This window comes from Castanea sativa, chromosome 5 (genome assembly GCF_040712315.1).
Source record: "Castanea sativa cultivar Marrone di Chiusa Pesio chromosome 5, ASM4071231v1".
In the NCBI taxonomy this organism is placed as follows: Eukaryota; Viridiplantae; Streptophyta; class Magnoliopsida; order Fagales; family Fagaceae; genus Castanea; species Castanea sativa.
The window spans coordinates 27,466,231-27,538,319 of record NC_134017.1 but is presented as its reverse complement, the minus strand read 5'-3'; the positions used below and the strand labels follow the sequence as shown (position 1 = coordinate 27,538,319).

The 72,089-nt window shown below is 36.1% G+C and overlaps 4 protein-coding genes and 1 pseudogene across 4 annotated transcripts; 2 read left to right on the top strand and 3 right to left on the bottom strand.

Annotated features, from left to right (window-relative positions):
* Window positions 1-18,098: 18,098 nt before the first annotated feature.
* LOC142635010 (uncharacterized) lies at window positions 18,099-18,689 on the bottom strand. Its single transcript, XM_075809230.1, has one exon. It carries the CDS (start codon window positions 18,687-18,689, stop codon window positions 18,099-18,101), a length of 591 nt encoding a protein of 196 aa, XP_075665345.1.
* Window positions 18,690-29,594: 10,905 nt separating this feature from the next.
* Window positions 29,595-34,198, top strand: LOC142633354 (protein KINASE OF THE OUTER CHLOROPLAST MEMBRANE 1-like). Its single transcript, XM_075807571.1, has 5 exons — window positions 29,595-29,784; window positions 31,124-31,497; window positions 31,587-31,678; window positions 32,019-32,492; window positions 32,994-34,198. Exons 1-5 carry the CDS (start codon window positions 29,610-29,612, stop codon window positions 33,952-33,954), a joined length of 2,076 nt encoding a protein of 691 aa, XP_075663686.1. The 5' UTR covers window positions 29,595-29,609; the 3' UTR covers window positions 33,955-34,198.
* A 1,267-nt stretch (window positions 34,199-35,465) lies between these two features.
* Window positions 35,466-38,787, top strand: LOC142636972 (uncharacterized). The gene is made up of 4 exons (XM_075811260.1): window positions 35,466-35,599; window positions 36,088-36,257; window positions 37,494-38,034; window positions 38,301-38,787. Exons 1-4 carry the CDS (start codon window positions 35,571-35,573, stop codon window positions 38,467-38,469), a joined length of 909 nt encoding a protein of 302 aa, XP_075667375.1. The 5' UTR covers window positions 35,466-35,570; the 3' UTR covers window positions 38,470-38,787.
* Window positions 38,788-52,309: 13,522 nt separating this feature from the next.
* LOC142635009 (uncharacterized) lies at window positions 52,310-54,026 on the bottom strand (annotated as a pseudogene).
* Window positions 54,027-55,982: 1,956 nt separating this feature from the next.
* LOC142635008 (uncharacterized) lies at window positions 55,983-63,123 on the bottom strand. The gene is made up of 5 exons (XM_075809229.1): window positions 62,634-63,123; window positions 62,177-62,444; window positions 56,965-59,044; window positions 56,678-56,902; window positions 55,983-56,378 (listed from the first exon to the last, which is right to left on the bottom strand). Exons 1-5 carry the CDS (start codon window positions 63,121-63,123, stop codon window positions 55,983-55,985), a joined length of 3,459 nt encoding a protein of 1,152 aa, XP_075665344.1.
* Window positions 63,124-72,089: the final 8,966 nt, after the last annotated feature.

The window sequence follows — 72,089 nt, the reverse complement described above, 5'->3', positions numbered from 1 at the left end:
TCAGATATGTGTTTATTAAATAAAACAAAGTCTTTTGGATTTAAAAAATATCAGGTCTGTTTTTGAGAACTAGAAAAAATTGGTTTTTGATTTATATGTACAAAAAATCAGATCTGTTTTGTAATAAGAAAAAAAAAATTGATTTGTAGAGAGTTAGGAAAAATCATATCTGCTTTTTATGTGAAATAAAATGAGAAAAAAATTCTTTTTTAGAAGAGGACTATATTCATGAAAATAAACCTATGCTACATGCATTAAACAAAACAAACAAAACTATTCATGACTCTTTTTTATTTCAAAATTTGTTACGTTAAAAAAAAAAAAAATCAGATCTACATCTAAAGAAAACGTAGATTAGTTTTTTAAATAAGAAAACTTCAGATTTGTATCTAAGGAAGATACAAATAAGTTTTTGATTGAAGAAAAATTTAGATCTGCGTCTAATGAAGATGCAAATCGGGTTTTTTGATTGAGAAAAATTCAGATCTGCATCTAATGAAGATGCAAATAAGTTATTGATTGAGAAAAATTTAGATCTACATCTAATGAAGATGAAAATCAATTTTTCGATTAAGAAAAATTCAGATCTGCATCTAACGAAGATGCAAATTAGTTTTTTGATTAAGAAAAGATATGACAACAAGTAGATTTTCGAAATAAAAAATAGATCTTAACAATAAAAACATCATAAACACATTCTAATAAAGAAAATATCGACAACATATGAGATGAGCATTGCAAAATCAAAACTAAACACATATTCATTCATGCATCACAAAATTAAAAGAGATAGAAGAAGAAGTAAAGAAAAGCTACCTCTTGCATGGACGTACTCTTTTTCTCGAGAGAATATTTTAGGGTTCAAAAAGATTTATGCAATTGTCTTTGAAACCTAAAAATCCTTGCTTACAAAAAAGAAATTATTAAGACTAAAGCCTCCAGAATCTCTTTAACGTAAGAGAGAAAATACCAGAAAGGGGAGTCAGAAACAGATTTCTGAGAGAATGAAAAAGTGTGTTAAATTTTGAGATTCAGACTCTATTTATAGAGGCTGGAAGACTCGAAAAAATAGCTTAGACAATTAGAATACAAATCAGGACAGGTCCTTATCGCTAAAAAATCAAAAAGGATGTGTTTTATCGTCACCCGAATGCCCTTGAGCCAAAACCCTAATGTGTGCCATTTGGCACTTCAAGTGCCGATCGGCACTTTTGGGTGCCAATCCCGCTTTTCAAGTTCTGGTGTGTTTTGGACTCCTTTTTTAGGTTTTCTTGAGCTAGGACTTGCACATAGTTGTGTTTTTAATCCATATTCTAAAAATTTAAACTCTTTTCTGGATAATTCAGATCTTTTTAGCAACAATTATTTTGTAGATAAATACTCTAAAATAAACCTTTATAAAGTCTAGATTATCCACAAATTTATTTTTATCCAATTATCCCATTTATTCCCATGCAAGCAATCCTATTTTGGACACTAACTATCAACCAATCACAAAATTATTTAATTAATTTTAATTGTTTAACCAATCAGAATTAATTTTAATTAATCATGTGATTGATTCTACCTAGACACAATGCATGTTGACCGTGCAAACTTGATCATGTGATATCTTTCGATCCGACGATCTGATTTATTAACCGGGCATACCGTTGTGACCGTTAGAATCTCATGATCATTTTTATGATAAGCAATGAATGAATTAATGTATGTAATGCAATCATGATTTTTGGGTACATGAATGGTCATTCCAGTCATCTTCCTTGATTAAATTATGGGTGCAAAATCGAGTGTCTACAACAAATATTACTTGTCCTTGTGTCATCGTCCAAAGTGTAGCCAAACTTATATCAACTCATCCAAGAATGAGAACATACAAAAACACTCGTCCATTGATGGCTAAGTTATATAGCGAACAGAGTTCTCTATAGACGAGATTATCTACAGACGACAAGTACATGGACGACCAAATTATACTTGGTGAGTTTTGTGGAACATCCTCCATTAGATTCACATAAACAAAATACAGCACGTTGCATGAGACGTGGAAGGAATTCCACATACAACGCTCCATATAGCCCGTTTTCTTTATCAACCACCAACATCAACCACGATGGTGGTGGATCCAAACAAGTAGACCCACGTTTAACTCTCTATAAAAGGAGTATATCCTATTCACCCAAGGTAAGTCCAGTGTTAGGATTAGTGCCCTTAAATCCTATTGTATGATGCTATGTATAACATTATGTATGACATGATGTATGATTTAATATTGTGTTTGATAAAGTTATTTTATTATTATCTAAAATAATGGTAACATGAATATGGGACATTATCATATAGTCCATGAGATGCATTGTATATGATTTATGTGAAAAGTCACAGAAGATGTAAATCACAAGTTCTTTGTAAACTCAGAATTTATAGTTCGTAGTCGGTGATGAAATTGGGCATTTCATCTGCGAAGACTATAACGTGTCAACCAAGATGATTTGTCTTGATCATGGAAGTGGAAACTTCTAGTTGATATGTTGATATGTTTTAAGAGTTAAAATATATTGAACAGGACCGCTATGAGATTTATTATTTTCCTAACGACTGTCAAATGAATAATAAATCTCACGACTTCTATTTGCATGAACTCTTAATCCTGAGAGAATAATGGACCTGATCATGAAGTGTAGGTTGTTTTGATATATCAGGAGTGAGATCTGAAGTGACGGTCAAAACCTCAGTATGTTGGGCAGTCACATTTAGTGTTGATGGAACATATATTCTCAAGATGAAATTCATAGTCTCTTGATGGAGATATAAAATATTCCCTTGAGATAAGTTTAATGGGTTCAATTATTCAGAGAGTTAGGCCTAACCACTTTAGTAAGAAATTACTAAAGTATATATTTATGAAATTGGATTTTATAAATATATAATGAATAACTTTAAAGAATTAAACCGGGTACTCAAGGATAAGATGTAGTAATTTACAAAGTGGCACTCTGCATTTATGACTTTGTGTTACTATGAATATTTTATGAAGGGGTTACGTGTATAATAAAGTCTTGGGATATAATTTATTAATAAGGCCTAGAGTGCAATTATATTTATATAGTGATATTAAATATAATTAATGGTAACTTTGGACTTGTCAAGAGTTGACGGAAAAGCCCAAGGCCCATTGGAGCTAGTGTCTTATTGGTCCCTTTTGGTCCCACTCCAAGCCACACACTAAAGCCCAATTGGAAAGGCCCAATAGGCCAGCCCAATTAGATAATTAGTTAGTTATAAATGGAGAAACATACATAATTTTTATAAGAAGAGATTAGAAAAGAAAAAGAAACGGTGTGTGAGAGAGTGAGAGACACACTTTCATTCTCCCTTTGAAAAAACTGATTGAGAGACCACACATCTTGAGCGTAAAGTGGAATTGGAGTGAAGATTAAAAGTGTTCCCAAGTGCTTCTAATCTTTGTTTTGAATTTCTCCACACCAAGGTACGCTATCTTGTTCTTAAATTCTGAAATTTATGTAGTGCACGTTATCAATCATGAATGAAATAGATCTTTGTTTGTTGTTTCCGCTGTGGGTTTTGTATGAGATACAAAACTAGATTTTTTCCTTCAATTGGTATCAGAGCCAGGTTTTCATATCATGATTTTATAACATGTAATTGAATTTTAGAATTTAAGAAAATCGTCATCCTTGTGTAGACTTGGTTTGATAATCATGGTTTTATGAATTTACGTTATTAGCATTGGAATTCATATGTCATGATTCATATATGTGATATATAGATTGAAGTTTATGAAACTTCAAGATGATTTATATATTTAATAGCCATTACAATTCTACACTTCAATGTCTATGGCCGTGATATGCATTTGAAAGGAGTAGTTATTACTATAGGGGTAGTTATTCTCATTGTACCAATATATATAAATAACTACCTTTTGCATGTATTCATTCCTTGCACCGTTTGACTTGAAAGTGGGAATTGTTGTATGTCCGTATATATAGATGAACCCATGTAAAGAAGTGTTATAAGGATTCAATGACTTGGATATTATTTTTCCTTGCATCCAGACCATTCACTATTTCCTTTCCTTGTGTCCTAGAGAGAAAACTGACTTAATCGTCGGAGAGTCCTTGGCCGGGTCACACCGGTCACCTTTGATAGTTATTTCTTTCTTTTCAATATTCACAACCATTACCGTAGCCTAAAGTATTCCAGCCTACTAATTTTCGTGTTTCATCATGTACTGTAACTTAGTTTGTGTGTGTACTTGCTTCTTTGTGGCTTTATATAGCCAACTTATGAGTTATAGTAGCAAGGCGTGTTGATCTCCCTTAGGTGTTGTGTGTGAGCTGGAAGATTAATGGCTTTGTAATGGCTATTAATCAGCTCATAAAGATGTTTGTAACAAACATGAGGCGGCTCATGAAGGCACTGATAATGGTTTTATAACCGTTACTTATTGCTGGCTTGAACGAGGGAGTTGAATCTGATTTGAGTGCGCTTACGGTCGTCCATGCAATGAACGAGCATTTGTCCACTACTCATTGATGATGTCGCAAATATCACCAATAAGTTGCGTGCACTCTCCAACTCGAATCAAACCTGCAAACAGAAAACAAAGAGACCTAAGTGAGAGAGAGAGCACCGATGTGGTGCCGGCCAAAAACCCTCCGAAGGTCAAGTTAGAATTTCTTTTCAACCCTAAAGTGCTAGAGTTGAGTCAAATGTGCGTACCTTGCTTTGTGAGGGTTTTGGAGTATATATAGTAGCGTAGGACCGAGATTCTCGCCTTGGTCAAGTAATCCTTTCCTTCTAGGAGAGTGACTCGTGAAAATCTGTATCTCTTAGAGTTCTTTTCCTTATATAAATTATCAATCAAGCCTAACGTGTAGCGCAAGAGTTCTTCATATACACGTTGGCGTGAATTACAATCAAGGCCACGTCAGCCCTAATCATATAATATGACTTGAGGTAGCCCGGATAAGGACGGGGGAAATTATGTGCATCCATTCTACCTGTCCGTCCACAGCGCATCTGTCCGCCTTGGTCATATCACCCGTCATGTTTGTTTTATCCCCATCAGTTGCCCCCTCATTCCATGATACCGTCATCTCTCCAAAGCGGTCTCATGGAATGACGGTTATAATTTCTGACGGACAGGCTGGAATGCTATCATAAATGCTCAGGGACACGTGGAGGAATTCTAACGGTTGTTTGCTGGAATCGAGGCGTCCCCTCGTTTACCACGTCGTTCCCCCTATATATATACCACCCACCATATTCACTTTTACACTTTTTAGAGAATTTTCTGATCAGAGCGCAACCGTCAACCCTTTTCAGAGAGCAACCGTCTCCTTTGGAAGCCGGAAAACAACGTGGTGATAACTTCCCCGTCGTGCGCGTCTCGCCATCTACTTGTAAGTTTTTCTCACCGTCTGCTTGTAAGCTATTCTTATACAACGTTTCATTCCTTATTTCCCTTGTTGGTCCCGTCGTTGGTATAAATCTAGAGCCTTAGGCTTCCTTTACCCGTCATATGTAGGTGTCAGATGTCTAGTGAGGCGTCAAGTAGTCAATCTTATGCCCGCGAGGGAGCGGGTTACGAAGAGGTGTTCCCGTCGGCCGCGTACCGAGACACCTCCTACGGGGAGAGGAACCGTCGGCTAGCTCTCCTTCCTACGGGGAAGATGAAGGGCAAGATATGGACGGGTCGCAGTATGACTCTCATCGACAACTCCGGACGGTGTCGACCCCCCGGTCCAATCCGTCATTGGTCCTGACGGCTTCAGGGAGTTCGTCCTGCTCCCTTTGTGGATGGTGAATGACTTTGTGTCAACCATCAAGTCAGCGTACTTCAACACGTTGAGGCAAAAATACCAAATACCCGACACCATATCCATCCGTCTACCATTCAAATAAGAAAAATGCTACTACTACGGTCTTGAAGATGTCGATGTCTACGAGCAGATGCTAAAAGCGGGTCTCCGTTTTCCCCTAAGTGCATTGCACCGTCGTCTCCTCCAGTACTTGGGTCTGGCCGTCACCCAGATATCTCCGAACGCATTGAGGGTTTTCCTGAGCGTCGAGGTACTATACGGCGTTATGTCTGACGGAGCTAGATGGTTGACAGTGGAAGAATTCTTTCATTGTTACCGTCCGTCCGAAATTACAAAGTCAAGAGGGATGTACAGCTTTGTGCCGAGGAGTCCGGTACTTAGGCTAGTATCCGAGACCCCAGACTCCAACCGTAACTGGAAGGGTTGTTACTTCTTCCTTCGAGGAGATAACTGGATGTGTCGTCCAGGCGACGACGACTACATGCCGGTTGATAAAACGTGGGGTATAATGCCCCCGTCTGGTACGAGTCCGTCTACTCATTAACCGTCATTCATTTTCATGAATTCTTTCTTAACCTTTTTTTTTTTTTTTTTTTTTACAGCGAGGGACCGTCCACCTATCTCAACTAAATAGTTTGGTTTTCTGGAGAAAATTTTCCAAAAGACAAAGTTGTCTGAACGGACTTGGTCGAAGCTCGTCACATTGGATACGTTACATTGGTATTGTGACGGTCCTGAACCTACATCCGTCGCCAGACGATACGACGCAGGTGTACGCAAACGTAAGTTCTGGAATCCTTCCGTCGATAATCTGTCTATGTTATTCCTTTGTTGACCGTCTTCTTTTGTAGAAATGGATGACGCCAGGAGACGGGCTATCATCAAACAACAAGCAGCAAAAAAGAAGCTGGGGGGCGATGCCTCAAAGGTGGATCCGTCACAGACGGCTCCTAAAAGGCCATCTTTTGAGAGGTGGGACCGTCACTCCAAGAAGCAAAAACTTGTGACGGGTCTACCTGCTGGTCAGGGGTCCGGCACGGCAAAACCAGCTCCCAAGCTACGAATTGGCAAGGGTAAGGGTTTGATGACCAACCCGGACCCCGTGAAGGAGAAGCCCCCCATCCTGCTTCGTGAAGACCCCTAATACACTCTCCGTCGTATTGGCTCCATCATAACCGATGAAGATTATGAAGACCTGGGGAACCACGCCACCGAGACCATGGGGGAGACGTGTCTGTACAGCTTAGCCCAGGTTAGTTACCGTCATAGTACCATTCCGTCATTTTAGCTTTGTTTCGTTCTTATCCGTCCTGAATTTATTTCTATCCGAACCGTTGCAGGGTGTATTAATGGCCAAGGGCCTGTCAGACCGTTGCCTGACCCAAGAAAGAGCCCTTGAACGGGTACGTGCTAAGGCAAAGGCGACGGCGGAAGAACTGGACGAGTTGAAGCTATGGAGGGTCCGTCATGAGAAGAAGCTAGCGCTCTCCGAGCAAGCTCGCGAGAACTTAGAGAAGGAGGTGGAGCTGCTCAAGAAGACGGTGAAAGCCCATGACGACAATATTCTTCAAGCAAAAATTGATGCCGTCAAAGAGTACCGAGATTCCGACGCCCTTCTGACGGAGCTTGGTTCCTCCTTTAGCGACGGGTTCGATGACTGCATCCGTCAGGTGAAGGCGTCATTCCCTGACTTGGACTTAGCTCACATAACCATAGATGCTGAGGCCCGAACCCCTGCTCACCCCGTCGACTCTGAAGGGACGGAGGAACTCTTTGGCGAGGTTCCAGGTGATGACGGGGTCGCTAAAGCTATAGAAGAAATGACCGTCGTCGACTCTTTTCAGCCGTTGCCTGAAGGCCCTGATGAACCCGTCACAATTAAAGATTAATGTAATTTGTAGTGATAGGGGACAATTTCACTTTCTGTATTTGTTCAACTTTTTGTTATTGAACTGCACTGTATTATTGATACTTCTTGGGTAATCCGTTTATATTTTAACCCGTCGTTTTATGCTTTGCATGATATCTTCAGTATGTCTATCCGTTCACTTTGATTGAACTTTGCTTTTTATTTTGCTTATTTATTTAGCTCTTCAGTGGATCCGTCCACTGTATAAACAGAAGGTTTTTGTCCTTCTGTATGTCCTGTCTACTTTGTAGAATTTGTTGGGATGGTCCATCCACTTTGTAGACTTGTATGTTTTTATTCTTTTAATTATCCATCCACTTTGGCGGACGTAGGTTTTTCATCCTTTGGATGAGCCGTCCACTTTGTGGACTTGTAGGCTTTTTCATCCTTTGGATGATCCGTCCTCTTTATGGACTCGTAGGTTTTTTATCTTTTGGATGATCCGTCCACTTTATGGACTTGTAGGTTTTTATCCTTTGGATGGTCCGTCCACTTTGCGGACCTGTAGGTTTCTCATCCTTTGTATGATCCGTCCACTTTGTGGACCTGTAGGTTTCTCATCCTTTGTATGATCCGTCCACTTTGTGGACTTGTAGGTTTCTTTTCCTTTGGATGATCCGTCCACTTTGTGGATTTGTAGGTTTCTCATCCTTTGGATGATCCGTCCACTTTGTGGACTTATAGGTTTCTCATCCTTTGGATGATCCGTCCACTTTGTGGACTTGTAGAATTTTCAACAGCATGCATTCCATATTTTCTAAATGAAAATTCCTCCCATAAGTTCAACAAACCAAATTGTCAATGGAAAAGAAAAAAGTAAAAGCTATGACTGTCTAAAAATTAAACCAAAAATAAGGCAGTAGATATCGTCCTATGACTGCTGCACTACTGGTAGTACTTCTTCAGGTGCTCCGTGTTCCAAGGATGGCCCAACTTCCTTCCGTCTAATGTCTCCAGGTAGTACGTTCCTTTCCTGTGCCATGAGATGATTCTGTACGGGCCTTCCCAGTTAGGACCCAGCTTTCCTAGGGATGCATCCTTCGTAGCGCCAAGCACTTTTCGTAACACTAGATCTCTAACCTTGAAGTCTCGGTGCCGGACCTTGGAGTTGTAGTGTTTCGCCATCATGTCTTGGTACCGCGCCAGTCTCTGGGCTGCTGCTACCCTGACTTCATCGACAAGGTCAAGCTCTAGACGTAATGCTTCAATATTCTTGCTCTCGTCATAGCTTTCCACTCGGTAACTCGTCAATCCCACTTCTGCCGGTATGAGGGCCTCCGCACCAAAGGCCAATCGAAACGGTGTCTCTCCCGTTGGCCTTCTTGCCGTTGTTCTGTACGCCCATAGGACACTTGGTAGTTCGTCCGGCCATATACCCTTTGCCCCCTCGAGCCGAGTCTTAATAATCTTTAACAAGGACCGGTTCATGACTTCAACTTGTCCGTTGGCCTGTGGGTGGGCGGGTGACGAGTAGTGGTTCTTGATTCCCAGCTGAGAACAAAAATCTCGGAATGCATTGTTGTCGAATTGCTTCCCATTGTCTGAAACGAGTACTCTTGGGATCCCATATCGGCAAATAATACTTCTCCACACAAAGTTGCGAATGTTTTTCTCCGTGATAGTAGCGAGAGCTTCTGCTTCCACCTACTTGGTGAAGTAGTCGATTCCAACCACCAAGAACTTCAGTTGTCTTACCGCTATCGAAAATGGACCCATGATGTCTAACCCCCATTGCGCGAACGGCCATGGGGCCGTCATGGGTGTGAGTTCCTCCGTTGGCTGTCTAATAAGATTGCCAAACCGTTGACACTTATCGCAGGCTCTAACGTACATATGGGCATCCTTCTACATTGTCGGCCAGTAGTATCCTGCTCGGAGTAGCTTGTGCACGAGAGACCTTGATCCCGAGTGGTTTCCACAAATTCCTTCGTGAACTTCCCTCATCACGTAGTCTGCTTCGTCATGGCCAATGCATCTTAGATACAATTGGGAGAATCCTCTTTTGTAGAGGATGCCTTTAATCAGTATGAATCGGGCAGCCCTGACCTTCAATTTCCTTACATCGACCTTGCTGTCTGGCAGCTTGCCGTCCTTGAGGTACACCACGATTGGAACCGTCCAATCGTCCTTAGTGCTTAATTCTTGCATTCGAACGTTATCTAGTAGCGATGAACGTTGGACGAAGGACAACACCTATTCTGGAGCGATCATGGGTTCGGCCGAAGCAGCCTTGGCGAGTCGGTCCGCCTCTTGATTCTCTTCTCTTGGGATCTGAGCTATCGTGAATTGGAGGTCGCTCGTTAGACCCTTCACTTCTCCGAGGTACCTTCTCATTTGTTCATTCCTGCAATCATAGCTCCCATTAACTTGGCTGGCTACGATTTGAGAGTCGGAGTAGACTACTGCCTTCCTAGCCCCTGCCGCTATCGCAAGTTCCAATCCTGCCACCAAGGCCTCATACTCCGCTTCGTTATTTGTAGTGGGGAACTCCAGACGGATCATGCATTCAACCTTATCTCCTTCCGGGGTGTGGAGTACAACTCCGACTCCTCCTGTATGCCTATTGGAGGATCCGTCTATGTGAATTCTCCATGTGGGCGTCTCTTCTGCCCCCTGCTCGTCAGGTGTAGTGAATTCCGCGATGAAGTCTACCAGTATTTGTCCTTTCACAGCTGTTCGTGGCTGGTATTGGATATCGTACTCACTCAGCTCGATAGCCCACAAAGCCATCCGTCCGGCAGTTTCAGGATTGTTCATTGCTCTCCGCAGGGGCTGATCCGTCAGGACCATTATTGTATGCGCTTGAAAATAGGGCTTCATTTTTCGAGCTGCAGTTACGAGTGCGAAGGCGAGTTTCTCTATCCGTGGGTATCTCTCCTCTACGCCTCTTAGCGCCCGGCTTACAAAGTACACGGGCTTTTGTATCTTCCCTTCCTCTCAGATGAGAGCTGCACTTACCGCTGCTGATGAGACGGCAAGGTACAGGAACAATTCCTCCCCCGGCGTGGACGGACTAAGCAATGGCGGGGTAGAGAGATATGCTTTTAACTCTTCAAATGCCCTTTGGCATTCGTCCGTCCATTCGAAAGATCTCCTTAGTGTTCTAAAGAAAGGTAGACACTTGTCCGTCGCTTTTGATACGAACCTGTTTAGGGCTGCTATCTTTCCTGTCAAGCTTTGCACTTCATTCACCGTCCTCGGAGGAGATAGCTCCATAATTGCTTTCACTTTCTCAGGGTTGACCTCAATGCCCCGCTAGGACACCATGAATCCTAGGAATTTTCCAGCAGTCACTCCGAATGCGCATTTGCTTGTATTCAGCTTCATTTTATACGTACGAAGAGTGTTGAAAGTCTCCTGGAGGTCCCCCAGATGATCCGACACCTTTGCGCTTTTCACCAACATATCATCTACGTAGACTTGGACATTCCGGCCAATTTGGTGCGCGAACATTTTGTTCATTAATCGCTGGTATGTGGCTCCTGCATTCTTGAGCCCGAACGGCATCACTTTGTAGCAAAAAAGCCCTTGGCTTGTCACAAATGATGTTTTCTCTTGATCTGTTTTCTCCAACTTAATCTGATTATACCCTGAGAAGGCGTCCATGAAGCTCAACAACTCATGTCTTGCGGTGGAGTCCACTAAGGCATCAATGCATGGGAGCGGGAAACTGTCTTTAGGGCACGCTCTATTCAGATCCATGAAGTCAACGCACATTCTCCACTTCCCATTTGACTTTTTGACCATTACCACATTTGCCAGCCAGTCTGGGTAGTACACCTCACGTATGAAGTTCGCTTCCCGTAGCTTCCGCACTTCCTCTGCTGCGGCTCGATCCCTTTCGGGGGCAAACACGCGCTTCTTTTGTCGCACTGGAGAGAACGAGGGTGACACGTTTAATTTATGGACTATGACTGACGGATCTATCCCTGGCATGTCGTCATGGCTCCATGCAAACACGTCTTGGTTCTCTTTGAGGAACAGTAGGAGCGCATGTCGAACCGTTTGGTCGACCGAGGTTCCTATCCTGGTGGTCCGGTCGAGCCCCGAATCGTCCAGTTGTACATCTTCCAATTTCTCCACGAGTTCTGCCACTGCTCTCTGTTCTTCGATGTTCATTGCCTGTACATGGTCATCCATCTCCATCATGGCTACGTAACATTCCCTTGCAGCCACCTGATTTTCGCGCAGCTCTCCAACTCCATGTTCAGTGGGAAACTTGATCATCAGATGGTAGGTAGAAGTGACGGCCTTCCATGCGTTGAGAGTGGGTCGTCCGAGTATGGCATTATACGCTGAGGAGCAATCAACCACTAGAAAGAAAACATCCTTGGTTATTTGCTGCGAGTAGTCTCCTACTGTCACCGCCAATGTGACGGATCCTAAAGGATGGACCTGGGTTCCCCCAAAGCCAACAAGGGGTGTGCATGCCGGGATCAGGCGCTCTTTTACAATCCCCATCTGCTGGAACGCGGGGTAGTAGAGGATGTCTGCTGAGCTCCCGTTGTCCACTAGAACTCTGTGGACATTGAAGTCTACTACCTGTATACTAACCACAAGCGCGTTGTCATGGGGGTGGTGAAGGCGCCGGGCCTCTTCTTCAGAAAACTCGATATTGGAGCCGTTCCGTCGTATTCTTTCTAATGAAGAGCCCGTCAACTGGACACTTTGCACCGTCCGTAAATAGGTCTTTCTGGCCTTTTTAGAAGACCCCGCTGAAGTACTGCCCCCTATTATCATCCGTATGTCTGCTACCGGTGGTCTGGGTCGTTCGTTTTCCCGTCTAGGATTCTGCTCCTGGGGTTGTTCCGTTCTCTCCTTCCTCACGAACCTCTGCAACCTTCCTTGCCTGATAAGGGCTTCGATCTGTTGCTTGAGGTCATAACAGTCCGTCGTATCATGGCCATGGTCACGATGAAAACGGCAGTATCTATCTCGTGGCCTCTTGTTTGGATCTCCCTTTAACTTGCCCGGGAACGTCAAGGTTCCTTCATCTTTGATTTGCATCAACACCTGGTCAATTGGGGCTGTGAGGGGGGTGAAACTTGTAAACCTCCCCGAAGGTGGTTTGGATCTCTGGTCTTCTCGTCGATCTCTGGTCCTTGCCATTTTTTGTCCATTATCTGGTTTCATATCTTCCTATCTTTCCCTTTTTCTTGGTTTATAGTCGTCTCTGGCCAGCAAGGCATCCTCCGCGTTCATATACTTCGTCGCCCTGTAATATACATCGGACATAGTCTTTGGGTCATTCTTGCATAGAGAGAACAAGAACTTACCCTCTTGTAGCCCGTTCATGAATGCTGCCACAAGTATTTTGTCATCTGCTTCGTCTATCGAGAGGGATTCCTTGTTAAAGCGGGCTATATAAGACCTTAACGTCTCGTCTTCTCGTTGCTTAATGCCCAGTATACACGCAATAGACCTCTTGTGTTGATGACTTCCAATAAAGTGTGATACGAACTGTGTGCCCAGTTCCTTAAAAGTGCCGATAGAATTAGGCGTCGGCCTGCTGTACCAGTCCCTCGCAGGCCCCTTCAAGGTGGTGAGAAAAGCCCTGCACATGATTTCATCTGGTACACCCTGAAGATGCATTAGGGTTCTAAAAGACTCCAGGTGATCCAACGGGTCTTTGTATCTGTCGTAGTTTTCCACATGGGGCATGCAAAACTTTGGAGGAACGGGGCATGAATTTACCAACGCTGTGAAAGGCGAATCCGTTCTATGGACTAGGTCGTCCAGGTTGCTGGATACCCGTCCTCTAAGGGCGTTCATCATCACATACATGCGTTCCCTCATCTCCTGCATCTCGGCCGTGATATGCGGTGGTAGGGAGTCCGAGGCAGATGGTGGGTTTGTCTCCGGTCTCTCCGGCCTTGTCGGTGCGGTGCTACCTTTAGGTCTGATGGCATTCCTCCCCTCCGGGCTCGCGACTTCCTAGTCCTCCCCTGGTGCACTTTGGTGCGCAGTCATCTGCCGTAGTTGCTCTTCTAAATCGTGATTCTGTTTAGTGAGGCGCTCAAGAGTAGTAGCAAGCGTCTGAACTTGCCTTTCTAGCGCTGTAGCATGCGGTTCTTCACCTTGATTGTTGACTGTCGCCATTGATCTGGTGAGTACCATGCAACTTTTTGTCCTTGGAATAGAGCAAAGGCTGAATTAGTTTTCCCTTTACTCTCGACTTCCCACAGACGGCGCCAACTGATGATGTCGCAAATATCACCAATAAGTTGCGTGCACTCTCCAACTCGAATCAAACCTGCAAACAGAAAATAAAGAACTCTAAGAGATACAGATTTTCACGAGTCACTCTCCTAGAAGGAAAGGATTACTTGACCAAGGCGAGAATCTCGGTCCTACGCTACTATATATACTCCAAAACCCTCACAAAGCAAGGTACGCACATTTGACTCAACTCTAGCACTTTAGGGTTGAAAAGAAATTCTAACTTGACCTTCGGAGGGTTTTTGGCCGGCACCACACCGGTGCTCTCTCTCTCTCTTAGGTCTCTTTGTTTTCTGTTTGCAGGTTTGATTCGAGTTGGAGAGTGCACGCAACTTATTGGTGATATTTGCAACATCATCACTCATCAATAGCCAGGTTTAAAAAACTATAATAGTCATGTATAAAAAAACTATTAATAAAAATTTAATAGTAAAGTTATTAATTTAATATTGTCAAAAAATTTTATTAAGTTAATAGCAAAAGTAGCAATACACTTGTTAATATCAAAGAGGATGGCAAGTTTACACTTGTGAGTGGGGAGTGAAAATTTTAGTGTCGATAGCATTTCTACTTCCCCTCACATGTTTGGATGTGCTGCAAAGAGTAATTCTACTACGTACACAAAAATTTAATAACATTTTTCACACCAATAGTTTTTATTAATATCTATTTGGGTCCACCAAAAACCTTTTTATTAACAATCTATCACATTATCAGGTATCAAATTATTTGTCAATATTTTTTTGTCTTTAGACTTTCTTGTAATAAACAACTGCATTCTTAGCTAGAACATCTCCAATAGCATTGGCAAACACAAAATCCTCTCTATTTTAGAGAGTCTAACCACCATATAATGCTCCAATAGCCTCTTTAAAGTTCAATAAGTTTTTATGGCTAATGAATGGTCACTCTCTTAGCCTAAAGGGCTAATGTTCATTTGCAAAAGAATAAAATGAAATTAAAAAATTAACAACTAATTAAAATATTCAACTTTTATCCTAATGGCTACAAATCGAACCACCTATTTCTCTCTTAACGTCTCCAAACTCAAGGAGACACAATCAAAACAAAAACAGAACAACAATCTTTCATATAAAACTAATCAAATTAGAACCAAAAAGAAAAAAAGAGAAAAAAAAAAAAAAAAAAAAAACCGTCTATTTGACCATCTAGGCGACTAGGCCACATGTCCTTAAAGGTAGGGAAGATAACAAGCGGCGATGGAGCGAACGAGGCAGCGTGCGTGAATGTCAATTTGAAGGCCAATTGTGTGTATATGTGTGCGCATCTCCAAACTCAAGGAGACACAATCAAAACAAAAACAAAACACAATCTTTCATATATAACTAATTAAATTATAACCAAAAAAAAAAAAAAAAGAACACAAATCTGACCATTTGGGTGGCTAGGCCGCATTTCTTTGGAGGTGGGGAGGATAACGAGCAGTGGTAGAGCAGATGAGGCAGCGTGCATGCGTGCATGTGCGTGTGCGTGAGAGAGAGAGAGAGAGAGAGAGAGAGATTGATATAAGTTAGAAGTGAGAAGAGTGGGGTACATGTGTGGAGGATAAAAAACAAGAGGGAAAAAAGAAAAAAGATAGAGATGATTCTAGAAAGTGAAATGTATGGGTGGAAAAAAAAAATATATATATATATATATGTCCACAATATTTTTATTATAAATCCTAAATGATAGGTTATTACTGACTTTTATTGGTGGGAAAAAGATTAATTTAAGTGGTAAATTCAAATTAGAACTAGTAATAACTTACCATTAAAATTTGTTATAAAAATGTTGTAAACGTAGCACTTTTCTAAAAAAAAAAAAAAAAAGATAAACAAAATTTTGGGTTAAATTTCAATTCTAAGATAAATTTGATAAATTTTAATTATGTATAATTTTTAAAAGACCTACACAAGACTAATGTAAAATTGATAAATTTCAAATTATAATAAAGGCTAAAATAAAAATTAAAATTAGATGATCTTATAACTTACTATATCATTGTTACAGGTGCTCCATGAGATTTATTAAAAAAATACCATCATAAAATTTTAGAGTTTGGAGATTCAAAAAATATGTATATATAAAATAAATAAAAAATTGGAGATGCTTTTACCTGGCCCAGCAAAAGTCAAGTCTGCCCTTTGTGTCAATTTAGTTGCCAAGTCAATACTCTGTGCCTAGAAGGCTAAAAGATTGCTTGCACAACATAAGTCTGTTTATTCAATTCAAGAAACTTTTAAGGCGAAAACACTATTTTGGTCCCTACATTTTGAGATCACAGTTAATTTTGTCCCTATATTTTGGTAACAATCAATTTAGTCTCTGTTATTTTCAACTTGTAGTCAATTTGGTCACTACCATTAACTTTTAACGGAAAATGCTTACATAGCAAATGGATTGCACAATTGGCACATTTAATATTAAAAAATTAAATAAAACTCATCAGAAAAATAAAATTGAAAGGATTCTTGGACTTTATTAAAACATATCAGAAAAATTTATTAAATAAAATTTTAATTTTTTCTTGGACTTTCTTGACAACTAAACACCAACTAGGGCTGTAAATGAACCAAGCTGATCATGAACAACTCGGGCTCAGCTCTAGGGACGGACTCAGGATTTCAAGCTGGAGAAGGATAGGGGGGGGGGGCGGAGATAAGCGAAAAAAAAAATTTCAAATACGCATCCATATAGTATTAATAAACTATCAAACAAAACAAGTACCCAAAAATCATTGTTTCTTAATATATTAAAATACAATCATCTACCAACAAAAACAAAAGACACGAAGCACTATTGTTTCTTAATACAATCATCTATGAAAAGGGAACTCGACACTCTTTCAAATCTTCAAAATCATCTACGATTGAATCCAAACTAAATGTCAAAGCTTTATCCTTTTCAATGTATAATATCAAAGAGTCCGTCAAAAAATCATTTTCCATTTTGCTTCGAAGGTTAGTTTTGACAACTTTCATAGCTGAAAATACTTGCTCTGTAGTAGTAGTAGAAACATGAAGAGTAAGCACAAGTCTCACCATTCTATAAACAAGTTTGTAGTGTTCTGAATTTCTAGTTCTCACTAACCATTGACACAACTCAAATAAACTTTTCAATTTTTTGAACTCTAGATCCTAGACTACATTATGCTCAAAATGATAAAGCTCCTTCTCCGACACTTGTTTGTCATAATCGGTGAAATCTTGTGAATAGAAATTCTTTACCAACAAACAAAGATCACTACTTATGAAAGATTTTAATGCCTCTCGAGGTTCTAAAGCTGAGCTAAGCCTAAGTAACTCCATTGCATCTTCATTAAACCGATGATTTAGTTCCTGTACTTGAGAATCTATTGCAGCATAAAAAATATTTACTCGATAATGATGCTCAATTGTAACGTTATCTTGCTGATTACGAGCTCGACCTCACCTCGTAACATAACGAGCATTCATATCTGGGACATCAATGCAATATTTCTCACAAAATGATATCAAAATGGTGAGTAAGCCATCCCATCCATCATCTCTAAATTTTTGGATAAGTGCTTTAGTAGATAAAACTAAATGCATGGCATTTAAAATGTCTTGAGATTGACTTTGCAAAGCTTGACAAAGTTTATTAGTGATCTCCACAGTTTCCTTCTCAAGATGAAAGATGAAGACAAATTCAAATGAAGTTAAACCATCATAAGCTGGCTCTACTTCTGCCTAATGTTCTCCATCAATTGCATCCTCAATTATATTTTGTAAAACTTCAAGAGTTGGAGTAAACATCCTTAATAAGCTAGAAACTGATCTAAAATGTGAACTCTAACGTGTTTCTATAGGTCACTGTAAAGTGCCAATTTGATTAAGTCCACTTCCAGTCTCAAGCTCTTCAAGATCAATCAAACGTGTTATTGCATTAGCATTGGCAACTTTCAATTGCTCATTACTCTTGCATGAAGCATTAACAATTTTGATAAGAAAAAGCAATGTATGAAAAAACCCACTAATGGGGACAACTTGTTTTGATGCTTTTACTAATGCCAATTGTAAGTAATGTGCAAAACAATGGATGTAGTAAGCATATGGGCAATCATTCAAAATCAAAGCTTGTAATCCATTCCACATACCTCACATGTTGCTTGCTCCATCATATCCTTGCCCTCGAATATTTTGTACATCTAAGCAATGTTGAGATAACAAAGAATATATCCCCTTCTTTAGAGTCAAAGCTGCAGTGTCAACAACATGAATAAGCCCAAAAAAACTTTCTTTCACAAAGCCTTCTGCATCAACATATCTAAAAACCACAACCATTTGCTCTTTCATGGACTCATCACAAGCTTCATCAACTATTATGCAAAACTTTTCATCACCAATTTCTTCCCGAATGGCCTTCTTCACTTTCGTTGAGAAAACATGTAGAATTTCCTTTTGAATCCTAGGTGATGTGTAGGTTGCATTTTTGAGAGCTTTTTCTATTATTTCAACAACCTTCTCATTCCAAAAAGTCACAATACCCAATGATTCAAGAAAGTTTCCATGATTTAATGAACTAAAACTTTCATCTCGACCTCTAAAAGCTACAGCTTGAAAGGCAAGATATCGGACAATAAAAATTGAGGTCTTCAGTTGCAAGCGATTATTTGCAATTTGTTCAGTAGTGAAATGATCAACTACCCTTTGTAAATGCTGCGATTGGTTTATCAAATCCTTGCACATTTGCTCGGCAACTCTATGAGCTGAGTTAGGATCTTTTCCTATATGACCTTGAAAATAACAATCTTTGCCCCCAACTTTTTTCCAATTTCTAAATCCACCAACAGTAAATGTATTTTGTCCCACAACCCCATTTGGATTATGAAAAACAAAGCAGGGTAGACAATAAGCTGCATCTGTCGTAGGAGAATATTCAAGTCATGTTTTATTATATTCAAACTAAGAAGCTTGAAAGCTATGATTGTGATTTCCACTTTTTTTGTTTGTCTTTAGAGGAGGTTGGTGCGGACCTTTTGTAATGTAAGCCCATCGAATTTCATCACGTTGATTAACATAATATTCTCATATTTGTTTGCATGTTCCGGGATCATAATCCAAAGAATCAAGATCAACTCTTTGAAATTGTGTTTGAGAGATTGGAACATCAACATTTTTCGGAATTGGGGAATGCATATTTTTTAGAATTGGAACATCCACATTTTCTAGAATTGGAATAGCAACATTAGTTGTTAGCAATCCCACGTTGACTTTGGAAGAATTTGAATATTTTCTTTTGAAAAAATCAAGCATTGTAGTTGATTTTTTCATGATCTACAAATAAAATAAGAAATCATATATATTAAATTTGTGTGACAATTTTCTATATTATATGATTTGTTTTTTTCTTTTTTGTCTTAGGCCCGCCTTTATTTATCTTTGTTTTTATGTTGTCTCCATCTTTCTGACATTAACCCACTAACCCAATCCCACTACGGCACTACCAACATTACAAATTTATTCTACACTACTAATAAAAACTTTTCTTGAACTTTACTTTTTTTTTTTTTCCTGTCACAGTGTCACTTATTCCTATTATGCCCAACCACCAGTCAACAAAGATGAGAACAAACAAATAGTCAAAGTAATCTCTACAAACTCTACTCTCTCTCTATCTCTCTTATCTCTATAATACAAGTGACAGAGAGTCACAAACACACAGACAGTCACAAAGCCAAAAAGCCCACAAAAAAAAAAAAAAAAAACACCACAGGCCGCAGCACAGATTCAATTCACAAAACCACAATCACCAACATCAGTAATTAGTTCATCACTCATCACCAGTCATCAATAAAAACACAAACACTCCACAAGCAAGCACAAAAAATTTATTTATTTTTTAGGTTTTGAAGGAAACTAGGAAAAGATCATAGATTAACTACCTGTGATGTGAAGGCTTGAGCAACCGGTGGCGGCGGCAAGATGGGGCTTGCATCAGCGTCGGCGTGGCGTGGGTACTGCTGTAGTGGCGTCAGCATGGGTAGTGGCGTGGTTCAGTGGGTGTGGCGTGGCTGTGTGGGTACTATTGTAGCAGACTCTCGCCGTCTCACGTTAGCATTGGCGTGGCGTGGGTACTATTGTAGCGGCGTCAATGTGGGTCTCTATCTCTCTACTCTATCTCGCCTCTCTATCTCTCTGTCTCACTCTCGTCTCACTATCTCTCTGTACTCTGTTCCTTTCTTTTTTATTTTTCCTTCACTTTCTCGTTTCTCTGTTAGGTTTACTGCTAAGGTTTTTTTTTTACATGGGTCATGGGCTCTTGCCTCTTGGGCTGGCCGGCTGGGCTTGGTATTCAAGATTTTTGGGAGGGGGGCTTGAGCTAAAAACAAAGGGGGGCCAAGCCTTTTTTTTTTTTTTCTTTTTGAAAAACTTAACCTGTACATTTTTTTTTTTTTGGGCTCAGGGGGGGCCCAGGTCCCTTTAGGCCCCCACTTGGGTCCGTTCTTGCTCGGCTCGATAAAAAGCTTGTTCATGTTTGTTTGTTTATAGATAAACCAAGCTTGAGCCTTAGTTTTAGACTCGTTTAATAAACAAGCCGAGTCTAAGCAAAAAAATTTGTTCACGAACAAGCTTGTGAGTTATTAGGCTTGATACACAACAATTCAAGTATAGACTCATTTATAAGTTTATATAAGTTAGCTAAATATACTCATTACACATATATAAATAATAGCATAACCAACATGAGACCACTACCTATATTACCTTAATTTGTTCCTTCCCTTTAGACTGATCAAGAACCACTTTAGACTATAGTTACATTTAAAAATAAATAAATAATTAAGTAGGCTACATATGATCATTTCTTATCAATCATCTAAAGTAAAGTTATGAAATATGTTAGTATTTCTCATTCATAATAGTTACAAACAGATACCTTTTTAGTCTTTCACCATCTGACGTGAATGCAAAAATTGTATTTTTAACAATTGCTGAAACTGTAGATAAGGAATGATGAATGAATGAATTTAATTATGTAAATTATTAATTTGAATAATAGCTACTCATAAGTAAGAGTAGATGCATGATAAAATGAGTATACTATTTTCTTTTTCTTTTTTCTTAATTTTAGAGATTTAAAAATTTAATAATGTAATTTTTTTAGATCCGAAGCTGAAAAACTTGACCTGAGCTTGAGTTTGAGCTTAATATTAAACTTGAGTTTGGCTTGACTAATTAATCAAGCCAAGTCAAGCCAAGCTCAAGTTTTTTGGCTTCCTCATGAGCTCAAGCTCAAACACTATTTTTAGCCTTGTCGCAAGCTCAAGCTAAGCTTGAGTTTTTTATTTTTCCTGACGAGTCAAGTTTGAACATGCACTACTCAACAAAACTCGGTTCATTTACAGCAAGTCACCAACCCAATACACAATTTTTCATCCCAATTCAAGGAATCAGAACCTTACACAAAACAAATCCAAATCCTCCTAAAAAACCAGATTTGACAACACCGATTCATCAATAGATAGCACATATAATTCAGATAAAGACGTACGGTTTTGCCAGAAGATTGCTACAGTTCCATGAAAGATCTGTGAAATTCCTAACGGGCTTCGTGCCTTCAAGCTTGATCTTTCGTACACGCAGTGCGCATATGCCAGAGCCAGAGATCGATGATCCTTTTCGGATCTGATCCAATCGAGGCTTGTGAGGATCCGATTGCTAATACAATAATAATGATCTTCTTATGTAATACTAATAATAATAATAATAACAAGTCTTTGATATGTTTTCTGGAAAATTCAATACTAAAAATAAGTTTGTTTTCCCAAGAAAATCAAAACAAATATCATTTTTCTAAACATTACCAATCCAGAAATGAAAGCTTACTTTTAACAATGAAATTCATTCACTTCAATTAAAACAATATAAACTTACGAGGTGGTGGAGGTGGGAAGCGTGCATGAGAATGAGAAATGAAGATGTAAGCTATTTTTTGATTATTTGAAATGGTTGTGTGTATCTGGGTTGCACTTTGGTTTCGAAGAAAGTAAAAGAAAATTGAAAAATTATTTAATTATTCTAATTCCTTATATTCATCCTTTTAATTTTTTTATTTTATTTTTCTGATGTGTATTTTCTTGCCAGTTAATCACTGATGTGGCCAATAAAATTTGAACATATCAGCATTTTATTTAATTTTTTAATGTTAAATGTGCCAATTGTGCAATCTGTTTGCTACGTAAGCATTTTTCGTTAAAAGATAACGGTAGAGACTAAATTAACTACAAGTTAAAAATAATAGGAACTAAATTGATTGTGACCTCAAAATGTAAGGGCCAAAATGGTGTTTTCGTCAACTTTTAATTGTAAGCTTTTGAACCACCGCACACCCTTGGTGCGATGGTCACTCCACAGGTATAAGTGCTTGTGGAGTATGAGGATTAAGGGCCGGAGTTCAAGTCTCCAGGAGGGAGTTTTACACACATATACACTTAGATTAGAGTAGAGTAGAAATTCTATCTTGTATTAAAAAAAAATTGTAAGCTTTTGAGGTTGTCTATTTGTCAAAATAAATAATTTGATAGTTACAATAGAAGATAGAGGATTTGAACTTTTAATGTCTTATAAAAATCATAAAATATCAACCAGTTGAGTTATATTTAATGTTCTGAATCATATTAATATTATATGTCAATATTCTCACATATTATGAGTATTGTAAACATTAATGTACTTATTTATTATAATCAATAAAAGCTAATCAATCCTTCTCAAAAAATAAAATAAAATAAAAGCTAATCAATAGGTTTTTTTTTTGGGTTAATTTTCTTTAATAATTTAATTTGATAATTTGTGTTTTGTGACATATATTACTATATATTTGTTATTAAAACTGCCTATCGGATGCTTGATGAAGCTAAGACCTTGTCTGAACCGAGTCTCAATGTTCCAAACAAAATTAAGTATTTTCTGTGGCGTGCTTGCTGTGAAGCGCTTCCTACAAAGAAAAATCTGTTTCATCAAAAAGTGATTCGCAATGCTATTTGTGAGTGCTGTGATGGGGAAGTAGAAGACATAATCCTTGCTCTATGGGAGTGTCAGGTTACAAAAGAGATTTGGTGGGATGTTGAACTATGCCAAAGTAATCTCTTCAATCGTTTTACTTGCTTCAGAGATCGATTTACTCACTGGGATTTTTCAATTCCAAGAACCAAATCTGGCCGAGGATTTCGCTTATGTTGCTTGGAGTATATGGACGAAGAGGAATGCATTACTTATGCAAATGAAATACTACAGGAGTATCAAGCAGCACAGGTTGTTAAACTCCCAGATGCACCAAATCTCGACCCTACCCGCTGGTCTCCACGTCCAACCCCTTCCTCAAAGCGAATTTTGATTTTCCAAGATATTTCCCATGCTGGTATAGGTGTACGTGGTCATTAGGGATTCCACTGGAGAGGTTGTTGGTGCTTTATCGGAAAGGATCAAATTACCTCCAACAGTGGAGGATGTTGAACCTCTGGCCTGCGAGAGAGTGATTGCTTTTGCGATCAAAATCGGGCTGCATCAAGCTGTGTTCGAAGGGGACTCGACGACTTTCCTAAACTACCTTCTTGCTGACTCATCTTGCCAGGCTTCTTTCTCCCAGGTACGTTGAAACGGTAATGCTGTAACTGATAAGTTAGCCAAGTTAGCTAAGAATTTTGATGCACCACAAGTTTGGTTGGAGGATATTCCTATTGAGGTTGATCCTCTTGTATTGACTGACAGTAGTTTTGCAGTGGTTTGCATAAAATTCTTGACTGGTTTCTCAACAAAACAAAAAAAAAAAAAAGCACCATATGGCCACGCTGCCAATTAATTATCATATAATTGTGTAAAATATATTTCGTAAATTTAGTTTCTTATTCTTTTAAATTTCATACTCTAATTTGTTACTTTTTGAAATTATAAAATTTTAACCATCACTCTTGGCATGATGACCACTTCACAAATATAAGTGTTTGTGAGGTGTGGAAAGAAAGTAAAGGTTGAGATTTAAGTTTCCTGAAGAGAGTTTCATAAGTTCACACGTATAAACCTAAATTAGACTAGAGTACAATTCTATCTCTTATAAAAAAATAGTATAAAATGTTATATATCACATTTTTAAATATCAAGAAGTTTGTTATTTTTGAAGTTCCAGCTTATCAATAAATTGGAGTGCATGTTCATGCTTAGTTCATCTTATTGTTGAACATGTTTGAGCTTGATCATGAACTACTCGATTTATTTATTATTTTTTCATATATAATAATCACTAAGACTAAAATGTTTTATCTCTTTATTAATCAATACTAACAAAAACAAGTAGAAATAAAATATAGAGAAAGTTATATTATTTTACTTACTTATATAGAATGATTTTTGTTTTTGAACCTATAAATGATAGATTTACCAAATTTATGAGGTGTGAGAGGGCAAGGGTCAGAGTTCAAATCTCCAGGACGAAGTTTAACACATATATACACTTAAATTATTTAAGAGTAGAATTTTTATTTTGTATCACAAAAAAATTATATATAATTTTTACTACGAAAGACATGCTACCTCTAGTGGCATGGAATAAGGCCTTAAACTCTCACTCTTTACACTTGCAACAAGATGGGCCTCAACTAGGAGTGTATATGGGTCAAGTTAAGGGTATATTGAATCCAACCCACTATGGTTGGGTTGGACACAACCCAATCCATCACTTTGTTCCAACTTTACACACATAGATAGGGTTGGACCCACGGGTTGAACAACTTTTCTTATATCTATTTTAAGGATGGGCATTATATAACAAGAAGTTTATAAGATTACCAACATAAATAATAACAAATTTACTAATCAAACCAACGCATAGCACCAAACCAACAAAAATAACAGTAGATATAATATTACAAATTTGTTGCTAGTGCATCTATTCAAAATAGTAAATAATAAAACCACATAATATATATTCCAAATATAGGTGAGTCGGATTGGATTAGGCAGAATTATCAATCAGATGCCCCATACCCAACCCAACCTATCAAGTTAGGTTAGAATAGGTCGGTTTTGGTTGATAGGTGGGTGGCTGCATGCCCTTGGACATTATTTTTTTATTTTTTATTTTTGATAAAATGTAGTATTTATATTATCTGTAAATTAAAAAAAATTAATTTAGCATTTTATGAACTTATTTACAAAGTTACACAATCCAATATCAGGTCTATATAAATATATAAATATCATATATATATTTAAATTAAGTATCATATTTACGAGTTTATTCACAAACATATTATCATGTTTGAACTTGAGTTAATAGTCAAGCCTTACTTTGGATTTGAACTTAACTTATTTATCAAATAAACAAACTCAAATTATCCTTTTTTCGATTTGAATTTGATTTATTCATAAATAACTGATAACTCCATTTATTTACATTTCCATATGAACCCCAGGTTTATATCGCCTTTAATTTACACCAAAAAAAAAAAAAACTACATTTGAAAAGTTGAAGGAATGGACTTGAAATGGTTGTTTTCTTTTGAATTTTCCAATGAAATTGGAGTTTTAAAGATTCAAGTTTTTCACACTGGAACTCAAGTATCAGATATTTAAATTTTAAATATAGCCACATAGCTAATATATATATTACGTTTAATCACATAATTAATATATTTGAAAAATTGTGGATTCTAATTAGCTTAATTGACAAAGTTTTTTATGGTTAAATGAAACATTTGGGGTTTAATTTCTGTTTACACTGAAAATTGATTAAAGTCTTAGTATAGATTAAAACTCTAATAGATATATATATATATATATATATATATATATATATATATATATATATATATATATTATTTATTTATTTATTTATACTACTATTTAAGGGGCTTCTACTGTTTGGATTTCACATTTTGGATACCTAAAGTACCCTCATCATATCCACTTACAAGTTTTCAACTAATGAGGATAAATATGTAAATTAAAACTCCTACACTTTAAAACCCACAAACTCACGTACGCTTTGCAGTTTCTATCTCACTTTCTATCTCTCATTTTTCTTCAGATTGAAGATAGTTTAGCTCTACATCCTCCTTTCTTTTTCTTCAGATTAAAGACATTTATTGTCAGAGGCTCCAACAAATTTTCAGGTTCTATCTTTTGAAAGTTCCTCTTTATTTTCTTTTCTTTGATTTATGAATGATCTATACTACTATTTAAGGGGCTTCTCCTGTTTGGATTCCACATTTTGGATGTCTAAAGTACCCTTATCATATCCACTTACAAGTTTTCAACTAATGAGGATAAATATGTAAATTAAAATTCCTACACTTTAAAACTCACAAACTCACGTACACTTTGCAGTTTCTACCTCACTTTCTATCTCTCATTCTTCTTCAGATTGAAGATAGTTTAGCTCTACATCCTCCTTTCTTTTTCTTCAGATTAAAGACATTTATTGTCAGAGGTTCCAACAAATTTTCAAGTTCTATCTTTTGCAAGTTCCTCTTTGTTTTCTTTACTTTGGTTTATGAATGACTTTCTTTGAGTTCTATTTTTTTTTTATATATGTATCACGTTAACTTTTTTCTTTTTTAAATGTAATTTTGAAAATTTGATTAATGATCAAAATATAAATGATCAATTACTATTTCCTTCTATTTCCTCACTTGTTTTTTCCTTCTTCCTATTTTTTTTTCTTTTTAAGAAATTTTTTTTACCATAATTGTTTATGTTTTTGGCGTTAAATTTTTTTTATTTAGTTATTTATTTAAATAGTTGATGATGTGGTGATTAGATTAACTCTCTTTTTTTTTTCTTTTTTTTTAAATGTAATTTTGAAAATTTGATTAATGATCAAAATATAAATGATCAATTACTATTTCCTTCTATTTCCTCACTTTTTTTTTCCTTATTCGTATTTTTTTTTTCTTTTTAAGAATTTTTTTTACCATCATTGTATATGTTTTTGTCGTTAAATTTTTTTTATTTAGTTATTTATTTAAATAGTTAATGATGTGGTGATTAGATTTTAAAGAGTCCATGATAGAGTTAAATTCTAAAAAATCTTTATCCTCCATTTCCTCACTTTTTTTTTTCCTTCTTCATATATTTTTTTTCTTTTTAAGAAAATTTTTTTTTTACCATCGTTGTATATGTTTTTGGCGTTAAAGTTTTTATTTTTTTTACCATCATTGTATATGTTTTTGGCGTTAAATTTTATTTTTTTTATTTAGTTATTTATTTAAATAGTTGATGATGTGGTGATTAGATTTTAAAGAGTCCATGATTGAGTTGAATTCAAAAAATCTTTATCTTCTATTTCCTCACTTTTTTTTTTCCTTCTACGTATTTTTTTTTTCTTTTTAAGAATTTTTTTTTTTTACCATCATTGTATATGTTTTTGGCGTTAAAGTGGATAACTATTATCGATCCTTTTATCGTAAAATAAATATATTTGAAATTTAAACTCTTTTTCACTTATGTTATGGATGTGTAGTAAGTGGCTAACTTTTAGGATTAAAACAGTACAAGTAGTTTTTAAACTTTGAATTTGAAAAAAAAAAAAAAAAAGGGTGGTCGAGTAGTTTTTAAACGTGGAATAGAAAGTGAGATTTTTTTCAATAGTACATGGATATAACATGAGATTTTTTTAAACGTGTAGTTTTTCTTTTTTTGAATAAACTGTTAAATAAGGATAGGGTCACACCAATTTTCCACTTTAATCTTCTAAATTTCCCTAAAATTTAGCCTTTTATTTTCTTTTAAAATTAGATATGTTAGTGCCTAAATATAAGGATATGGATGGAGAAGTTATAGTAGTGGTTTTATAGTAGGAGTATTTTTTTTTTCCAAAATATGGAAGAGATTTAAAAGAAAATAATAATAAGAAAAAGAGGAAAACGTGAAATTGAAAAAAAAAAAAAAAAAAAAAAAAAAAAATGTGGTCGGGGTAGTTCTTAAATGTGGGATAGAAAGTGAGATTTTTTTAAAATAGCACATGGATAGAATATGAGATTTTTTTAAATATGTAGTTTTTCATTTTTTTGATAAACTTTTAAATAAGGATAGGGTCACACCAATTCCCCACCTTAATCATTTAAATTTCCCTAAAATTTAGCCTTTTATTTTCTTTCAAAATCAGATATGTTAGTGCCTAAATATAAGGATATGGATGGAGAAGTTATAGTAGTGGTTTTATAGTAGGAGTTCCCCCCCCCCTCCCCAAAAATATGGAAGAGATTTAAAAGAAAAAAAAAAAAAAAGAGGAAAACGTGTATTTGAAAAAAAAAAAAAAAAAGTGTACAGATGAATAAGGAAAACTATCCGACCACCTTTATCCTTTTGTGACTTAATTAAAAAAAGATTTATCCTTTTTTCTTTTATTTTCTATTATATTTCTTTTTCAGGTTTTTAATTTTTTTTTAATTTCTGTACAGATGAAGGTGTTTACATATAATGGGGATTGCATTTTTCACGTCGTAGTGGGTTATGAAAAAATGGAAATTATTTTGTGAGAATTAAAAAAAAAAAAAAGCAATCGGCAATTTTTTCTAAATCAGGAATATTTTTTTGGATAATATAATATATTGGCAAGCGGAATTTGAATTTGAATGATTATTTTTAACAATAATTTGATAATTAAAAAGATTGATTTGAACATTGAACATCTCCATTAAAATAGAATTATTGATGTACGTTATCATGGGATAAATATAAGGTATTTTTAAACTTTGAATTTGAAAAAAAAAAAAAATGTGGCCGAGTTGAGTTTTTTTTTGATCGAACGTGGGATAATTTTATGTTTTTTTTTTTCTCAAAATAGGGGTACATTTTTTTTTTTTGATAAAATATACGACTTAAAAAAATGTTACGTACCTTTTTCTTAGTTTTAAAGGTTGTTGATATATTTGAAATTTAAACTCTTTTAATTTGAAATTTAAACTCTTTTTAACTTTTGCTATAGATGTGTAGTAAATGACTAACTTTTAGGACTAAACAACTAAATTTTTGGATTAAACAAAAATTGATAAATGTTGTTATTATTTTTTTTAAAGAACAACAACACCAAAAATAACGTGTATCTCTTGCCATAAAATTTTAAATTTAAACTTATATTTACTTATGTTATGGATGTGTAGTAAATGGCTAAATCTTAGGATTAAAAAACTATATTTTAGGATTAGACAAAAAATGATAACTGCCATACATAAAAGGTTAATAATTTTTCATCACACCACTAAGTTTTTTTTTTTTTGCAATTGAAAAATATAATAATCCTAAATTATAGTAAATACTTTAAATTAACTCTTACCCAAAAAATAGAAGAGCCTTTAAGCACATGCATGAGCGCATGCTCAGAAGTTAGTATATATATATATATATATATATATATATGCAAAATTGGAAAAACGGCAAAGAAAACCCGAGATGGGCCTCTAAAGACTCAAAAGTATCAAATCATATAAAAAATTCTAGGGCCCTACCACCTCCCGTAACCAGTAGCGTCTATGTAGTATCTACCTCTAAAGCGGTTCCGGACCTTCCGGTCCAAAGTCTCCAACAATTTCGGTATAACAAGACTGCCACGTGTCGTCCAACTCTACATCGTGACGTGTCTGTAGTTTAAACTGACGTGGCATCCAGATGAGACAGGTAGCACCAGAGTCCCCGTGTCCCTCTTCGTATCGATCCCATACTTTTTGGTTTCTCTTGCCACTTCTTCATCTCATTCTTCCTAATCTTCTTCAATTACTACTAAAAACAGCAAATTTCAAGGGCTCTACTTGGACTTTCCTCTTTCTCTTTCTCTACTCAACTGGTAAGTTCAAATGGGTATATTTGTATCTTGTTTGGTTCCTTAGAAACTGTAGGAAACTGGAAAAGTGGAAAAACAAATGAAAATTTGGGCTTCTTTGCCTTTTGTTTTATTTTATTTTATTTTTGTATAATTCCTTTTAAATGAATTGAGATTGTTAAAATTAACATGTAACGTAATTTCATAGATTAGTTACTTAATTTCTTAGCAACTAACGTATGTATCTGTGTGTCTGTGGATGCATATGTTTAGGGCAGGCATGAAGGGTTTCTATCTTTGTTGTTTTGTTGCTTTCCTGATTGGTTTAGGTATCTATAATGGGGTTGTGAATATTTAGGATGTTGTAGTTTTGGAATTTGAATAGCTATAGAAATATGAATCAAATGGAAGAGAAATGGGATTTGAGATTTTTTTTTTTTTGGATAAATTCGGATTTGGGATATTTATGGGGCTATATTGCCTGAAATATTCTAGACCCCCTTGGGTATATTTGGATTCAAATAGATATTTACTGATTTTATTGATGAATCAGTGTTTAGCATGTGTTATAATATTAATTGAATGATTAATATTCACCATATCCTAACACATAGGGACAATTGGTAATCTATCAGTTTGAAACAAACTTGAATTGTTCATGGTCTGTCTTCATGTTATGAACATATGATTCTTGGATGTGGTTTTAATTAGTTGTAGGTTTTTATCCTTTTTTTCTTTGTTTTTTTAATACAAGATATAATTTCTACTTTAGCCTAATCTAAGTGTATATGTGTGTGAGTCTCCTTCTTGGAGACTTGAACCCAGGCTTGAGTAAGGTTTCATTAGCACATGCCTTTAATGGGGGTGGGATGTAATCCAAACAATTTTAAAAGAAAAGAGGGAAGCTTAGTGAAATGGTTTAGCTTTACCCCATTTGGGGTTTTCTCCAAATGTTCTGTGTTCAACAAAAAATTCATGGTGATTAAATTTGTAATTATAAGACTGAAGCCTGTCGAAAGTTGGTTTCAGAGTCTGCAATAATTGAATTGGTCTTAGGAATGTTTGTTTGATGATGGCATTAAAATCTAGACCACTATTAATTTCCACTGTATGTATTTTTCCATTGGATATGGTGGTTGTAACTGTGATTATATTGTGAATTATAATTCTGATTTCCCTGTGGTGACATATATTGATTCTGACCTCTCTATGCCTTACTGATTCTGATTTTTTTATTATTATTATTAATTTTATAATGCCTTAAGATTCAAATGTTGGGGTTAAGGTTCTACTGCTGACAGCTTAATAAGGATTCCAATATTATTGGTTACATGCTCCTTTAATACCCATTTCATTTCTGCAGGAACAAAAATGACAGAACAGATTGGAACAGCAAAGCCAGCAGTCTTTTTTGAGTATGAACTCTTTGAAGGAGATCCTGATCACCTCAGAACTGTCAAAGCTACACCAACTCAGACTGATCCATGGATTGATCCTTCCTCATTGAAACTTAAGCACAGGATTGGGCGGGGCCCCTTCGGTGATGTTTGGTTAGCAACTCATCATCAATTGGGTCATGATTTTGAGGAGCATCATGAAGTGGCTGTCAAAATGTTACATCCATTGAAGGAGGGTCATTCTCAGAATTTTTTGGATAAGTTTGAAGAGTTATTTCTTAAGTTCCGAGGACTCCAATGCATTTGCTGGTTGCATGGTATATCAATAATTAATGGACAGGTAATTTTCTTGAGAATGAATTTAATATTTTTCAACTCCTGGAAGTTCTTTTCTATGTCTCAATAGTTCACTTTCTGCAATTTTGGCAGATCTGCATTGCAATGATACTTCATGAAGGATCAGTCGGTGACCGAATGGCTTGGCTCAAGGGCGGGAAGCTTCAATTGCAAGATGTTTTAAGGTTTTTTTTTTTTTTTTTTGGGTTCAAAATCATTTATTTATATTCTTAAATAATGTTGTCTGCCTTAAAAATAAGGTGAGACTTAGATAAAAGTTCCTAAAAATTAGGTTTATTGGGTTTTTTTTCTCATCAAGAACTAGTTCTGAGACTGGGCTTTGCTTTTTAAACAGGTTTCATTTGGAAGGTGATATGTGCAAAACAATTTGAAATGATGATCTAGCATATATTTAACCAAACTTTATTAGAATTTATGAATGGTTGAAATCAGAAAATAATGAACTGAAGCATACAATAGATGTTGATGTTTAGATATGGACTATGAGAATGCTGATATTTTCAGGTATGGGATCGAGTTGGCAAAAGGAATTCTGGGTTTGCATTCGATTGGGACCCTGGTGCTAAACCTTAAGCCTTCTAACTTTCTGCTTAACAAACAAGACCAATTGATTCTTGGAGATTTTGGGATCCCTTATCTACTTTTTGGGATTCCATTGTCCAGTTCAGATATGAATCTAAGACTTGGAACTCCAAACTACATGGCTCCAGAACAGTGGGAACCAGAAATCAGAGGTCCTATATCCGTTGAGACAGACTCATGGGGTTTTGGATGTAGCATACTAGAAATGTTAACTGGTGTTCATCCCTGGTTTGGGAAGTCAACTGAGGAAATATATCACTCAGTTGTGGTCAAGCAAGAAAAACCAAATATTCCAAGTGGGTTGCCTTTTGCTGTTGAGAATGTTATCTATGGTTGCTTTGAATATGATTTCCGGAATCGGCCTTTAATGACAGATATCATGCATGCATTTAAAAGGTATTTATTGGGTGTGTGTGTGTGTATTACTGGATCCATTTCATCAAAATTGGTGCATTCCTTTTAAAATTAGCGGCTAATATCTTTAGGTGTAGTGTACAATATCCATGACTTTGTACCCACACTTCTCACTAAGAGTCTAACTAAGAGTCTTTTCTCTTGAGTGTTGAGACAGATTATTTGAGAGAGACTTTTGATTAAGTGTTATATTGGAATCACATTTAATTTCAGTTATTTTGCAAAAAGGAATCCTTGTTGTAGGGTTCATTTTCTTTTCCATAGAATTTTGACCTCTCACCTGCATTGTATCTGACGCCAAATATATATGTCCCCCCATTTAGGGGTCATGAATTTTCAGAATGACTTCTGACCTCCCTCATGATACATAATACTTGTTTCATTAGTAGGAAGGTAGCATTAGAATGCCAGAGCTGTCTTTAGTCAACCTGCATCTCTTACCCTTTTTGGTTGTGTACTGACTATTTGCAACCTAATTTGCAGCTCACTGAATGCTCTTAACAGTGATGGTGAGTCTCTTGGTTCAACAAGTAGGAAACCTACTGATAGGTTAAGTGATGGTGGTTTTAGTGCATGGTATCTGTCAAAGGATCGTCTTGAAGTAGGTGACATAGTCCGTTCAAGAAAGCCATTCAATGCATGTAAATCACAAACCATGGATATTCCTAAAGGAAAGGTGGTAGGTTTGGAGGATGACAATGATAGAGAACGTTTTGTTCTAGTGAAGGTATCTGGCATGCACAACCCTCTAAGAGTACAGGTTTCAACAATTGAGAGGGTGACATCTGGCTTGGCAATAGGGGATTGGGTGCGTTTGAAAGAGGAAAACGACAAGCACTCCTCTGTGGGAATTCTTCACTCAGTACAGCGTGATGGGAGCACAGCAGTTGGATTCATAGGCCTAGAGAATCTCTGGAGAGGTAACTCATCTGAACTTCAAAAGACTGAAGCTTATTATGTTGGGCAGTTTGTGCGGCTGAAGGCAAATGTGTTAAGTCCCCGGTTTGAGTGGCCTCGTAAGAATGGAGATGCTTGGGCTACTGGGAAGGTCTCACAAATCCTTCCAAATGGCTGTCTTGTTGCAAGTTTCCCTGGGAGGTTGGTGTTTGGAGAAGAATCTAATATCTTCTTGGCAGACCCAACTGAAGTGGAAAAAGTTTCGTTTGATACTTGTCCAGGGGTGGTGCAGAAGTATCAGCATGTTGAGGATTTTCACTGGGCTGTGAGGCCACTTGCAATGGCATTTAGTTTATTTACAGCAATGAAGCTTGGCTTATTTGTTGGACAAAACATAAGTGCGAGGCTGAAGAAATGTCCAAGAAATTTGAAGCGGCGTGATGGGAATAGTCAGGATGGCCAGACTGGCGGAAATGCTGGTTGGCTTCCACCACCAGTTGCAAATATTCTCTTTAAAGAAGGTGTTCCCAATACTGCTGCTCGGTAATTTGTTATGGATGTCTGCAAGCAGAGAAGTGAACAAAATGAAATGCTTTTAGAGTGATGGGTTCAGTGCACGAACTGGGACTACATCATCTTAATTTAGTGTTGCCAGTGAAGTAAAAATAGTCTGTTTATAGTTAGACGAAGATTGCTTTATGTATGTATATGCAGGAAAAGAAATTTATTTGTCATTCTATGCCTTTTCTGTAGATAATCTATTCAATGATGATAAGAAATGCCTTGCTTCACACTGTTGTAGAAATGTATAGATTCATTAGGTTTGGCGGGTTCTGTTTTTTAAGTTCTTATTGAGCCAAGATAGTGGTGGCTCTAAGAATTTTTTCTAAAGAAACTTAAATTATACGAAATCTTCTAAAGAAATTTAAATTATACAAAATCTAATGAAAATAAAAAGAGGAGTTGAATATATCAACAAAGAAAAAAAAAATACAAAATTACATAAAGTTTTATCATTTTCTTTTACTAACAAAATGAAAAAAATAAAAATAAGAATAAATAAAAAGACCGATGAGAGATAAAATGAGAATTTGAAAACACTGAATATGAGAATAATAAAATGTGAAAGAGTGAATTGATTTGACTTGGAACTTGAACTATATGATATGAGAATAATAAAGTATAAAAGAGTGAAATGATTTGACTTAGAACTTAAACCATATTATAGTTTCTGAATGTGTTGTATGCAAACTTAATGCATTTGTTCAGCTTGTACACGGAAGAACCTCAACCTCATATTTGGTATATCAAAGTAACCATTTTACTTTTGGTGTTACTTGAAGCCTGCTAATCAGATGACAATATAATCATATGGAAAGGAAACACGAATTCAAACCCTTCAAATTTCTGGTTCTTTACATTGCAAAAATGAAACAGTAAGTTGAATTGAATTCTGTGCAGTTAAAAAGATTGTTTGCGTTGGGAAGTACAGAGGCATATGGTAATGAAAATTTTTGGCTTCTATTATAAAACTTCAAATTCTATTATATGAATGTTGCAATTAGAGTGTCATTCAATTGGGTCAGGGGCATTGAGTAGTATTCAGTTTTCTCAATTATTGATAAACTTGGCCTCTACAATTGGATAAAATTCATTATAAGTAATGTATACACAAAATATCTAATAGCATTTTTCACACTAATTAAGTTAACAAGCTTTTACTGATTTTCATCTAAATCGATTACTCGCATTATTTTTTTTACTTTCCTCTAACAGTATGCAATATTAGAAAATGTCAAATCTTTTGGCTCTAGACTTTCTCGTTCATGATAGTCTAAATTCATTAAATCAAACAACTTATTTTTATTGGATTATTTAGTTTAAAAAATAAATCGGACATCTTTCAAATTAAATATATACACACACACTGAAGTTTTTAAAAATTGTAAACAATTAACTGAAATAAGTTTTTTTTTTAATAATAATAAAAAAAAAATTCCCGGCTCTCCTCAAGAGTATAATAATAATAATGAACTATAAATACCTCGCTCTTTGAGAAATTCTTTCCTCATTTCTTGTTTTCATGGTTCACTTTCCCGGACGAGAAGAACAGAGAGAAACTTTAAGAAAAACAGCCAAAGTTGAGAGAAAAGAAAGAAAACAATGAAAAGAGCGCCATCTCAACCCCTCTTGTAAGCTCCAACTCCTTCAAAGACTCCAACTTTTGTTTGTTCTTTCTTCTTGTGTTTCTTTTGCTATTGTGTCTTCGTTATTCCTTTTGCTAGAATGAACTTTCAATGCATGCAATAAACTTTTCCTGCATGGTTCTCGAGAAAGAACAGAAAAGAAAATATGGGATATGCAAATTGTCTCTTCTTTTGTTGTAGGAAGTCTAAATTATGCAAGTTCTTAGTTTTACTCTGGTTGGTTTCTGAGAAAGTTGTTAGTGTAAACCAAAGAAAATGTGGGATTTTTATATCAAAATTTCAACCATTCCAAATGATTTTTAAGTCCCATGTTTTCTTTACCCTTTTCTTGATAAGAAGTAGACAAATGGGCTTTGACTCTAATTAACTTTGGTCCATAGTTTTCCAAGAAAACTAAAGGAGAAAAACAAACCCTTTGATTTTTAAATCACATATTTCATTCATGTTCCTAATCAAAGGGAAATATTTTCCAGTGATATTGGTGATGAGAGTGAATGTGAAGTGTTAGAATTACCCGAAGAAAGAGAAGAAGAGGAAGGAATGGCAAGGAAATTCGTTATAGAAGAATGTGGTGATGAAATTGATGGCATATCAGAGAAATTCCAGTGCTTAGCCCTCCATAAGAATCAAACAGCCAAACGAGGTAAGTCCCAAATTTGTCATTCTCTAGTTTGAATATTTGAAGATTACTCTCTGGAGGTAAAAGCCCCATATGCTTTTCTATAATTTCAGTATGGGAAAATTAGTAAGATTCATTCTTTTGCTGGAAAATATAGACCAGTATAATTTCTTGGCCATATATGGTAATTTTTCTAGACAGCCCACAAAGCTGTTCAGAGCTTTGTGGTTCTCTACAAGCCATATAGTGGTAACTTATTCATTTTAGTTAAGCAATTTGGTATTTGGAACTTTTTGACTTGGGAACTTGACTAAGCTTATCTGGGTCTTGGAAAAGATGAAGGAAACCTAAGGGATAAATGGTGAAAATGATATTTAAGGAAGCCCTTTTTTTTTTTGGATAAGTGTAAGTTGAGGGAATTTAACCCCGGTCTAAACCACAAATGGGGGCAGATTGCCTCTAGGTTGTGTGGCCATTGGCGATACGTAATGAAGCCTTATTAAAACTTAAGATTGAATGAAGCCTTAAGATTTTTACCTGCCTGGATCATTCATGTTGGCCTTCGAATAGAACCAGTAAGTTCAGGTCTAAAGGATTTCATGAAATGGGTATTATACCCAATGCAAACAGATCATTTATTCTTATACTTGCTTCAAGCATGTATCTAATAAGACAAACTGTGGTCTGAGATTTCTTTCATTAGGTTTAATTGCAAATTTAGTTGGACAGGATAGACATATGTCAATTTGTTCAGTTGTGTCTAGTTGCTGTGCAGCAGCATCTCTTTTCTGATAATACAAAAAGGGTCAGACTAACTCTTTTGAAGCCTTGAATAAATGTGTTTAACCTTGTGAAATACCATGCACTTTTAGAATTGTAATCAGAAATGGTGCTCAGAGTACAATAATGTGGAACATCAGGTTAAATCAATATTTGGGTACCTTAGTTTCAAAGATTGAGACTAATCATGCCTTTGAGCCCCAATGCTTTTAAATTATTTATGAAATGTGATTGATTTCTTAATATTAATTGAGAGAGTTTCTCTTTGAAGGATCAAACTGGGTCCTTCAGGCCTATCAGTAAAGATCTATTAGATTTAAAGGTCACAGGCCTATCATCAACGAAAATTTGTATGTCCTTAAAAGTAATTTAGTAACTTAGATGGTTAAAATTACCTCCTCTTGTATGGAAAGGGATTCTTTTATGTTAGGCTGGGCCCAACCAATTTCCTTTGATGCTGACAGTTAATGTGATTATCAGGTGAGGAGTTCCTCTTGGAGAACCAAAGTCTGTGGAGGCAAGAGCAGAAGAACAGAGCAGCAAAGCTAGAGAAGCAGCTCAAGGTGAGGTGGGAACTTGAGGAGCTAATTGAAGAACAACTTAATAGGTTCCATGCCCATTACTGCCGAGCCATGGTACCTACCCAGCTTAAAGATGTTGCTCAACTCCTCATGCCAAAATGGCCAACCCAGGAGTTGGTCTCCCTGACTTGGCTTGGCGATTGGCGGCCCTCAGCCATGCTGAACCTTGTCCGTGGCCTGGCCTGTTCATCATTATCATCGGCCTCCTACTTATCAGAATCAGACTCAATGGGAAATAAACAACTCCTATCCCAGCTTATACATGAGATGCGCATTGAGGAGGCAATACTCGATGAGGAAATGGCTGAGATTCAAGCTACGTGTATCCTACATATTCCCTTCAACCAAATTAACAACTCATCAAGTGGTTCTGCCTTGGGATGTATCCACTCTGAGTTCAAGAAGATCGAACATGTCATCACTAAGGCCCAAAACCTCAGGTCCATGTCCCCAACCCTTTGCTAATGTATATATTAGTATTACTGATAATGTAGCTATAACAACTACTTGATATGTGCAAGTTATGTCACTAAAGTATCTGGTCAAGTAAAATGTATGTGAAAGACACCATTTTACATCTCTGCTATATTAGGCTTATTTCTTTGTTTTTCTGTTTTCCACATTTTGTATCCGCTCATGGTTAATTTATACGACTACCTTAAATGTGGCAGTATCTTGACAGTTTAATATGTATATTATGTGATAGGTTCAAGGCACTTGAGTTGGTGGTGAAGAAGGTGTTGAGCCAAACTGATGCAGCAGAGTTCCTAGTCGCATTTGAGGGAATTCAAGATGTAATTCATCAATTTGCAGCCAACCAAAGGTTTCAAAAGGGTCCAGTCACTGTGTCTGCCAAGGTGTCTAAATGTACTTGAGATCAAACAAATGCTAGTAGCTCGTCCATCAATTTGCAGCCAACCAAAGGCTTAGAAAAGGTCCTCACTATGTCTGCTATGGTCTTTGGGTGTACTTGAGATAAAAAAGATTCTAGTAGCTCACCTGAAGAAACATTATCTGCCGAGGAAGATAAATTGTATCAGTAATACAACTAGAGAAAGAAGAGAAGTTGTTAGACCTAGTTGTAACCTTCTTGTTTGTGGGAACTTTAAGAGAATAGAGCACTGCTCTGGAAGACAATATTGTGCCGTCCAGATACGTTAAATGAAACATATTACATTGTTCTTTCATGAAAACTTATCTGAGTTTAGATGACTATGATGAGCCAAATTTTGGACACCGAAATTCTTTAAACCTGAAAAGGACAAAATTTAGATCCAAGCTAGGTTGGAGCTATCTCTTCCATCCTACTACATAGTGGTTTGTAAAACTATCCATGCATATTATTTAAATAAGTCACATAATTCATTTAAAAAGTCATGCAACTAAAACTATACATAAATTATCACTTTATGTGGTTGGTTAAATGAAAATAACTCCAAACCAAGAATTAATGGTCAACTTTTGCCAAGTATATGGCCCCATAATGTGGAAAAAATAAAAATAAAAATAAGAGAGAGGAGTTAATGGTTCCATATTGTGAGAAAAGAAAATGGGAAGGAGTAGTTATGATGGTTTTTTAATAAAAAGGCTTCCCCCCCCCCCCCCCCCCCCCCAAAAAAAAAACATATATATATATATATATATATATAAACCATACATGCATTACTTCTTTTTATTTAAGGGAGAAATTAATCAAATTAACAAACCCAACATTTAACAAAGAGCCCTGAACATCTAGGTCGAGGAAAAAATCCAACATTGAACTAACAAAGCTAAGCTACAAAAATAAAAACTAGCCTAATTATTCAATGTTTAAAACTATATAGATAGATAGAGATTTAGAAAGTTTTGGTAGTCAACTTTTTCCTCTCCTCACGATAGGAGTTTTCTCTCTCACTTAGGGTGAGTTTTCCCTCCACTACTGTTTTCAGAAGTGGTTTTTTTCCTTTTCCTTACTACTACTATCAGTTTCTATGCATCACGAGGTTATCAAATGTTTACAGCAATTTCAATTAACATCCGAGGAGGGTCGAATTATACAACTCCGTCCTACCCAAAGGGAAAAGATTCTGGAAGAATGCTCGCTTAGCCTTTTTGGGAGATTTTTAACGAATAAACAAATCAACTTAAGGGCGGCTAAGAATTTGCTTCGGAATAGTTGGAAATTTGGGGCCGATTTAAAGATTCTTGAAGTTGGGGAAGGGCTATTACAGTGTAAGTTTGCCATGGACAGTCAACTACAGTGGGTGCTTCATAACAAACCATGGTGTTTTGATAATTCTGTTTTGCTCTTGCGAATATGGGAAAAAAGGCCTGACAGCGGGGAATATTTCTTTTAATCTATGCCCAATGTGGGTTCAAGTATGGGGACTTCCATTTGATCTTTTTTCTAAAGAAGTTGGGCAGGACATCAATTTGGCATTGGGACGGGTTGTTGAAGTGGACTGTAAAGGTTTTAATTCTGACCAGGCTAGGTTCCTTCGGATTCAAGTCGAACTTCCATTAGACAAGCCTCTTCATCGTGGTAGTCAGATTAAGAGCCCCGAGGGAGATGTAGTGTGGGTGGCATTCAAATATGAAAGGTTGGTTAGTTTCTGTTTTTAGTGTGGCTTGATCGGGCATGAAGTTAAGTCTTGCGATAAATTGAGACCTGAGGCAACACATGCATTTGAATATGGGGAATGGATGAAGGTTGGATATCGACGAGCGGCGGGCGGTCAGCGAAACTGGAAGCACGACACCTCTACGGCAAAAGCCGTGACAAAGGAAGTAACTACACTAGAAGCAGTTCCTGAACCAACACATATTTTGGGAACCACCCTTAGCAATCCCAAGAATCCTGGCCTTGTGATGGACACCTCCACGGATCATGCTGAGATGGCGCAAGTTACTCGGAAAAGCAATTCTCTTCCTAATAACCAGGATGGGCAACGTGATGATAAGGTAGAGGAAGTGGTGATTAATGAAAATACTACGCTTGTGCTTCATCCCAATTTTTAGGAGATAATTTATTCGATGTGCCAATTTTTTAGACCACCCAAAATTCAATCTCAAAGGCAATTGATACAATAATGCAAGCAAGTGGGTCTGTTCATAGAAAACATGTATCTGGGGGAACCCATAAAACAGCAATGTGGAAAAGAGCGAACCGAAAAGTTGCTTTTGTTAAACAAGAAGAAATGGGCATTTCAGACACTTTGGGGCAGAAGAGGGAATACCCAGTTCCACATAAAACTGGGGAAACAGGGGAGTTAGAGACACACAAAAGAACAAAAACATAGGATGTCAATACCATTCTATTTCCAACAACGGAGGCTAATACCTAACCCCGCCGAGAGCAATGATTGTCCTAAGTTGGAACTGCCGTGGGCTTGGGAACCCACGAGCAGTGGAGGTTCTCTCTTACTTAGTGAGTAAAAAAGCTTCCAATGTTTTGTTCCTGATGGAGACAAAATGAACCGTTACTAAAATGAAATGGATTCAAAAGGAGTTACATTTTGATGCTATGTTGGTTGTTCCTTGCTTAGGTAGGAGGGGCGGCTTGGCAATGTTATGGAAAGACGAAGTGGATTTGGATATCCAAACTTACACTCAGAACCACATTGATGCTCTTATTCGTACTAACCAAAATGTGTCTTAGAGGATTACTGGCTTTTATGGGAAACCAGAAGAACACATGCGTCATGAAACTTGGGATTTACTCAAATATTTAAGTTTACAGAATTCAACTCCATGGTTGTGTATAGGAGACTACAATGAGATCTTGTCTGCTAAGGAAAAGGATAGCCGACTACCTAAACCAATGCATCTCATGCAAGAATTTAGAAGTACTTTATTGCATTGTGGTTTGATTGATTTGGGTTACACTGGAAATATTTTTACATGGGACAATGGTTGTGAGGGGGCTGATTATGTGCAAGAACGCCTTGATAGCATGTGCAACGTTGGCATGGAGGGAACTATTTCCTTCCAATAGAGTATCACATTTTCCTGTGCCTTATTCTGATCATGTGCCCCTTATTTTGAATACACAGGTGGAACAACATTATGTTAGGCCTAGAAGAATACCTAGACGGTTTGAGGAGAAGTGGGCCACCCACCCTAATTGTGAAGCTATAATACAACATGCATGGACAAATGTGATACCCACGGGCTGCCCTATGTTTATTCTTTTTGAAAAAATCAAGCAATGTAGGATGGCACTAGTGGATTGGAGTAGGGTCACATTTGGTGCTTCATCACATCAGCTTAAAGCCAAACATCAGGTTCTACATGAATTGTACACTTCTAATGTTCCCGAAAACTATCATGCCATTCGAAGAGTTAAAGATGAGATCAATACAATTTTGTATCAAGATGAACTGCATTGACGGCAACGATCTAGATCCATTTGGCTTCAAGCTGGTGATAAAAATACAAAATTCTTCCATCAAAGAGCCAGTCAACGAAAACGGAAGAAGCATATCAATGGAATTTTTGATAGTAGTGGCAATTGGTGTGAGGATGAGGCCGATATTGCAAGGGTGGCAGAAGATTACTTCCAAGGGTTGTTTAGTTCGACACATCCATGTCCTAATGATAGAGTCTTGGAAGCAATGGATCATGTGGTCACTCCGGAAATGAATCACCACCGTCTCCAACCATACACAACAGAAGAGGTTCAAAGTGCTTTATTTCAAATGCACCTATCTAAATAACCTGGTCCAGATATTATGTCTCCTTTCTTCTTTAAAAAATACTGGCATATTGTGGGTGGGGATGTTACAAAGGTTGTCTTGTCTGTTTTACATTCTGGCCATGTTCTAAGAAAAATGAATTACACACATATTGTCCTCATTCCTAAAAAGAATGAACCACAATATATGTCTGATTTTCGTCCAATCAGTTTAGAAAATTTGATATCCAAAATTGTCTCAAAGGTTTTAGCCAACAAGTTGAAAGTGATTTTGCCAAATGTGATATCAGATGCCCAAAGCACTTTTGTGCCAGGTAGGCAAGTAACTGATAATACTACTGTAGCTTTTTGAGTTGTTACACAGGATGAGAAATAACAGGAAGGGGAAAAAAAAAAGGCAAATGGCAATCAAACTTGACATTAGTAAAGCTTATGATCGGGTGAAATGGGAATTTCTTAGGCAAATGATGTTTAAAATAGGGTTGGATGAAAGGTGGGACCGATTGGCAATGGAAATAGTTTGTACAACATCTTACTCTATCTTGGTAAATGGGGAGCCTAAGGGTTTTGTTCACCCAACCCAAGGGATAAAGCAAGGTGACCCTTTGTCATCATATCTATTCCTTATTTATGTTAAGGGGTTATCTGGACTGATAAGAAAAGCTTCAAAAAATAGAAATTTACATGGAGTTTTATCATGTAGGGGAGGAGTTCATACTTCTCATTTACTTTTTGCTGGTGATAGCTTGTTGTTCTGTGAAGCATCAATTGGAGAATGTCAACACCTTCTACACACCCTAGGTCAATACGAAGAGACACCTGGTCAAGCCATTAATCGACAAAGAACTTCTGTGTTCTTTAGTAAAAATACAAATGCAGGAGTTAAGAGGGAGATACAGCACTTATTGGGTGCAAGGGTAATGAATAACTGTGAGAAATATCTTGGCCTACCAATGGCATGTGGTAAATCAAAAGTTGATACTTTTAAAGCGATGCATGACCAAATCAATAAAAGGGTTATGGGATGGAAGGAAAAGCTTCTTTCTAAGGCAGGAAGAGAAGTTTTGATCAAGACAATTGCACAAGCCATTCCATTGTACTCTATGGGCCTATTTAAAATTCCAAAGGTAGTAGAGGACTCTATCAAGTCTATCTTAGCCAAATATTGGTGGGGACAGACTAAGGATGACACAAAGATCCACCGAATAAATTGGCAGAAATTGTGTACACCAAAGCAAAAAGGAGGAATAGATTTCCGAGATATACATGCCTTTAATTTAGCAATGCTAGCTAAACAAGCCTGGAGATTGATACACCACACACATTCTTTGTTTTATCGAGTTTATAAGTCAAGGTATTTTCCTAACTGCTCTTTTATGCAGGCTGACTTAGGATATCAACCTTCGTATGTTTGGCGGAGTTTGTTAGTTGCTAGGGATGTCATTCTTAAAGGCACAAGATGGAGGGTGGGAGATGGTACAAAGATTGAGGTGTCGTCTTCACGCTGGTTATCTCATAAACCAGTGTTCATTGGAGAAGAACTGCTATCTGCTAAGGTGTCTGACTTCATTGATACAAACACATGGCAGTGGAATAGATTAAAGGTTTGTGAAACGTTTGCACCTAGAACTAGAACGGAAATCTTAACCATACCTCTTAATCGAAGCCGCTCAAGGGACTGTCTGATTTGGAAAGAAAAGGAGGCATGAATTCACTGTTAAGTCAGCATATTAGGTAGCCCTTCATTTAAACCAGCAGGTAGAAGCTGAACATTCAAAGGCACAAGAAGATAGAAAATGGTGGAATAAGATCTGGGCGTTGAAAGTACCTCCTAAAGTTAAAACTTTTTTGTGGCGGGCTTGCTCCAATATTCTCCCTACAAGAGACAATCTTTTTTGAAGGAAGATACAAATTGATCCAACATGTGAATTGTGTAGACAAACGAGGGAAACTTGTGCTCATCTGCTATGGGAATGCCCCTTTGCTCGAAATGTATGGGCAATGGTAAAAGGCAGAGTGCAGAAGTGCAGTAATGAAGTGTTGGATTTTTTTCATCTTTTTCGGACTTTGGGAGACAAGCTAACACAGAGGGAACTGGAACAGTGGGCTGCTCTATCATGGGCTCTTCGGAATGCAAGGAACAAAGTCTATTTTGAGAAAGTCCAATCACAGCCGAAGACAATAATAGAAGGGGCGTTGCTGTTACTGGACACATATTAGCGGGTTACTTAATGTATACAAAATATGTCTGGATGTAGATTACTGTGTTTTGTTGTTTTATAGGTTTGTATAACGGGGTAGTTTTTATTTTGTAGATTGGATAATGGGGAGGTGGGTCTTTGTCTGGGTGTGTAATGGGAAGGTGGGTCTTTTTTTGGGGGTGTGTATTCAGTGGGTCTTTTTTTGGAGTGCAGGGGCTTCTTGTCTTTGTGTTTTCTCTTGTTTGGCACCTCGCTCATGTATATTTTTGTGTGGTCTGTTGTGAACTACTATTATCAATAAAGTTTCTATCGTTTGGTTTCAAAAAAAAAAAAAACTTTATAGATAGATTATGGCATTTATGAAGGAAGAAGTATAGCATCTTCTTTCACTTTCCAATGTCGGACTCTTCCCCCTCAAAAAAAAAAAAAAAATGTCGGACTCTTAATTAACACTTTCTCACAAAATAAATATCACACTAACAAGGTATGTAATTATATTAGAGTAATAGACTCAATACTCTTAAAAAGAAATAAAAGAACATTGGCATTGAAGAATCATAGGACTGAGTCAAAAATTTGAACTGGACTTTGCTGTATACAAAAAGTAAAGAGTAATCAAGCATACCGAGTTGTCTATTTCAGCAACCTACTTATCAATGATCTCACCCACTAGCCCAGCAGTCTTATGCCATAAAAAATCATATAATTCAATAATTACATGATTTTCCTCAAACTCTGACATTTTTAAGTAGTTAAAAATTACATACAAAAAGAAAACATAAAATCAATTAAATATGTGTGTAAAGAATCAAAAGCCTTCTATTTGATATAGTGAAATATTTATGCACCCTGGACAGATTGCAGAAATTCAGCCCCTTTTTTCTGGGTGGGGGCTGAGGGCAAAGAGACTAACCTCATCAAATTGTTCATGTTGTCACAAGGGCAATCAAATGTGATAATATTACGTTGGCTAAGCATGTATACAACACCATGACATTTCCATCTTTGAGGATGTGCACAATTTTATTGACACAACAAATATCAGTTGGGACATGATAACCACAATCTTCATTATGATTTTTCTTCTGCTTAATAAATTAATTTCTCTAATGTTCATGTGGCCAACAATAAGAGGGAAAAAAAGAGCGAACATAATAAGAGCTTGTTTTGATTCTCAAATTGCATATTTGATTCCACAAATAGTTCAATATGAACTTCACCAAAATACCCGCCTAAAAAGAAACTTCAACAAACTAATCTTGGTATTGAGAATCTCAGATGACACATATACTTACACTCATCAAGTAAAACCAAGCTCTCCATTGAATTAACTATAAAACCCACCCAAGTAGCATCTTTAGTTGAAAGAATGTTCAACAATTTACTTTTGTGATAAAACAAAAAGGAGCAACATACAGATTTAATTATAAGCAAAAAAAAAAAAGAAAAAAACACAAATAGATTTGATAGCAAAACCAATAAATAGATACTGTATATATGAGAGGAAGTCTGCAAAATAATTAAAAACTAACAGACTAAATGCATGAAGGATGAATAATACAGATCAAGTTTTGTGTTTGACACAATCTCCTTAAAGCAGATTTCGCCTCTCACATAATTTGTGATGCTTTAAAACTCACGAACGCCTGCCTCCAAGAATAAAATTATCTATAGCACGGAGAAGAAGCACACAAGGTCCATACTCTTCGAACTAATCTATCTCTCTTTCTCTCTCTTTGACTCAAATGCTAATGCACAAAATATTTTCTCTCTCAGAGAGTTTCTCAAAAGTGACACAGACATCTTTGAGTCTCAAAATATCACAAATTATGTGAAAGACGAAATCTGCTTTAAGAAGATTGTGTCAAACACAAGACTTGATCTGTATCATTCATCCTTCATGCATTTAATTTGTGAGTTTTTAATCATTTTTGCAGATTTCTTCTTATATATATAGTATCTATTTATTGGTTTTGTCTATCACATCTATTTATGTTTTTTTTTTTTTTTATAATTAGATTTTTATGTTGTTCTTTTTGCTTCATCAAAAGAGTAAAATTTTGAAATATATCTAACAATTTTAAAGCAGATTTCGTTTTTCTTAATTTATTTTTGTGATTATTGTGAAAGGAATTTCGTGTGTAGTTATCTTGTTTCTTTTATCTTTGCGTGTATGGTGTAATTCTTGAGCAACACTGATTAATCTTGAGTCCGACGCAACTGTTGTGTTTTATTGTTTTGTGAAACGTGCCTGTTGGTTTTTATCAACCGTTGTGTTCCATTGTTAACTCTTTGTTTTTTTGATAATGGGTCTACGGTTTTTTTGTTGGCATGTAATAATTGGTTCTCTGGTTACTGGTGTTAACGGTTTCTTTGTGATGCAATCTAATTAAATAGTTTTTGTTGTATTCTTTTGTGAACCTGTACTACCAATTGCCGAGTACGGTTAGAGATTTTGATAATTTGATCATCTTGATATAATGGTATTTAATCTTGCAAGGTTTTTACATTGCTTGTTTTCATCACGTGGGACCCTGCAATAATCATGCCAATATCAGGTGTGATATATGAAATGTCCATTGAGGTTTTTACCTCTGACTTCAGTGCAAGATTGTAATGGCAGTAGCTCTATGGTATTTAATCTAGGAGTAATAGATAAATATAGAGACAATGGTGTGACTGCCATTTTATATGTGCAATGGCGTATGGGTTTGATGAATGAAGAAAATTTGGTCAATATAATAAAATCAAATATTTTGAATCTATTTTAATAGACTCAATTTTGGCCTGGTTGCCACTTTTGTTATTGGTTAGCCTTTTCTAATTTATCAAGTGATTCACTAATTAATAATTAAAATAGGATTATGAGATCTATTATTAATAATTTCAAAATTGAGTCTATTAAAATAGAATAATCACATTTTTTCAGGAGAGATAAGGTGAATTAAAAACTCCATTATTTAACAATGAAAATATTATCTCTCTCTTATTTTTAAGTTTTAACTCTTTTTTTATATTATTAATTCCACTTATTGTTATACTTTTTTCTAACTTTTCTCCTTGCATTTTACATTTTCATCTTCCCACTTCTCTCTACCTTAATATTACTATTCATTTTGGCTCTTAGTACTATCTATTTCTCTTCTTTCATTTTGGCTCTTCTTATTCTCATCTTCTTATTGTAAATTTGTTACTCTCTATCCCATTTTATTCATAGTTTTTCCACACACAAAATCTCTCTCTCTCTCTCTCTCTCTCTCTCTCTCTCTCTCTCTCTCTCTCTCTCTCTCTCTCATTTGCTTTCTTGATGTTAGACCATCCGTCAACACCTTTTGCTCTTGTGAGTTTTACACATTGGCTATTAGATATTTTTCTTGGCATTTACACAGTTAGCTTGGCATTTACACGCCTAAATCTAAGTGGTTCCATGAATAAAATGATTTATTGTTGAAACGAAGCTGTGGGAGGGGTAAGATTCGAACACAGAATAGTACCCCGTGGGCCCAATCCAAGGAGATGGAAGGGCTTATTCCCTTATTAGTTCTAACCCAATACATAGATCAAAGCCTGAGAATTGAAGCCGAAGAGGACGATCGCGCAAAGAGCCCAAAGAGCGAGCATTCCTTGGGAGGCTTTGAGTAGGCCACTTGGACCAAAAGACAAAATACCAAGCAAGGAGGTAAAAATGTGCAAGCAAAGAAGATGGGAAATATCAAGGTAAAGTACTTATCACCTCCGCATTCAATGCACTACACCAACTCAGTTGGCCGCACTAATGGCAAAATGACCCCTAAACAGTACCCTCACAACTTGCAATACATTCTACCACCTCTAGCGAAACCCTTATGGGACAAGCATCCAAAAAAAGATCAGTGGTTGTACAGGTGGAGGACTGGGATACAATTTAGATAGCTATATAAGAAAAGGGCACACCTCTAGATTATGAGACGGAAAAACTTTAAAGGGAAACATACTTTGTGTATCATTACTCTATAACCGAGACTTGAACATTATATGAACTAGAGATCCTCGGACTAACCCAAGGAAGAATTAAACATTGAAATCTTCTTCTTCCTTATGAATTACTTGTTGTTTTTCCAATAGACTTGAAACTAAACCATTAAAGCATACAAAAATTGACCTCGGAAACCCATTTTCTTTAAGTTAGTTGTATTGCGCAATTTCATATCAACTGTCTATCCATTTGGGATTGGTAACAGATTTTTGTTCACCTACAAAAACAAATAATAAAAATTAAATAAATCATCAAAATTTTAAATTTAAATGGATATACATACGTTTAAAGCTTTGTTTATTGGAAGGTTAGAGAATGACACATGGCATATCACAATAGCAAAAATATTTCATATTAGAACCATCTAAAATATGAAGCAAAACACAGACTTAAAAGTAAGGCACCCTTGTATTCGAATTTACTACCAAAAATATTTCATATCAGAACCATCTAAAATATGAATCATCTCAACAAAAAAAAAAAAATCTAAAATGATAGTGACGTTATTACAAGGTGACGACACATGAAGAAGGTGACGGAAGTTCACTTACATATTGAATGCACGTCAAGAAGCTGACGACAATACGCCGTCCGTCAACTGCTGTCATTAACACCTCTTTAGCATTCATAGCCATGCCCCTTACGCAGCAACGTTAGGGTGACGGATCACGTGGACGAGTCAGGGATGACGACCTTGACTGTAAGGTCTGGCTGATGTCCTTGGCTGACGGACCACGTTGGCGTACGTAAGCTGACGACAGTATAGGAGTTACGCGTGGGCTGACGACCTTGGCAGGTGAAGGCTGAAGGAACAATCCAACTTTCATTTTTAGCCTATCTGGACCTCTGCCTATGTGAATATAAGGAAAGTCCTTGCGCCGCGCGTTCGACTTAGTCAAGGAGATTCCTATAAGGAAAGGGCTCAATACAATAGGCAAAGATCCGCGGATTACTCTTTTAAAAAGGAAAGTACATCTTCACCTGGGCGCAAATTTCGGCCACACACCACTATATATACCCCAAGACCCTCATGACCCAAAGGTACGCACAATTACCTCAACTCTGGCACTCTAGGGTTGTTTAAAAGATTCTAACTTGATCGTCGGAGGGTCTTTGGCCGGCACCACACCGGTGCTCTCTGTCGATCACCTACATTTTTCTTCGCAGGTGTTGCTTCAAACCGGGAGAGTACTAACAGCTTACTGTTGATCTTTTAGGCATCATCATAAAATATGAAGCAAAACATAGATTTAAAAATAAGGCACCCTTGTATTCAAATTTTTTACTATACTGTCACTGAACAGTGTTTTCCAGCAAAAAAAACGTAAAGATGTGTGTGACTCTGCTTACACTATCAATGCCCATACAATTCTAATCTAAAGATAATAAACTAATGAAAGTTCCACTAACACTATCAAATTTGAGCAAAATATACAAAGTAATTGAAATTAATGGACCGTTCATGTAAGTGAGAAAATAGAAAGATAAAAATAGAAAGATGATGAGCAAAACTCAAAATGCGAGTATAGTCACACCAAATTATCCAAGTCATGTTATGTAATAGAATAACATTATATTTTCTCCACTAAAAAATAAAATAACATTATATTCTCATATACTATTTTTATAATGCAATTTTGAATAACATTTAACAAAAAAAAAAAAAAAGATAACAGCTTAAAAGGACAAAAGTAAACTGCGTCAACCCAAAGTAGAATTCAAAAGAATACAAAAATTCATTAACATAAAGTAGAGATACAAAAAATAAAATAAAAAATCCACCCAAAAAAATGAGAGAGAAAGAGAGAGAGAGTAATAACCTTTTTTGTATGAGAAAATACGTATAGAATGAGAGAGAATAGGAAATTTATAGTTAGAGGATGGAGATAAGAAGAGTCAAAATAAAAGGAAGATAAAGGGATAAAGGAAGAGTGAAATTAAGGTTAAAAGTAGTGAAGAAATAAAAAGGTAAAAGAGAGTGGGAAATATTAGAGGAAATGTAATAGTAAGGTACAGAATTAATAAGAGATAAAAGAGTCAAAAAATAAGAGAAAAATGGCTGGAAATAAGTGGGTGATGTGGCCGCTAATGTGGCTCAACCGAAGCATAGCAATAATAAATGTTACGTTTCAGCTTTTAGATATATATAGAATATAGATGAAGTTGAGAAATAACTCAATGAATGCGATAAGTTCTTGATTACCATAGAACTTGTGAGGGAAAGCTATTTTTCCATTAATTATATTCTCTATGAGTTGCCTCTAAAGAAAAACCACTAACACACATTGTGAATTATGGAAAGGGTGATTGCCTTACTATAAATTCTTTAAACGTGGGGGTGTCTGGTGAAGGTGGTGAGCGTAGAATTTGTTATTCTAATATGCATTAAAATTAATTAGAATATATTTCAAATGTATAACTTTCTTAAAAGAAAGTTTGAGTCTACGTTTAGCATCTCTCATGATCAGGAGTTGATGGAAAAGAGGTTGAGCCAAAGTGTAGTAAAAGGATGAACGTCATATTCGTTTGGTCTAGATATTCTAATTTATTTGTTACAAGATGAACTTAAAGCTTCAAAGAAGCAATATCCTGAGGTGCCTTCTTGGAAAAGAGACTGTCAATAATGCATGTCAATAATGCAATAAATCCATCTTAGAAATCTATGTATAGTAATTGGTGGATTAACCAATTGGGAGTTTGAGAGTTGATGGAATTATTTATTGTCACAAGGTGAGACTTGATGTAGAAGGCTACAAAAAAAGGAAGATGCGAGTTTTCTTGATACACAATAAACCAAAGGGTTTATGGTTCCTATACAAGGAAACAAAGTGTGTAGACTTGTTAAATCTTTGTATAGATTGAAGCAAGTTTCAATGCAATGACATGAGAAATTTGACAATGAAATGATGTTAAATGAGTTTAGATTTCCTGCGATTAGTGTGTGATGTGAAATTTATCACAAAAGGCTACATCATTGAGGGATATGCTCGTGTAAGTGTTGTAGATGTGATACAAGAAATGAAAATTTCTAATACGTCTAATTGACTTGTCTTGTCTCAATCACATGAGATATGTGACGACAGTCTAGTGAGAACACCTTATGCAAAGAGCATATGCATTTTTGGAAAGTCTTATAAATCTAATCAAACATGCATTGTTGGATACTCGTACCTCCTATTTGTATTGGTAGGTACAAAGTTATGGTTGATCTCGACATATTCGTCAGACACATAATACCATGAGCCAGTTGCTCCTAAATAGAAGTACTTCGAGATTATAAAATGGATCCATAATTAATTGTTTGAGTGGAGAGCAAATAAACTACATGTTCATCAAGGGGAATGGGTTAAAGCCTATGACCTAAAGTTTCCATGATGGTAACCCCACCTAGTTGACTAGAGATCCCAAGATTTAGGTTTTCAAATGGACAACAAAATTGTGGAAACTAGTTTTCATCACTATAGAGATAACATCTCCCACCCATTCCTATGATGAAATAGTGATGTTTGTAAGCTTTGCTTTTAATGATTCTTATATCTTTGAAATCCAAGTGGAGTATAGTAGAATATTCTTAATAAGAGTCACCTATATGAGTGTGAAGTGGGCCGCTTCTATGAGAGTTTTAAGGCTGAATTCTCTAGAGCACTTTATGAATTTTCCAGGATATGTTCAGGACCGAAATGAATTAAACTATAAGAACGAACTGTGTTCGAAAAGGAACTATGTGAATTCTATTGTCTTGGTATACACAAATGGCTAACAATTCAAAAACATCGTGCTCGCTAATTAGCCAGTATATCAGATAGTCTTTCACAAAAGAAGGTTCAAAGCCGTAAATTGTTGAAATATATCCAACCATTCTTAATTAAAATTTTACCACTGTCAGTGCAACCATAGAAATCATGAACCCAATGCATTGTTACCACATATTTTCTAGTCCAAGACTGGGCCACACCATACTCCATCATAACCCATATGTGGCATAAACAACCCGCATTGCTTACATTGTTGTGATCAAAAGAGAAAACAATAAAAGCCAACGATCCCTTGAACACTGCAAGTTGAAAAAAATATAGAAGGATTCTTTCTAAATAATTAGAAGGCATCCATATTTCGCGGAAGCTCTCATCATTGACATCAAAGGACAAAATGAAATGGTGTCGGACATGGTTGTGTATTGTAAATGTTGTAGTGTGCAAAGCTCCATTCCAAAACATACAGGGTGATCTAATAGAATGAATATATCCACTGTTGGGTTTGTACCCTCTTAAAGATTCCAACCTGTAAATCTCAGCCTCAGCCTTTGCCCTCCTTGATGACTCCAAAGTCTAAGAATCTTGAAGTTTTTGACAATGATATACACGTCCATAAGCGAGACTAATAGAACTGTCAGTATTGTCAGCAAGGCACGAACCTAGAAGCTTCTTAAACCTTCCAACGCTAGGGTTTCACAAATATAGGATGTGATTGAGATCTTTCTCATAATTAGCGAGGCAGAACATGCCTATACAGTAGCCAACTATACTGTAGTTATTAAAAAAAGGGATTTCAATCCTAGAAATCTGGGTGGATGTGCTGCTATCATTACTGCAAACAACCATACACAATTCTTTGCAAGATAAATGAGGGTATGTTAGGTTGTGTTTGGCTCAATGTAAAATGATTTCAGAGTGTAAAATATTTTCAAGTGAAAATTATTTTCAGAAATGAAAATATTTTCAAGTGTTTGGTCACATCACAAAAAATACTTTGGAAAATATTTTAAGGTGTTTGATTGTGTTCTTGAAAATCCTCTAGAAAACACATTCTCTCACATTTTCTCAGCTTCCAAACAAATATTATAATACAAACTTTGAATATATAAACCAAATAAACAAAAAACATAACAAAAAAATTCAATCTTTCTAAAAAATAAGCACCAATCGTGAGAGAGGGAGAGAGAGATAGATAGATTGAGAAAAAGGGAGAGGTAAATGACCATAGATTGATGGGTGAGTCTGAAGGAGGCGAGATCGGTGGGTGGGTCTGACGGCGGTGAGATCGGCAGGTGGGTCTGAAGAAGGTGACGACAACGAGATCAATTTGTAGATCAGAGATCATGTTAACTTTTTGGCCTTGGTTGTTCAAAGGGAAAGAGTGAGGAAGAGCCTTTCACTTTGCATAATGTAAGCAAATCCTTGAGTGTATGGGTGAGGCTATTGCCCATAAGGCCAAAAGACCACATGCAAAGGGGTACTATGTAACGCGTCCTTCCTTGCTGCCCATAGGGGAAGAGGTAAATCCTTGAGTGTGTGGATGAGGCTAGGTACGGCCAAGAGACCACATGCAAAAGAGGTACTATATGGTGCATTCTCCCTTGCTGCCCATGGGGGGGGGGGGGGAGGTAAATCCTTGAGGTTATGGGTGAGGCTGCTGCCCATAGGGCTTATAGACCACATGCCAAAAGAGGTACATATCATGCTAGTGGTTTGTGAGTTCAGACTTGCCTCTATGGTGATATAATGTCTCTGTGATATTTTCGTCTTTGAGGTGGCTTGTCATGTGGCTTGGATTGGCTTTTCAGGTTTTTGGAACAATATTGTTATGCTCACAGTATATATATATATTATGTAGATTCATGGTGATCATTTTTGAGAAGCTTTGGGTGGCATTGTTTAATCATTATTATCGTTTTATCAATGAAAATAATTTTACAATTGTCATCTAGAAATTCTCAAATTGTTTCATGTTGTAATATGCACATGATCATGAAACCTGCATTTCTCTTACTCCCATTAATTGTGCTACTTAATGGGCTTTGTCTCATTCCATTCTTTCACAAACCTTTTCAGAGTAGGCAACGATTGTTTTGAGACAAGTTTTGTGGCTAGTAGTAGTTAGACAGACTACTAATGGAGGCTGATCTTTTATAATGATGATCCTTAGGTGTTGTACATCCTAGAGGAAGCTTGATACACTCTTTTGTAACCAATAATGGTGATGAATTTTATCCCTAATGGGACAAGTTTGATGTGCAATTATAATTATTCACGTCTCCATTCTTTTGTGGCCAATGGTCCTTGTAATTATTGCTTAGAGCTACAACTTACTTTTGAGAGCATCCTTAATGAAATTATTATGAAAATTCTTGATGTTGGTACGTGGTATGAATTATTTGGATTGAATTTCCAAAAAGGAAAAATCTATAGGTACCTTTGGGTTATATATCTCATGCTTTGGACCCTTTTGGGTTTGGGGCGTGACATTTGCAGTGGCAAAGGGGGGATAGTAAAGAGACCAACTTATCACTGTTGTGTAAAATGAAATAGATGATGCAGTTTTGTTAAGAGAAAGTTTTACGATCCATCATAACTTCTCAACCGAACAGGGAAGGAGCCACCCTTGCACCCCCTAATTTTTTTAGAAAATATTATTAATATATATAGGTATTAATTTTAGCAATTTTGTATAGAAATATTTTTATATAGCAATTTTGTTCTACAAAATTACATTTTCCCCCTTAACATTATCATTAATTCTTTTGAAAAAAAAAAAAAAAAAGCAAATTCTTTTTAGTTTACATCTAGGATCACTACTTACATCACTTTCTTTCATAACAATAACCACTAACCATGTTATCAAAAATAAAAAATAAATAAATAGCCACTAAACACATTAGCAATTCATAAAAACTTTTATAACTTTAGCATTTTTCTTCTTTTAAAGGCTATAAAAAAATTTTATAGATATAAAATTTATAAAAAATTTACAAGCCCAGAAAAATTAGCCAATCAACAAAAATTACCAATAGCAAAAAATATATATATTTAAATTAAATCCAATCAACCGATTTATTCAAAACAAACAACCTGGCCCTTTGAAAAATTTTAAACAAAATAATTTTGTCCTTACCCAGCAATACGCATCAAAGTCAAAGAAACTTCAAAAAAAAAATCTAAAACTGCTAAACAACATAGCCGAAGGCCGAAGCCGCCCGAAGCCGCCCACAAAGCCTACAACAATATTGCCTATAGCAATACGTTTACAGCTTTTTCCTGACGCCGTCTAAAACTATAATATTGATTATGTAGTTTGGCCAGAAGAAATATTGTGTTTTTCTACATTATTGGCCAATGATATAACATATCAATAAAAAATGGAGCAAAAAGAATCAATAAATATGGAGTCCAAATCTTCTGTCCCATTTTTTTTGCTCCACTCTATTCTCCACCAATAAAAACATGCCACATGCACACCTATTTAATTCAAATAAAATTTTCAGCCTTTTCTTAATTATTTTTCTAAAATTTTAAAAAAAAATAAATAAATAAATAAAACCCAAACAATTCCAGCCACCACCACTAGCCACTGCCAGCAACCTTCGCCGGTGCCACTAGGAATAGATCATTAGCGACATCAACAGCCACCCATGACAGAAGAGATCCAAGGCTCAAATCAGAAAGTTCTCTTCTTTTCTATTCTTTTTTGGTAAAACGGCGCTTGGATTAAATTAAAGGACTATAAGTCTATTACAATAATTCCAGCTTTCTCTCTAGCCAGTAAATCAACCACCACATTCGGCGCGTTAAACAAAATATGAACATCAAAATCATGGTTGAGTTCTGCAACCATACGAGCAAGGCAGTCAGCACAAGCATTGGCTTCTCTAAACACATGTGCCACCGTGTGATTAGGGAAGGTCTTTATCAGGTTCCTGCAATCAGTTAAGAGAGGTTCCAGCATTAGATTGGCAACTGAGGAACTTGAAACAAGGTGTACAATAAATTCAGCGTCCATTTCAATGCAAATATTTTCAATCCCCAGCTGCTTGGCCATGGTAAGTCCATCCTTCAATGCCCATAGTTCAGCAACAGTGCGTGGAATGTTTTCGAGTTTGCAAGTGAATCTAGCTACCTAGTCACCATTGTTGCACCTCAAGATGCCATCCCCACCTACCTTCATCGGGTTCCCAAACACTGACCCATCTGTGTTAAGCTTTGTCCATCCCCTAGGGGGTTTAAGCCATCTCACTTGGACTTACGTTCTCCTTGGTTTGGTCGGACCATTAGGGACTATGACAAAGAACTCCACTCCTTTTTTAACGCAGCAAGCACTCGTACCCTCTTCAATTTTTCCAGTTTGAAAAATAGCCTTGTTCCTATGCAGCCATAAAGTCCAGACCGCTTAAGGGAATAGGATTTTCGAAGGCATACGGGGTCATGGATACATGCTAGACTTCCCACAGTAGTTTTAAGACAAACTTTAAGATTCGACCCAAAGAATTCCAAATTGCCTTCCTCAATTCCCAAGTCTTTCCACACAGATTTTGCCACCTTACAATCTCTGAGAGTGTGAAGGATGGATTCGGGACTTCCTCCACACAACTCACAAGTTGGGTCAAGATTTAACTTGAACCAAGAACTTCCTTCGTAGGAACACTGAAATGAGTGCACAACCAAAGAAAAAACTTTATTCTGGGTGAAGTGCTAGCTTTCCACACCCATTGGTGAGGACTAGTTTCAAGGTTCAAGGTGTTAAACCCTTTAGCAATGAGGTAGGCAGATTTGAGGGAAAAGGAACCATCCTTAGAGAAAGCCCAAATAAGGATGTCCTCTTGGTTCGAGTCTACCGCAACAGGTATGCCTTTGATTTCTTGCACAATCCTGAGAGGAAGATTGAAAGAGATGCTCTCCATATAAGCTAAAAAGCTCTTGACCGATAGCCTATTCTCCCTATCAACTAAAGGCCCTTTAATTTGATTTCTAAGAGGTCCAAATGGGAGCCAAAAGTCATCCCATACGCACACCTTATCACCATTAGCAATGGACCATTTTAGACCCTTATTAAAAACAATACCTCCTTCCTTACAAGCTTTCCAAACGCAAGAGGCAGCCTGATTTCTTGTTTCACCCCTTAGGCGTGCCGGAGTAAGATACTTATTTGTAAGCATTTGAGCCAATGGCAAATCTGGGCTTGAGGCAATTCTCCAACAGAGCTTAGCCAAGATGGCAGAGTTTCTAGCTTTCATTTCAAAAATTCCAAGACCCCTCATGTCAATCGGATTGGCAACCTTGTTCAATCCAACTAGGTGGAGCTTCTTTTTTTCCGCCGTAGATCCCCAAAGAAAGTCCCTAGTCAGTTTGTTGACATCCTCACAAGTCTTGGTCGGAAGCTTGTTGCACTGCATATTATATTCAGGTATTGAGGATACTGCTGCCTTTATGAGAACCAATCTTCTGGCCGATGAAAGGCACTTCGATTTCCAACCAACCAATTTGTTTTGAACTCTCTCCACAACAAATTGGAACTCATTTCGTCTCCTTCCATTATGGATGATAGGGAACCCAAGGTATTTCCCAAGGTTGTGAGTTTCACTAATGCCAGTCTGGTTCACTATCTCCCTTCTTTTCTCCGTTGCGACATTAGGCGAAAAAAGAATTTTAGATTTTGCTTTGCTGATTTTTAGACCTGTGAGTTGGCAGAATTTGTCTAGCACTTCAACTATAGCCTCAATACTACTCTCATCAGTTTTGGCAAAGAGTAAGAGATCATCTGCAAAGAACATATGAGAGAAGCCAAGTCCATTGCAAGAAGCTTTAATCTTTTTCCAACTTCCCTCCTCACACTTCATGTTTATAAGGGTGTTCAAGAATTCCATACATAGAATAAATATGTATGGGGAGATGGGGTCTCCTTGCCTCAAACCACATGAAGGAAAAATATCCCCAATCTGACTCCCATTGAAGAGTAAGAAAGCCGAAGTAGAGGAAATGCAGCTGAGGATTAAATCCACAGTATCAGAATGAAACCCCAAGCTCACTAACATACTTCTCACAAAGCTCCATTCAAGACGATCATATGTCTTCTCCAAGTCAATTTTTAATATCATGAATCTTGCCTTCCCTTTCTTTCTTTCAAGAGTGTAGACCAACTCCTGTGCTATGATCACATTATTTGTGCCTTGTATTCCAAAAATGAACACTGTTTTGGAAGGGGATACCAAGGTCGGCATAAGGTGTTTCTTCCTATTAACAAGGACCTTGGTCACAATTTTATATATTGTGTTGCAAAGACTTATTGGCCTATAGTGGTTTATGGATTCAAGACCGAGTTGTTTGGGAATGAGTGCAATCAAAGTCTTATTGAGGTGTTCAGGAATTTTCTTCATTCTAAATATTTTTTTAACTTCAAATTTGACTGACTCGCCCACTACCATCCAAAACCTCTGGAAAAATCCAGCATGAAGTCCATCTAGCCCTGGAGCTTTAAATGCTTTCATAGTTTTTAAGGCAAAAAGAATTTCAGCATCTGTAGGGTCAGTTGCCAAGTTATGAGCTTCTGATTCCAACAGGCAGTTTCCCCAAATAGGAATTTGGCTGGGAGCTTTTAAACACAAACCTTGCTCAGCTCTATACAACCTATCAAACACATTGGTGAAGATATCTTTCACCCTCTCAATGTTCTCTTCCCAGGTACCATCCTCCTTTATAACCCGAGAAATACGATTTTTGCTTCTCCGAATGAGGGTGGAAAGGTGAAAGAAGGTTGCGTTTCTTTCGCCTTGAATTAACCAATCAATCCTAGATTTGATTCCCTAGAGCTCTTTTTCCATAGACATAATTTTCTCAAGCGCCTCCGACAACCATGAATGCAAATTAATTAGTCTTTGGCTTGGGATGTGAGCCATGGCCTTTTCCACCCCAATTAGTCTCGCCACAAGATTCTTTTTTTTCCAAAATATGTTCCCAAATTCTTCCCTATTCCAAGTTTTAGCTTTTCTAGTGAAGGTGTTGATTGCATCATTGATGTTGTGTTGGTTTCCCTCCCACACATCCCTGACAATAGGAGGGAAGCCTTCGTGACTAAGCCCTATGCTACAATCTTACTCAATAGCTTTTTTATTAGAGGTTTGACAAATCCACCATTGGATTACATCTTCTTCTTATATCCTCAATGCTTGTAAAATTTGTAGAAAATTAAAAATCAATAGTTATATCATCAATAAATTTTTTAAATTGCAAGTTTTTGTAGTTTAAAATTATGCATAAAATATAAACTTATAGATTATATAGTAAATAATATCTTATTGATACAAAATTTGACATGTGTATTAAAAGCATAAAGAACATGCAATTCAATAGTTAGATTTTCAAAATATGTAGTGATGTTTATTTTATTGAGTAAGATTGTAACCTAAGGCTACAACCAATTTTGTAGCTAAATTTTATCCTAATTTTAATCAATCATTGGGCAATCAAATGTGGTCAAATGAATCCAGTCTCCACATCCCCCAAGATAGGATTCTATCTAGTCAACCACATCAATCTAGTGGAGCTTTTAAGAGTGACTTGATGTATATCTTATGAGATTAATGAATTGATGAGAAAAAAAAACTGTTTGCATAGTTTATAAGCCCATGAAATAAAATAGATTTATTAATTGTACAAGGGGTGGCAATTCGTGTTTACGGGTCGGGTTCATGTCGTGTTGAGCCATGAGTATTTGGCTATATGGGTTGATCCGAACCCGACCTATTTAGTAAACATGTTAAGAATTCTCAACTCCAACACAACCTGTTTAGTAAACAGGTTGACTCGACACGATATGTTTAACTTATTTAATTAACAAGTCATGTAAATGTCAATACTAATGACCTGTTTAATAACCTGTTTGATTAATAGATCATACCTAACTTGAATAACATGTTATCAGTTCCTATATATCTAAAATTAAAATACAATTACAACCATAGAAATATGATTACAACAACAAAAATTAAGCAATAATAACAAAAACTAGAACCTTTATAAGCTAAACAAGTCAAACAGGTTTGCATGTTGAACACGAACACGACTGTTTATTTAATGGGTCAGCCATGTCGACCTGAATATCACCCGAACCCGTTTAGCCTCAACTTATGACCTATTTATAAATAGGTTAATTGTGTCGGGGTTCGTGAGTTGTGTCAGATTTTGCCATTCTTAGTTTTAATAAAAGAAATAGAATACAATTTATTTCTCAGTGATTTGGCACAATTACAACTTCTTACACAAACTTTTCTATTGTTAAGATTAAAATGAAATCATTAGAATTTCGTCCAAAGTATTCTGAACGGTTTTATTTTAATTTAAAAGTTAAGAGGTGAACATGAAACACTTAAAATATTTGTTAATAGGAGGTGAATTATAATTTACCAAAAAACAAAACAAAATGTAGCATTGAAATTGTCTCTTGCATTAATTTTTATAAATCATTGACTAACCAATTGATGCACGGATCCAAGTACTTGACTAACACACCAACTTTAGGAAGATATTGGCTGCAAAGTTCTTCCGCTCATCCAACGATGAAGATCAAGAAGGTCCTTGGTTACAAAACCCTTGGCGCAAAGACGCAGTAGCTTCTGCAAGGAATATGATGAACTAGGGAAAATTCTTTCTCCGATCACAATTTGCATGCACAATCATTTTGCATTGCATTGCATCACTTTGCATTGAGTTGCATCACTTTGCATCACCTTTGACAACCCTTATAATAATCCTTATATATGTCTAGGCTTGTGAGAAAAGAAACACCCTACAGAAATACACATGGATATGCATGAAATCATATTTGAAAATCTAAATTTCGTAATCCTCAATAGATACAACTTCTGTCAAGCTGTTGTCGAGCATCAGCATTAAACCTCAATGGATATGGATCCGTCGAGCTATTTGTCAAGCTTTAATGAACAATATTTCTTCACTTGTTTCTTGGACAGATTTGCATGGCTTCAATACTAAATTTGAACTCTTGTTCCTTGAAGTAATAAACTCATCCTAAATCTACCCAATTACAAGTAAAGTGCATTTTGTCAAAGGATTAGCCAATATACATAACATATGTCTCTAACAATATCCACATATGTCCTAACAATCTCCCTCTTTGGCAATCTGTGACAAGATCACAACAAACAAATGAAGTATGAGAGAGGTATTAAATCACTAAACTCATAATTACTTGTTAAATACAATAAAATCTAATCCTAACACAAACTCTTGAAAAACTTTGCAAGAAGAGAGTTCATGTCATGATAAATTTTGACAACCTATTTTTCTGAAACACTTTAAACAAAACTCATCAAGGCATCTTAGTGTGAAACAGAAATAAAGGATTGCATACATAAAGAAACATGTGTATAAAAAAAAATTAAAACACGGAGAGATAGGTGAATAAGAACATACATCATCATATATATAAATGAAAATAAATACAATGTATGTCGTAAAAAAATGGTCATAAGACTGGTGTACAAGAGGATAATGTATCTAAAGAAAAAAAAAGTACATAAAATCCTCACTACATCCCTCAAAAAAAAAAAAAAAAACACTCCTCCTAACTAAACTGTCCTATGCTAACTCTCCCCCTAAATACATGACTACTCTCATCATCCCAAAACTACTCCCCCTTTTTGTCACGAATGACAAAGGGTAAGTCACTAAAAAGTCGTCATCTTCTCATCACTGGAAGAGCTAGCATCCTCATCCTCATCCTCATCATCATCATCACCATTACTAACATCCTCATCCTTAGAAGCCTTTGGAGAAGGAGATGGAGAAGCGACGAAGCCACCAAAGCGAGCCTATTGTCGTGTAATATGACCAAAACCGGTGTTCACCTGACACAACTCATTACTAAGAGTGTCAAGGTGAGCATCCATGCGCTGAAGCTACGCCATAATGGCCTCAAGAGTCACACCACCCACCGAAGAAAAAGGAGCGGAGGTGGAAGGAATGGTAGAGGCTGGAGGATCTGTCGTCTCGGTCCGTGGCCGCTTCGGTCGAAGCTGGGCCTCGCTCCGCTGAACAGAAGCTACGCTAATGGCACCCATGATAGTGTAGAGAGGAGAATCAGGAATAGGGATTGAAAAATGGCGAAGAATCCACGTGATAGCCGAAGAAAAAATGAGCTTATCACAGGTCGTCGTATCCTTATAGACATCTATGATAGAGATAATGAAATGAGTGGGGAAGTCAATAGAGAGGTTCTCTAAGAGGGATAACAAAAATCGAGTACGAGGCTTTGTGATAGAGTTATAGTGAGACAGTGGAGTAAGAACATATGTCATTACCATATTAAGGAATCTCGGACCTTTTGCAAAACCCTAGCATGGGGTGTTTTTACGCACACCCCATATGGAGGGTGTCTCACAGAAGTGAGACAGAAGTTCGTCTTTGGACACAGTCCTCAAACGCTGACAACTGGGGTAATCAGGATGCGATACCTTCGGGACATGTAGTATCTCGGATATAAGATCCGGAGTGACTACGATACATGTACCTCCGAATGTCGTGACAAACTGAGGCACAGAGCTATCGATATCGTGCAGGTTGGAGTAAAATTTCTGTATGAACACAGTGGGACACCTCAAGGGTACCTTACAAAGAGATTCCCATCCCCGAGTGTGAATGACATCGGGAAGAGGAGTATCGGAAAAGTCCAATAGAATTACATGGCGCTTCGGATGAACGCCACGTTTAGAGAAGTTCTTAGAGAAGTCCTGATAGGCCTTCTCATCATGGAACCGAACGTGAAGAGGGGGAACGGGAGGATCAGAAGAAGATGATGACATGGAACAAAAAAGGTTCTGAGTCGAAGTAGATTTGCGCTTGGGTGCCATGCGCAGTCTATCCGAGAGAGAGAGAGAGAGAGAGAGAGAGAGAGAGAGAGAGAGAGGAAACACAATCACAAGAGAGTACAAAAAGATAGAAAAGAAAGGATACGTATGCATGAACATTTGACGTGCTAAAAAAATTGCATCATGGGTTCAACCCAATCCAAACCTAGCATCACACAATTTCCAATATTCAAACACACATCTAAATGCATGAAACATTGTGAAAATTCTAATGGAATGCAATGCATGATCATACAGCATCAAATAAACAACACCCAACCCAAAACTTTCACAAAAATCTCAAAAATTTTCAAAAACCCCAAAAGTTTTAGAGAGAACCCAGAAACCTAGGTCTAATGCATGAAATTCATGAAAAGAGAGGGATTAGAAGTTCATACCACAAGATTGGAGCTTGATTTGGACGAAAACTTGAAAGTAGTGGAGATTAGAGTGAGAGCAGAGTCTTTGGAGGGAGAGAAAAGATTTTCTATCGAGAGAGAGAAGTGAAAATGGAGTTTGATTTCGCGCTGAAGGTATATATAGAAATCACAGCTCGATGGATTGAGGAGCTATCGAGATTTGTTAAGCACTAAATCTCGATAGATATGAATCTGTCGAATGCTGTCGAGAATCTGTCGACGGCAAAAGTTCTTCAATGGATCAAGATTCTGTCGAGAATCTATCGGCCAGATAGAAAGTTTCTCAATAGATTGAGAAGCTATCGAGACAAAGTCCAGAAAGCTCGATGGATCGAATATGTGATAAGATCTGTCGAGAAAAGAAGTCCAAAGGGCTCAATAGATAGGAATCTATCGAGGATCTGTCGAGGAGCTGTTGAACTTGATAAAAAAGAGTTTTCCAAAGAGAGGAAAAACACAAAGAGATGAATGCAAATAAGCATGCTACTCAAACATAGATCCAATCAACATGTTAAGCTTTCAAAAACATCTCTCAACAAAAAAAATAAAAAATGCAAAGCATTCATAGATTCAAAACACACACACACACACACACTAAACAAGTCTAACCAATTTTATATTTCAAAAAAAAAGTTAAGACAGTTTAGTGAATATACATTAACACACGTATCCCTTGTGATGGCCAAATCACATTGTACTTGCACATGTATTAAAAGTAGCAAAGACTTTGTGTGTTGCGTGTGAAGACATAGCAAGAGTGCATAAGTGAAACCCTAGGTGTATGGTTTTAAATAGTTTAGTAAAAAAAAAAAGCCCTAGGCAGAGGGCCCTAAAAGCATTAAAAAAAAAAACAATTTGTGAAACACCTTTACTTTTTTTTATAAACAACTAATTATAGTAATTTAAATCTTCATCATCATTTATATATACTATTAATAACATGATTCTTTATTTCTAGTTTTGATTGGTTAGGATCCAATCATAAACAACTAATTACAGTAATTGAAATCTTCATCATCATTTATATATACTATTAATAACATGATTCTTTATTTGGGTTTCATCACTTTACGCACTAAAATATTATCATACAAAGACTTTAACCCTCTAAAATGCCGCCTATCTTCTAGTTAAATAATTCTAAATTTAAAAAACACAAATGGTTAAAAGAGTAATTTACTATTTTTTTTAAAATTCCAAAGTCTTAGGTTTTTTCCTTTATCTTCTCCAATCTAAATTATCATTTTTGATTTTCAATTCAAAATTTTAAACTTTTATCAACAACTTGGTATAGAAAGATCCTAAAAATTAGGACACTATCTCTATCTCACTTTTAAATGACACTTAGGACAAAATAAAAAATAAAAAAGAGTCTCATCACATGCACAAAGCGCATGTGATGAGACTAGTTTCAAATAACGTTTAATCTCTTAAAAAAAACTATTGGAGTTGAATTTGGAAGGGAAAATTTAAATGAACTTGAGCCTATCAACCTATGTTCGAAAGTGTATATATATAAAGAGAGTCAAGCCCACTACTCACTAGTCACTCCAATTGAAAAATGGAAGCAAATGGTGCATCACTGCATTGTGGAGAAATACACAAGACACTAAATCACAAAGGAGAATATTAAAAGATATATATTTATTATTGTTATTATGATCACCATATAATGAGCATAAAGAAGGGATTGGTGAAGGAGAGAGAAGGTTATTTGCACCATGACACACCCTAGAGCACCTTTGGAATATGTTGCTTCTTATATCAGAAGATTGGATTCAAGCTTGGAAGAGTGAATAAGGTTGGTGAGGTAGGTAAAATCTTGCCAATAAATGCATAGTTTGGTGACAATGTTTTATAGCAAGTCTGGGACATTAATTCCTAATATCCATCTCTGAATAAGGATCAAAGCTTATGGTTGTTGGATTTATAGTGTAGATGCCCTTGGGTGAGATTTTGGGAGAGGCACGAGAGTTCTGAGCTCTCCCCTCTCAAGTATTCACACATTGGGTGTTTGACAATGTGTTAAATGTGCACCCATTACTAAGGTAAGGTGTGTGTGTGTGTGTGTGTGTGTGTGAATCTTTTTCTTATTTTTATTTTATGGAGTTGTCACCAATTATTGGTTTTGTTCTAAGAGGGATTCGTCACCTATTTGTCTAATTTGTTTTAATTACCTAATTAACTAAAACCAATTCAAGGGTTCTTAAATTAATTAAGGTAACCTGAGTCTCAAACCAATGATTCTTGGACTTGAAAATTCAGTTATAGGTGGGAAAGGTGTTAAATACCCTACGTTGCTTATCAAAAGAATAGCACCTTATTTTAATTTAATCACAACATTCGTAATTTAGAAAGATAAATAGAATACTTGGCATTTGTTTTTGAAAAAGTTTTGTACAAAACAATACATATACATAACATCTTTTTTACATATCTAAATAACATGTGATTATTATTGCAAAGAGTAATTTACAAGCAAACATGTGAGTATATATAAATAATATGTGAAAATTAAAATGCAAGAAGGTAAATATATATAACTAGCATGTGAGTATAATATTTATTATGTATCTAGCATGTGAATATATAATACTATACAACATAAAAGAAAGGAAGGGAGAGGAAAGATATCACATTATGCATTTAGAGTAATAAGCCAAGTTTATTCTCCAAGTTTCACTCCTATGCACAAACACAATAAACCAAAATGGTTAGTGTAGGAAGGAGGGGGATATGTTAGCTTGATCACATTTGCCGAGCAAAGGTATGAGGAATCACGTGACATCATTGCCAAGTACCCAAAGGTCCCAAGCCCAATCCCCTTTGCCAAGCAAAGTTACGTTTTTTTTGTTTTCCCAAAACTCATCAATTTCTATTTTTTTGATTCATATTATTTTTGTACCCAAACTGAGTCCCTGTATTGATCATAGAGGGGTTTTGTTGATTCATATTTTTTATTCATATTATTTTTAAAAAAAAATTAAATATGTTGCTTCATTTTTTTTTAAAGATTAAACCGAGTCCCTGTATACTATTTTTTTGATTCATATTATTTTTAAAAAATTAAATACGTTTTTCAGTTATTAAAGAGGGGCTTCTCAATTATTTACAAGAAAGGGAAATTGTGGGTGTATAGTTTGGTTTGTCAATATATGTTAAAGCCTTGTTATGTTGGATATAAAAAAGTGAGTGGGACATTTCCATTTTGATGAGTGAATAATTGAGTGTAGTTAATGGAAAAATAAATTCTATGGGAAAATGTTTTTCAAAGAAAGTGTAATTGTTTAATGGAAGAAATTGTGTTTATTGTTTTTTTTGTTTGTTGTAAATGCAATGCCTAAAACGGAAATGGGAGACACAAAAAAATCTGGTTCTCCCTCACCAAGAGGCTCTCCCTTGAGAACCAGATGTTGTCCCTTGCTAGCTATGCGGTCTCCTTCGCCATTTTCACGATCACCCTCGCCATTGTCGCCTTCTAGCAGCTCACCCTTAGGATTACCATCACTTTTATGCCCATTAAACAATGAGTAAGTGTTTGAATTTGTAGTTAATCATGTCTAATTATGATTGGACTGATAGAATTTGTGAATAGGTGCAATTATGAATTTGTGCCCATTAATCAATGAGTATGTGTAATAATGAATTTGTGAATATTTGTTTTGATTGATAGAATTTCTAACTCCCAAACTTCTAAACCAATTGGGAGTCCAAAATCCCTGATAGTGGACTTAGTGGGAGAGGACCTAGAGGTAGAGGAACAAGAAGGGACAGAGGAAAAGGGAGAGCAAGAGGCTACAAATGAGGATGCGGATAAAAGTAGAAAAAGAAATACTACCTCAGATGTTTGTGAGCATTTTACAAGGAAGAAAGTTCATGGGAAATTTAAAGCTCAATGCCATCATTGTGGCAAGCTTTACTTGGGTGCGTCTAGCCAAGGTACAACCCATTTGCGTTATCGTTTAGCAAGATGTCCACAGTTGAAGTTTAAAAATATAAGGGATATGCGACAACAAATGTTAATTAAATAACAAAATAAGGTAGATGGAATGATGAGTTTAAATCGTTACCAATTTGATCAAGCCAAAGTGAAGAGTAATCTTACTCGTATGGTCATCCTACATGAATAACCACTTTCAATGGTTGACCACATTGGATTTAGAGAATTTGTGGGTTCTCTTCAACCTTTGTTTAAAATTATCTCAAGAAACACTTTGAGGAGTGACATTCAAAAAATTTATGATAATGAGAGGGAGAAAGTTTTGAAGATAACGGACAGGAATGGAAGTAGGATGGCAATTACAACTGATATATGGACTCCAATTAACAAAAAGAGAGGGTTCATGGTCATTACCGCTCCCTTTATCAATCACACTTGGATATTGCAAAGGATGACAGAAAGCATGCTTGCTAAATTTAATTCTTATTGGACTAATATTAATGTTGTTATGGCTATTGCAGCTATCTTGGATCCAAGATATAAGATGAAGTTGTTGGAATTTTATTATCATAACATTTATGATAATAATTCTGATTTGGAGATTGAAAAAATTAAGAATCTTTGTTATGATTTGCTTGATAAGTATAGAGATGTAGATGAGTTTCCTGTAGATAATGAAGGAAGTTCTCATATACCTGCAAGTACTTCAAATTATGTGGCACAAATGAAATGAGGTTGAGTGGGGCAATGTCATTTTTTTATTTGTTTGTAAACAATAGTTCAAGTAGTTCAAAGAAACATAGGAGTGCTAGAATGGAATTTGATCATTTCATTGATGAGAAAGTGTTGAAGAGGAGTAAAGACTTTGATATTTTGGCATCGTGGAAAAGTAATGGTCTCAAGTATCCTACTTTACAAAGGATTGCAAGAGATATTTTAGTCATTCCTGTCACAACTGTTGCTTTAGAATCTACCTTTAGCACTAGTGAGACTATAAGGCAATGATGTGTGCTCAGAATTGGTAATGAAGTGAAATCAAAGGTTAGCAATTGACTAATTTGTATTTATAAGATGAAATCAAAATTGTAGTTTTATATTTGCTAGTTATAATTTGATAAAACTTATTCCATTTTTTAATTCATTTTTGTTGTCGGGAGATTGTACATTTCAATCAATTCTCGATGATGGGGAGCCTAATGAAGAGGATGTGAGTTGTGTCACAGCTATGGATGATTAGACATTTTGTATTAATTTAGTAGCTTTTTAATTTCTTAAACTTGTTGGATTAACTTGTTGGTATGTAATTATTCTAAACTTATGAGATTTATTTTGTAGCTTTTTCATTTCTTGGACTTGTTGGACTTGTGATACTTATTTCTTGAACTTGTTGAATTTATTTTATTTTTATGTTTAGCCAGTGATTTTAGTTATGATTTATTGATTTATGATTAAATGGTTATCTTAGCTCGGTGATTTGTTAATTTATGATCTTAGCTATGATTTATTGATTTATAATTAACTGGTGATTTATTGATTTATGATATTAGCTATGATTTATTGATTTATACATTTATAATTAATAGGTGATTTATTAATTTATGATTAATAGCCTATGATTTGACTGATTTGGCATTTGGGCCACGTTATATGGGCTTGAATTTGGACATCATAGGGCTTGAATCTAGGCAAAAATGAATTTGGGCTTTAATTAAATCTTTTTTTTGTTGGGCCACGATTAGGGCTGCAGATTAGGCCCAAATCTGGCAGGGCTAAATGGGGCCTAAAGGGCCCGACAAGACAAGTGTGGGCGGGCATCAAAAAATTCGTTTATTAAACGGGCCGAGTCCGGGTATGAAAAAACCCAGCCCATTGTAATTCCTAATCTCAACATTTTATTTAGTTAGTGGGTGATGTGGCAGTTTCTCATTAAAATAAAAGAAAATTCCTATTTAAAAAATACTGGAGGTAAGCCAAACCCTTTATATTTTATGGTTTCAGTGAATAGACGTCGTTAGAAAATTTCTTAATAACTATTTAAAAAAAAATTAATTATATTTTTATAGAAAATATAAAAAATTAAAAAAAAAATTATTTAATTATTTTTTTCATTTTCCATAAAAAGTTTTTAAAAATATTTCATAATCTAATGTCGTTAGAGTATCCGTTAATCTTTCCCATATTTTATTATATTGTTGCCCTAATAACGCAACGACTTTGTTAATTAGTGACCCAAAAAAAAAAATCAAAACTAGCTGCAACTACAACGCTATTAGGGCTTGGTTTCTTTCTTTTTGTGTTTGGTTGGTGAGAAACTATGAGAAAATGAAGTTTCTCTTTGTAAAGTTGTAGAACCAAGATTACATAAAATTGTAATGAGTAATGACCAATTATTTTGTGCCACATATCATTTTTTTAATGATATGTTCCACATCAAATCTTTAAATAAATACTAAGAATATATCAACTTTGCATTCTGTCAGGACACATAGTGTAAAGGTTAATGGTGGTTGACAAAAGGACATAAACTGAAGTGTTTTCAAAAGTTTAGGGATGAAAAACAAATTTTTTTAAGTTTAAGAACCAAAAATGAATTTTTAAAAATTTAAGGACGAAAAAATAAACTTCATGCAAAGTTTAGGGATGAAAGCAATAATTTAGTCAAATTCCTTTTATATAATAATTAATACACCATTCATGAATAATTAATACATTATAATTAATGCATTTACCCTATTTAATGCCTGACAATTAATTAATGTATTGACATAAATGTAAAGTCTTCTCTCTTTTTTTTTCTTTGTTTTTTCTTTTTTTTTTTTTTTGACTGAAAGAGGTAGAGATAAATGTAAAGTCTTGATTTTGATAAGGTGGAAAGATAAATGTGTAGAATCATTAGTCCTCTTAAGGAACCCGCAACTCGGCAAAACCTTATACTGCTATGGCTAAGGTTAATGGTTATATAGGCAAAAATACCTTTTGGTCCATCTTCTTTTGCTTTTACTATCATTTTAAGATATGGGTATATAGTTCAGTATATGTGATAGCCCAAGAGGCCCAAAACAGTAGTGGGTTCATGTAGTTGTAGAACAAGTATACGAATCTTGGATTACTAGGTTTCTCTACTATATAAATTGAATACAAATATTTTGTTTCACTTTTTGTGTTCTATTTTATGCACCATTAATCACAATTTGTCATGTATTTTTTTTTTTTTTGTCTTTCTTTATAAAATAACCAAAATTTATAATTGAAATAAAAAAAAAATTAAACATGTGATATACCATGATTGGTGGAGTATAAAGTAAAATACAAAAAGTAGAATATAAGATTTGTATTCTATATAAACCATACTTTGGATTCTCTGTAAAAGCCAATGCTAGTAGCAAAGATATAGTTACTAAAATATTTATCCGTAAACGTTGGTCATTGGCCAAACCACATAATTCATGTTCTCTCTCTCATGTTTCTCCTTTTCAATCTCTAAAATCTCCTACATTCCTCCCAGTCTATCACATTTCTAACCTGATATTAGAGCAAGTTGATTTTGGCTTATAGAAAAACCTCTGCCTTTTTCTTCCACCAATTACTAATTTAGTGCCTATTTGGGATTGGATTATGATGATGCCAAGAAAATCAGTAGGCTGGATGCTTCGGACTTGAAAGGACTACTGGTTCTTTCTACGGCCTGAAAAAGAAAGAAAAGCGTATCAAAGGCGACCGGGGCTGCCGGCCAAAAATCCTCCGATGGCAAAGTTAGTTTTTTCCTCTAAGTTATTCGAATTCCAACTTTTTTGGAGTAAAAACTGAACATACCTTGGCCTTGTCTGAAGCAGCCTTTATATAGTGTTCTTATAGACGGTTATTGAGACAGGAACCTCTCCTGGATTCAAGGAGGCTTAACGTAACTGCCATAACTGTTTAGGAGTTACACTTCTATTCCACAACGGGTACATGACCGTTATGCGTGGGATAAGGGATTGTCACATTATATTCGGAGATTCTCCTAAGTATGATACCCTCGTCCTGGAATTCCTTCCTCGAGTACGCCTGTTAATTCTAAGTGTAATATCCTAGTCCACCAATCTTTATATGGACGAGTCCTCATAAGGTAGGCTGTGCGTATCCCATGGACGAGGGATGTAGCTTCGCTATCACCCTCTAGACGTCCTTGTCCGTTACTCTCGTCTTGAGGATAACTTCTGGACGGCTGCGAAGGTGGTGACCGTCCAAGGACGGGTTGAGTGTTTTCATCCCACATCAAATTATAAGTTAGCTTATTGCTTATTTTTCTTACTATTTGCTAGTCTCACGCGAGTCACTTATTTATTTTATTTAACTTTTGTATATTTTTCTACTATTTGTGAGTCTCACGTGAGTCATCTACATACTTTATTTAATTTTTACCTTTTATCTGTAGTATTTTAAGCAAAAAAAAAAAAATTAGTAGAAAGCTAGATAAGTTGTTCTCATACAAACACTAAGCCTCAAAACCCATCTATCTTTAATGGAGATGTCTATCGTTTTAAATTTCACTCTCCAACTATCAAAAAAAAAAATTAATGCAAATTTGATTTTTCCCATAAATAATTAATTGAAAATATATTTATGGT

Bases quoted from the DNA above. Each gene is read 5' to 3' on its own strand.
- LOC142635010 (XM_075809230.1), bottom strand. From the start codon at position 18,689: ATGTGCAAGGATTTGATAAACCAATCGCAGCATTTACAAAGGGTAGTT.
- LOC142635008 (XM_075809229.1), bottom strand. From the start codon at position 63,123: ATGGCACCCAAGCGCAAATCTACTTCGACTCAGAACCTTTTTTGTTCC. The intron at 56,903-56,964 runs GTGTGGAAAGCT...CACTCATTTCAG, and splicing joins AAACTAGTCCTCACCAATGG to TGTTCCTACGAAGGAAGTTC. The intron at 56,379-56,677 runs GTATGCCTTCGA...AATGGTGACTAG, and splicing joins TAGCATGTATCCATGACCCC to GTAGCTAGATTCACTTGCAA.
- LOC142636972 (XM_075811260.1), top strand. From the start codon at position 35,571: ATGAAAAGAGCGCCATCTCAACCCCTCTT. The intron at 35,600-36,087 runs GTAAGCTCCAAC...AATATTTTCCAG, and splicing joins GCGCCATCTCAACCCCTCTT to TGATATTGGTGATGAGAGTG. The intron at 38,035-38,300 runs GTCCATGTCCCC...ATTATGTGATAG, and splicing joins ACTAAGGCCCAAAACCTCAG to GTTCAAGGCACTTGAGTTGG.
- LOC142633354 (XM_075807571.1), top strand. From the start codon at position 29,610: ATGAGACAGGTAGCACCAGAGTCCCCGTGTCCCTCTTCGTATCGATCC. The intron at 31,679-32,018 runs GTTTTTTTTTTT...TGATATTTTCAG, and splicing joins CAATTGCAAGATGTTTTAAG to GTATGGGATCGAGTTGGCAA. The intron at 32,493-32,993 runs GTATTTATTGGG...CCTAATTTGCAG, and splicing joins ATCATGCATGCATTTAAAAG to CTCACTGAATGCTCTTAACA.